Source organism: Chaetodon auriga, chromosome 17, assembly GCF_051107435.1.
Source record: "Chaetodon auriga isolate fChaAug3 chromosome 17, fChaAug3.hap1, whole genome shotgun sequence".
Lineage (NCBI taxonomy): Eukaryota > Metazoa > Chordata > Actinopteri > Chaetodontiformes > Chaetodontidae > Chaetodon > Chaetodon auriga.
The window spans coordinates 19,067,677-19,139,765 of NC_135090.1; the positions used below are offsets into that span (position 1 = coordinate 19,067,677).

At 42.9% G+C, this 72,089-nt stretch overlaps 2 protein-coding genes across 2 annotated transcripts; one reads left to right on the plus strand and one right to left on the minus strand.

Moving 5' to 3' along the window:
- Nucleotides 1–1,526: 1,526 nt before the first annotated feature.
- smim13 (small integral membrane protein 13) lies at nt 1,527–4,284 on the plus strand. The gene is made up of 2 exons (XM_076755374.1): nt 1,527–2,025; nt 2,887–4,284. The coding sequence occupies exons 1-2, from the start codon at nt 1,950–1,952 to the stop codon at nt 3,075–3,077; spliced, it is 267 nt and encodes an 88-aa protein (XP_076611489.1). The 5' UTR covers nt 1,527–1,949; the 3' UTR covers nt 3,078–4,284.
- Nucleotides 4,285–9,406: 5,122 nt separating this feature from the next.
- nedd9 (neural precursor cell expressed, developmentally down-regulated 9) lies at nt 9,407–38,853 on the minus strand. Its single transcript, XM_076755373.1, has 7 exons — nt 38,673–38,853; nt 25,308–25,724; nt 14,954–15,052; nt 13,902–14,039; nt 11,207–12,391; nt 10,962–11,051; nt 9,407–10,488 (listed from the first exon to the last, which is right to left on the minus strand). Exons 1-7 carry the CDS (start codon nt 38,682–38,684, stop codon nt 9,952–9,954), a joined length of 2,478 nt encoding a protein of 825 aa, XP_076611488.1. The 5' UTR covers nt 38,685–38,853; the 3' UTR covers nt 9,407–9,951.
- Between the last annotated feature and the right edge of the window lie 33,236 nt (nt 38,854–72,089).

The following is a 72,089-nucleotide window of genomic DNA, read 5'->3' on the forward strand; positions in this document are numbered from 1 at the left end:
TGAGCTGAAAGTGTGTAAAGCTCAGGGGTGTTGTTTCACATTGTTTTCACTTTGCCATGAAACACTGTTATTCTAAACTTATTTGTTACAACGTCACCCTAAGAATAAAAATCCTGCAGGTGAAAAACCTCATATGAAACAGAGTCCTCAGGGCTTTCAACTGTATGGGCTGGACTGACATACTTTGGCTCGACACACTGTTCTGTTCACGCATCTGTAAAATGCCTTCTTGAAGCATGACTCATGAGCTCTCTGCACCTTAACATAATATGCAAATTCTGAGGTACATGAAAGGATACACTCGACTGCAAATGTGCGCATGTCAGGACATGACTGTTCCCAGATTTCCGCAGCGGTGAAAGACGTACTTAGATCTTTTATTTAAGTAAAAGTATTGTAGAAATATTCTGTTACAAGTAACTTAACCTGACGGGCCAGATGGTTTGTTACACAGGCTCACGCAGCTGCTGCGCAAGGTAAAGTAGACCTCCTGCATTTAAAGTCTTCAGTGAAATACAATTGTGTTTGCATGTCTATTGAAAAAATACAATGAAGTACAGAGTAGCAGAAATTGGGTATACTGAAGTTAAGTACCTCAGAATTGTACTTGTGTAAATGTACAAAGTTACACTAGATTTGAGACAGAGAATAAAAGAGGATGAGAGGGAGACATGGACCTGCATACATTTGCATTTTTTGGTACATCATGTGATACACTCTTGAATTTATTAAAGGTCTCCTCACTTCTTGTGACGCCTTAGCAGTGTGAAAGAAAGTAGAAATGGGTCACAGCAGCAGATCTGACATCCACAGTCTACTTTTTGCTCCACCACTGGAACACATGCTACAGATAAGATGTCAACTGCTTTATCAGCTGCACAGCCTCGTTTAAAGGCTGTTTAAAGTCAGCTCCCTATGTTTCTCCACACCATCCAGTTCAAAAGGATCTGACCTGACAGTGTTGTGAAGAGCTGCTTATGTGCTGTGCAGTGTCAGAATACAGGAAGACGTCATCTACACCTAAAAAGCAGCTTTTCTGGGATTTGTTAATTGAAAACAATTCACCAGGTTACAGATGTGTGATAATGACTCCTCCTGCTGGACAAATGAATCAATGCAACAGTGTTCCACGTTGCTCCATGTATGAGCAAACATTACTTTGTTAGTGTCTGGTTGCTTGTTTCTTCTTTAACACATGGTTTTGTTTGCATGTGCTCATATTAGCACCAGAAAGGTTAATGACTGTCCAAAACTTCTTTGTCTGCAAGGGAACATTACATCTAACAAACTGTGTCCCAACAATGCAGAGCAGAGGGAATATTAGCAAACAGAAATGAGCACACACAAAAACAAATGAAAAGCGAGATATAATCCACTTTTAGGATTAGAAATATTCTATACTTGTGTGTATATTTCTAGTACTGGTAGAAACAATAGCATAAGTAAAGAATGAGAAAAGTCTGGTGACGTCAGAAACTTCACTACCCAGAATTCAAATGAAACTCGCGCAGCCGCAGTTGTGCTCGGTCTCCTGACGCTGATTTTGTTGTCTTAACCCAGTTACTGTAGTGAGCTAATGCTCTGGCTCGGCTGTGAGAACCAGATCATACATGTTGCAGTTATGTAGCCCATGGAAAAAGGACTTTACCCTGCCGTGACCAGCTAACCTTAGCTCATGTTACAGTCCTCCCTCGTCGTGTGAAACTGCTGCGGCTCCGTTTGTCAACCAGCTAGCTAAGTAGCTGGCTAGCTAGCTAGCCACACACGAGCAAGCGAGCTGGTGTGAGTTTGCAATGTGCTGCTGTTTGTTTTTTCTCTCTCTCTCGTCTCGGCTAGCTATTTAACTCAGCGGCCAGGCGGCTAACCTTGCTACGGTTGTGAGGTGCGGAGCAGAAAACATACCGCATCCGTTTCCTTATGCTGTTGGTGCTGTCAAGTGTCCAGCTAAGATGTGGCAAAGTGTCGGGCTCACACTGCTGGTCATTGTGGCCACACTTGTCTGTGCGCTGCTCTTCATGCTGTTTGGTGAGTTTAAACAAAATAACCTCCATAACTTACTTACATAACAAGCTAACTCCCTAAAAGCCATTGTGTAGCTGCTTTAACTGTTGTCATGCTTTGGGAACAATGACGCCGGGATCAGTTGAGTTAGCTAATAAGAGGCTGCGATAGCTGACACATTAGCTAAATGATTCGATGTTAAATTCACGTTGACCATCTTAAAGGAATAGTTCCTTCTTCCCACCTAAACGTCCGACTGCTCCTTTTAAAAGTCGCTTTGAATGGCAGGTCAGAGTGTATTGAGTGTCTTTGACCGGCAAGTTTCGATTTCAGTAAGGAGTTTCTATATTTATCGTGCTCAGCGGAGCAGTCTGGCAGATGTCGGGACATAAACACGGCTGTTCTGCTCAGAGCTGCAGGTGCATGTTCACTCAGCCCCAGGCAGCCCCACCACTGAGTGCTCTGCGTCTCTTCCTCCTCTGCTCACACCTGATTAGCTTTAACAGGACACACCTGAGCCACATACAGTAATCAGGTGTAAGTGCCTCTAATGTAGCAGCATTACTGGTACATTCACATTCCAGTGCTAAGCAGCTGAAAGAGAGATACTCAGTGATCTCTGGAAAACATCCCAGTTGTTTTGACTCTTTTGTCCTTCTGGATGAAACAATGTTCTGGCCGCTGCTCAAAAAAATTGACGTTGGTTGTTAAATGTCCCTCCAGGATTATCAAAGATTGGAGGGCATTTATTTTTGAGAAAACCACATGCTTACCTCTGTGTAATGTTAATACATGAGAGGCACAAAGGAAGACTTGAGCACCTCTGGTTTTAAGAGCATCTGTATCATCCCTGTAAATGCCTGTTGTCCCTTCTTTACCCCTCAGGCTGGTATGTAGTCTGGCAGCTCTTCCTGTCCAAGTTCAAGTTCCTGCGTGAACTTGTTGGGGACGCTGGCACCCCGCAGGCCGAAACGCAGCCGTCCGAAACCAAGAGCGAACGTACAGCGAACGCCTCAACACGAAATCGGCCCAGGACTGCACGCCAAAGAGTTGCCTCTCCAGAAAGCACTTCATAGATCTCCCAGACGGCCGCTGTGTATCCTTCACATCTACTCGTGAAACCTCTCCTCACATGGCCGCTTGTCAGCCCTCTACAGACGTCACGTGTGACCATCAGAGACATTTCCCACAGACCCTACACTCTCCATTACACAAGGACATTGTGGACACTCAGTAGTCAGCCCTCCTCTTCACCAGGACACTTTAAACTGACCAGGCAGATCTCCTGGTTTCAAAGGGAAAAGCCATTTACGTACATTACTGTCCATTTCTCTGTCTTCTGTTCATGTGTTTGGTTATGTACCATCGTCTATGTACTGAGCAGTGAGTCTGGGGCTCCACTCATGCCCCTCCTGTTATCCTGCAATAGTGACGGCCAGCATTTGTGAGTGGCCACGCTGCTTCCTGCCACCTATGTGGAGCATGAAGATGCTCCATCACACAAAGAGATGTGTTAATTCTTTCACGTACATGTTTTAATCTTGCGTTTTTAACAGAAGTATGTCCTGCTTTGAACAAAGTAGACAGGTAAATGTTAAAGATGAGCTCGTCTGCATCATTTCAACAACTGAAGATAAACTCTAAACCGAAACAGCGATTTGTACAACTGACAATTTAAATTTCTTTGAAACATGACAAAGTGCAATGAAAGGAATGTTTATGCTGTTGTTTTATTGTTTCTTGCACACTCTTCGTATTATGGTCTACCATCCAGTAGATAATGCCCAAAAATCTCCAAGGACCTGTTGGATGGAAGGAAGATGACAAATGACACGGCTTCATTCCAGTTGTGCAAAATGTGACCTTTTTTCTTGCAACTTCTCCTTTGCCCTTTTTTTTTTTATCTATCGATTTATACTTGAAGAGTCAGGAGAAAGATCCAAGGACTGTTGGTGTTCAGAAGCAGCTCTACACATTATTAGCTGATCTCTAGGAGCAATGAAACGAGTGGTGAACCCTTTCCCGTTCCCTGTGCCTCCGTCTGTACCAGTGCCTGTCGACAGGACATCCACTGTTTGTTACATGACCTCCTTTTGTATAGCTGAGAGTAGTTCGGTTTCCATTACACAGCAAATCAAAGCTGACCAGGGCCTCGTCAATATTTATGTAATATTCTCCCTCCAGGTAAAACTCATGTAACTCTTGCACCTTTTTATCAAGTGATTTTTTTTCTTCAGTGGAGCACTGACTTCAAATAAAAAAAAAATGCCATAAACAGTTTGAGCACTGACCTTTTTGTTTTTGGAAGAATGTGGGATTGATTGATCGAGGTACTTGTCTGTATCGGCTGTAAATCACCAGTGTAATAAATATACTAAACACTACATAAAGTGCCTCATTCTAAATATACACACACGCAAATAACCACCTCTTAGCCATTTAGAGATTCAGATTCAGTAAGCTGAATATCTTTGGGTTTTGGTTAGCTGGATAAAACAAGACATTTGGCTGTAGGAAGATGTGATGGTAATTAATAAAATACTCATTGAGGTGTCCCAAACAGCCAATATTCTACCCTCACTGATGGAAAGTAACAGAATATATTTACTCAAGAACTGTACTTGAGTACAATTTTGAGGTTCTTGAGCTCTACATGAGTATTTTTACTTCCTGCTGCTTTACAGTTCTACACAACAATTCAGAGTCAAGTATTATACATGTTATTCTACTACCACTTCTGTTTATTTGATGACATTAGTTCCTGTTTCCCTCCAGATTTAGATTAATACAATTTATTATGACTAATATCCCACAACTAATACAATGATGTATTCCTGTAGATTCAGCTGCCCGTCAGTAGTTTAAATTTTCTTCAGCTGCATCATTAATGATGCTTGTGTTAGTAATTATAATCCAGTTACATAATATTTATTATACTGCATAATGATTAGTGTGACTTAAGTGAAAGATGTGGATCAGTCTTTCACTGCTTGGACCTGGTGACAACATATTTGATGTGAGACATGTTTCTCCAGTCAGACTTTGCACTCAGTGCTGCTGCCTCCCAGTTTGTCTCTTCGTTTGGTAAAATCCATGAACAGTATTCAGCATTTTCATCCTCGTGTTTGACCACACGGTGGCAGTGTGGTACCAACAGAAAACAGCATCCTAACAAACTGTCTGACAGCTTAAAGGAAATCTTAAGAATTGAGCAAGACAGTACATGTTTTATCTCTTTGCTCTGTAGTCTGCTCAGTATAAATTGATGCGGATAAAGAATAAAATCCTTTCACCTGGATCTTTTTGTTTGAAGATGTCTTACAGCTTAGCACTAGACTGAAAAAAACAACTGTGTTGGATGAGTGTGCAGACAGAGAAGTCTGCATTGAGCTTTAATGCCCATCGGGAGTGAAGACAAAGGGGGGAAATGTTCCCATAAATGGAAATATTACTATTGTTCTGATAATAGTCTGTTTGCTCAGTTTTCACCATGAAGTTTCTCTGGAACAAACAGTGCAGCTGCTTTGTTTGTGAGTGGAATTCACAAACAAAAACAGATGCTCAAACATACAAAATACTAAAAATAAAACAAATATTAACACAAAAACACATGTGCTGACTGCAGTGAACTCTTCCTCCGTGCCCTTCGAGCTCTGCTGGCTGTTTTCACATTACTGCCATGAATTAACGTCCCAGAACTCAATGCAGTGAATAAATCTACTGTACGTGTAATCTAATTTGAGTCTGTCTAGCTTTAAAAGGCAATTTTAGTCTTTGGCAAGGCTTAACCCATTTCAGCCTCAAGGGTCATTAGCTTCTTCCTAAAGTGCTCAGTACAAAGCAAGGATGCAAACATGTCTCACAGGTCTAGAGGGTGAATGCAGGTTTATAGTTGGAAAGTTTCAGAGACAGGAGAGTAAAGCAGTTAAAAACACTACTGACACTTTTTAAAGTTCATATGTATTGAATTTCTCCATAGAGTGTGGCTTTTAGACTTTTCTGTATCAGTCAGCTCTTTTGAAACGCAACAGCTGCAATAATCTCTTATCCTACATCTGCATCTCTACTTAAATTCCACTACAATTCAGAGGGAAATATTATACTTCTTAGTCCACTGACAGCTGTAGTTACTTTACTGATTAAGATAATTAAAATAAAATCTAATCAACTTGTGAATTATGACGTATTATTAAGGACAGAGCAGTATATAAATGAGTTAACTGCACCTTTACCAGCTGCAGCGTTCTCAGTGATAATTGAATGCACCAGTAATTATAATCCAATAATAAATGTTATGATGGTGGTACTGCAGTGAAAATGCAGGACTTTTACTTGTGGTATTTCTACACTGTGGTATTGCTACTTTTACTTATGTGAAAGCTCTGAGTACTTCTTCCACCGCTGCAAGAACGTACATGTAATTAAACACATTGAAGAAATATTTAAAGTGCAGTAATTGATGCATTTTACTGTGGTATGACTCAAATGTTGAGAATCCACTCATCCAGAATATCCTGCATCCATCATCTACTGGAAACAGATGCAGAAAATTAAGAAACCACCCTGACAGTAAATTAACTCTGAGGCAAACCTTCACTCGTAGTTTTATTCATACTAATGATGCCACCTCTTCCTCAGATCTGGCTGACTATGTTTCTGCCTGCAGCTGGGGCCTTTTTTTAAGAAAAGGAGGCCCTGCTGAGCTCCGAAGCTGTAATTTCAGAGCCTGCAAATACTTTACAGGAAATGATTGTGGTAAGCCAAGGAAATGACATAGACTCTCCAGTACTCCCTCTATATATCCAGCAAGAGCCACACTTTGCCATTTGCTCCTGCTGCTGGCTGTTGGTATTGCACATTACCTCTCTGATGACCTTTTCACTGTTTGTTCACTCAGCAGACAGGTGAGCAGCTGACTTCTTGATTGCTGCTGCTCTTGTATATCACTGCAAGTTTCCATCTCAGCAGTCCAACACCTGTTTGCTGCTTCTCGGCTCAACCAGACAGTGTCTCATCGGGGAGCGTGGAAACAACTGCTCCAGGGGATTGAACAAAATGCAGCTTCAGCTCTCTGTCTTTGGAGCACCTTGTGTAGTTGTGCAATTGTGGTAAACCAAAGACAGCCATTTATGAGATGTTTGGCACACTGCCCCTGGTGACAGACACACACAGAAGCTTCTGCTGCTGTTCAGAGCAGGACTGTGTGCTCTGGCCCGAGTGGATTTATTAGAGCTGCCAGGACTAAAATAACTCATTGATTCACCAATCTCTCCCCAGGTCACAAGCATTAATCAGACAAAAGCTATTTTCTCACTTGTTTGGAGCCACAAGATATCCTGGCATGCTATTATTGCTGCCCTACAAAGGCAAAACAGCAGCTAAAGAAAGACAGCTATATGAGGTGAAAGCTAGCTGTTGAGGCAGCCACAGCTAACCTTAGCTAAAGCTAAAAGGAAATGTACTTATTGATTTTTGCTCAACTCTTATCTATAACTGAAAAATAGCTATTTTAATGGACCAACATCTCAGTAATTTAGCTATTCAGCATAACTAAATGAATTAGGAAAATCAAATCATGATGGAGAAACAAGCCCAGCTAATCTCTGGCTAACAGTAACTACCTTAGCTAAAGAATAGCAATAAGTGCCACCTTGGGTTTTAACTCCAGTGCAGACTGGCCTGGATGAAATTAGAGCTGTCAGGATTAAAATAACTCATTGATTCGCCAAAGTCTCCCCAGGTCTCAATTATTTATCAGACAAAAGCTATTTGTCTCACTTAGAGCCCTGAGGTGTATTTAAATACCATTATAATTGTCCTGCATGGGCAAAACAACAGCTAAAGAAAGAGAGCTAGCTTTATATCAAGTGAAAGCTAGCTGGTGAGATGGCAATGGCTAGCCTGAGCTAAAGCTAAAACTAAATGCACTCATTGATTTTTGCTGAGGTCTTATCTGTAATTGAAGAATACAAACTTTAATAGACCAGACCAACATCTCAGTAATTTAGTTATTCAACATAAATAAATGAGAAACTAGGAAAATCAAATCATGGTGGCAAAACACAGCTTATCTCTTGCTAATGGTAACTAGCTCCTTGTAGGACTGTACGTTCTGGCCTGGATGAATTAAAGCTCCCAGGACTGAAATAACTAATTGATTTGCCAAACTCTCCCCAGGTCTCAATTATTTATCAGACAAAGGCTATTTTTCTCACTTGTTTAAAGCCCTGAGATGTCCTGAAATGCCATTATAACTGTCCGATACCTAAGTCAAATCAGCAGCTGAGCTGCTACAGTAGCATGTCTGTTGACTCTTAGTCATGTCAGGTATTATGTAGGTTCTATGGAAATTATTTTAGGTATAAAATAGTCACCTCAAATGAAGTGAAGGCACTAAATCTTTTTATCAGCCGGAAAGCTTTTAACTCCTTTTCTCAACATCACTGCTTCTGTGGTTTGTGCTCTCTGGCTTTGCAAGGCAGATCAGCAGCAGATGACCAAGGCAGACTTATAAAATGGACCTGACATTGCCTAACATACTGTGTCTGTCTGCAGTTTGGGTTAAATGGGAGCCCTTTTTAAAGTCATTGCAAATTCCTTTCCCATCTCCCTGGAGAGAACAGAGAGGAATGCAGTGAATAATAAAAACACTTAGATTGCTTGTAAGTGCCAGCCTGTGTGAGCTCGGAGGATTTGTAATGAGATTTTCTGATTGGGAGCTGAAGGGGGGGCAGAAGTCTCACTGTGGTCATGAGCATCTCTTCATCACACAGTCCCATCAATCCATCTATAAAGCAGCTTCTCCAGAAGGAGTTCCACTCAGAGCATAATGAAGGAAAGAGGAGCAGGTAAAAATGTGGAATGAAGAGAGAAAGAAAAACACAAAGGCTGTTGTTACAGCCAGTTACTGGAGCTGTTAAACCTCCAACGTGATGTTCCCGAGAGGCTGTTGCAGAGGACGCACCGTCTTATTGTACATTTTATCAATTCACTACGCTTTGAACAAGAGAAAATGTGTTGAAGCTGATCGGATCGCTCTGAAAAACATGTTTCTCACTGTGGGATTAGAGGGTACAAATAACTGTGATCAGATATGACTTGAAATCCAAAATATCCCTCTGGCCTCCACGGGGATGTGATTGAGTTTGACGTTGGGTTACCTCAGTCAGATAAAGACTAAAACCTGCAATATTTTACTTGCAAATGTGGCTATTTATTAACTGCTAAATAACACTTTGCATAAATCGACTCTTCATGTAAATTCTGTTTCTATCACCCTCAATTTTAAAGTCTTTATATGTGAGCATGAAAGTCATTCTTGTTCCTGGAAATGGTAGTTTAACAAAAAAAAAAAAAAAAAAATCTCAATATTATTATTATTATTATTTTTTTGCTGAAACTTGACATGACACAAACACTATGTGTGGATGACGATCATGAGATGCTGTTGAAAGCTCCAGAAAAACAACTTTCACTATAACAAATCTGACACGTCAAAGAAATTAAACTACACTGTCACATGGTTAAGAACAATCCTTTACTTTGTGGAGAGCTCCACACACATATCAACATTAACATGATTTACAGGATTTACTGTCACACCCAGCAGTAAGACACATCAACGACATTCTACATGGAAAAATGGAAAAACAGGACTCATCTCATAAGGTGCTTCATAATATACGATGGGAATGTTATGAAAAACGTCTACGTAATCCTACAGACACCAATACTGCATCTACATATATATTCATAACATAATATAAAACAATCTACACAAAAATAGAGCAAATATTTACAGAACATACTATTTACAACATCCAAAACAGGCTTAAAGATGAAGAGCAATATATATATATATATATATAGAATGTAAATATATATATTTATGCTAAATTAATGCACACATGGAGTCTGTGGTGAAATGAACTGGAGCAACATGGTTGAAAATCACAAACTGGCCAGCTGCAGCAACTGTTCTTTGAACTGCTGTGCGTGGTGTGAGAGATCAGTGACTCTGTCCACCATCTCCTGGATGGCAGCTGTGTTCGGGTAGTTCAGGGCCGCCGTCTTAGTCGCAGCCACAACTGTCTTTAACAAGTCACACAGCACGTTACTGGAGTTCATCACCCTGTTGGCCACCTCGGGAGCCGAGGCCTGCCTGGACAGAGTGTCTCCGATGAAGACCAGTTTGTGGGCGCTGAGGATGACGAACTTGCTGTGTGCCACGAAGATGCGAGGAGGCTGCCCGGCGCTGACGCAGGCAAAGAAGGCGTCCACGGCACTGAGGAGCGTGATGAAGTGCTGCTCACACTGCTCAGAGTAGAAGCCGAGCAGCTGGCGGTCCCGAGCGCACACGTGAGTGGACGGGGAGGAGGAGGAGGAGGAGGAAGAGTCTGAGGTTATGCCCGAGTGTGAGATCCACTGTGTGATGTCATTCTCCACGGGTTTGATCACTTCCTGCTCCAGCTTCTTGAACTGATTGATCTGTGAAGGGTGACAGGATTCAGATTAGTTTCTGACCTTGCTTGCAAACGTGCACCTTGTCCTTGTAATTTTACAGAGATAATCGTATCAGATCCAGCTCTGTCAGATTAAAATTCTGCTACAGACCAAAACAAAAATCCAGTTCCAGCTCGATCTGCACAGAGCAGGCAATTAATTGATTAGACAAAAGACTGTTTCAGTCATTTTTCAAGCAAAAATGCCAAATATTTGCTGCTTGTTTTATCATGAGTAATGATAAATGAAGTATTTGTTTGGTTTCAGGACATCGCTTTGGGAAGTTATGATGGGCGTTTTTCACCACTTTATGATGTTTCATTGACTGACATGAACCTATGAGACCCAAAACATCAACCGTTGTGTGCATCTGATGGTGTGCTATGAATGTACGAATATTTATGAGTGATGATAGAGGGCTGTGCAGAGCTACCAATGCTAACAGCTTCTTGTCTCACCTGCTCCTGGCCCAGCTGGACTTGACTCTGCTTGATAATGTTTTCTTTGTCCAGCAGCTCCTTCTGCTGACGTTCAAAGTCATCTTTGCCCTGCGGACAAAGACAAGCAAGTGAGAAGAAGCATTAAAGGGACTCAGGTTTGACCTTTTATGTATCATCAGATCAGTTGTTTCTGATCATTAAAACCTTTTTATGCACGTAATGTTTTCTTATTCATTCATGCTTTTCTCAGTCTAAGGATTTACCTGCAGGTGTACATAATCGTAGTCCTCCATCCAGCTCTTCACACACTTCTCACTGTTGTTCATGTTGTCTTTGTCTTGGCTGGAGGGCACGGGGAACGGCTTGGTCTTGCCTCCGTAGTTGTCGTTATCAGAGGAGGGGGAGGTGAGCGGGTGGATCACATTCTCATCAGGTGTGCTCCCGATAGAAAAAGACCCATCCATGTGCGTCCGCCTGAACAGCAGCTCAGCATTGCTGCCTATCGTGGAGGCCAGCTGCTTGGCGTCATCGGGAACAGTCCTGGAGACCATGACGAAGCGATCCAGGTCGTCGCTCTTGTTGTGGTGCTTGGCAGAGGACGCAAGGGCGTTCAGAGCCCAGCTGCAGTTCTCCAGGACTTGGTAGATCTGCAGGAGGATCTGTTGTGAATCCTCCAGGCGTCCCAGCTGCCTCCTCAGCTTACTGTGCAGGCTGGAGTCTGATAGAGCCGTGGCGTTAGCCGCGGCCCCTCTACCGAACACAACAAAGTCCCCCAGAGCAGCCCGGACCCTGTCCAGCACTGTGCGGACGTCGTTAGCGTGACGCTCCATGAAGGGAAAAGTCCTCCAGTGAGGGGAAGCTGCCATTGAATGTAAAGCCCCGACTGAGGCATCCACAGCCTGCTGCAGGCGGTACAACCTCTGGACAGCAGCATCCACATCCAGGGCGAGGCGGCCCTCAGAGCTGGAGCCCGTGGAGGACGAGGAGGTGGACATGCTGCTGCGTGTGCTCCCGGTGCTGGAGAACGACAGACGGTTCACGCCGTCCGTAACGTCAGCTACTGCGCGAGCATCCTGAGCGGGGATGTCGTAGATACCTTTGCTTCCGTCTCTGTCGGTGGCCGAGGTTCTGTGCTGTGTGTGCTGGGAGGGCTGCATGCCGCGGGGGATGTCGTATACGTCCCTCTGAGACCCCGTCCCTGAATGAAGGGTGGGTGGAGGCACGTCGTAAATGCCTTCGTTGCCGTTGGTGTTTGGGTGTTGGTGATGGGCAGGAGGCTCCACACTGGGGGGGAAATCATAATGCGACTGGGGGCTCTGAGTGGGCTTGGTGAGGACAGGAGGCGGCACATCGTAGATGCCTTCCTGTTTGTGTTTGAGAGGCTGTGGGAAGTCGTAGTTTCCCTCCTGGAGGGCGGGGTTGGTCCTGCAGGGGGGCACCGAGTAGACCTGCAGGCAGAGACAATCAGACATGAATTAAACATCACAATGCACTTCAAATGCATGCAACTCTACGAATAAAATCAGACACACAAAAGGTTCCTTTTCTAAAACACAACAGTTTCTGATCATCATTCATCCAGACAAACTCATCAGAAGGATGTTTCACTAAAAGGAGTAGACCTTCAATGATCATGTAATGAAAACATGTAATGGATATCACCATCACCATTAAGCCCCTCTGTTTCTATAGCTAAAAGCACCTGAATATGATTCATTTCTGCTCATATCAGTGTGGCTGTTGACAAACATCAACAGAACATCCTAAATCAGGAATATGATGTACTTTAAAAAACAGGTTACCCACAGAAATCAGCCTACACTGGTTAGTGAGGAATGCATTTTAAATACACTGTAGTAACTTGGTTACTTCAAATCTGTGTACACATGCAGCAGGTCAGTCATCAGATTTCTCACCAGCCCCCAGCATTATTTTGGGACCATAGCCTTCTTATTTTAACTGTAGGAGAGACCGAAGCCACAGAAGGCTGAGCATTTCATCACACTGTGTCTGAATCAAATGTTCAGTAGTGAAAACTGACTCAGAGGTTTCAGTTTTAGCCTGGGATGAATTATTTTAAATACAAGGGCCGATTAGAAACACATACTTCTCATCATGTGACATTTAAGAAGTGATTTTACTGGAAAGAGTCGACTGTAACCCGGCTAGGTGTGAATGTAAAGGCGCTGAAAGCCAGCAGGTTTTCACCGGATACAGTTTGTACAGCAGCACTGCAGCTCGTGATGGAGGAAGTGAAAGACCTTCTGGCTTGTGCAGATACTAGATTTGAAACCTCAGAGCTTCTTCCTCTAATGCAGTCAAGAGCACAACAAAGCGCGAACCTCCCACTAACTTGACAGGGCAGAGTGTGTGTTCTGACGTACATGCCACAGAGCATGATGGGAGCGCAGTGGGGTGAATAAAACCCTGGCCTGTAAGAGATTTCCATCAGCCTTGAAATGCACTCTTTACAGCTAGACAGGCCTGCCCAAACTGTAATTAGGAACGACGCAAATAACAGGTCCCAGCATATTTCAGGTTATTACAAACAAACTGATGGCGCTCTGCCTGGTCGGGTCTGGAAGTCTGGTGAAATCTTAGAGGGTCTGGAAAGAGAGGAGTTATGTCCTCAGCTTTTTTTTTATTTCCCCTGCTGGAGAGTTCAGATGCAGAACCATACTCATGGAGTTTTGGTTAAAGTCCTCTGGCAGGCAAAGGTTTCATTTAGCGCAGCCGCAAGAATGTCTTAAATATGACATTTGACGTATTATTCATTTATTACAGACAATTAAGAGAAATACTAGGAACTGTATCAATAAACATAAAATAACATTTTCTGGTCATAAGCAGCTACCACTTCCTTCATTTTCTTTATATGCTTGAAATAAATGGAGTGTCTGACTGATGCGCCCTTTCATTGTGGTGGAAGATGGACTAGTTGTTGAAATGTTCTCTTACCCCTTGTGAAGAGGGAGGTATGTCATAAATGCCTTGTGTCCTGAGGTCCATTTGAGACGGGGGAACATCGTAGACTCCTTGGTTCCTGGCAGCACTGTGCTGACCGGGGAACATCTGACCAGGTGGGATATCGTACACCTGAAACATGAAACAAAGAAAAAAAAACAATTGTTACGAGTCTGAATCTGGATTTTAAATAATTAAGGGAAAGTGCAGCCTTTTATTTTGTAGGAGCTCCACTTGATTTCCTTTAAATAACACCAAAACTGGCTTTATTCAGTGGGTGAAAATAACATCACAGCAGTACTGAAGGGTTTATCAAGACAAGATGACAGGACATAGTTAGAACTGTCACAGATCCTTTCTGAGAAAATAAGGTCACTGCAGAGAACAGGAAATGTGGTCGATTCAAATACGGAACATACTGACGATCAAAGAAACAGCGTTCTCATTGTGACAGATAAAGACCGCCTGCTGTACAGCATTTGTCTTACATTTCTGTTTGTTTGAATGATTTATTTCACATGCTAAACAGCAGCGGATTAGAGCAAAAGGTGCACAAGTGACATTTTCCTAATTTTTATCACCAAAACTTTCACTGATCTGATCAAAAACAGCCAAGTGTGTTTGAATGCTGGGTGTGTTTTTCCTTTTGTTCAAAGCAGCCGTTGCCTTCTCATTTCTGTTTTGTAGGAATAGCATTCGGGTTATTTCTGTAACCCATGAAACATATCTGAGTTGCGTAATCCACCACAGTGAACCCCAAATCCGCACTGTGACCAAAATGAGCACAGGCTTAATGTAGACTGTGATGGATTATGCGACTTTTTTATACAACTAACTGATTTTTTTAATATGTGGATATTAATGGAAACCTGTGGATGCCTGAAAAGGCAGTTGAGTAGTAGAAAATTCAGGCAAAATGCCACTTAAATCCCTTTGAAATCAGTCATAATGTACACTGTGGTATTGACAGTATTATTTGATTTTTAAGCACACAGAGTCAGCCATACTGGTGAACTGTACATGCTGTGGGAACATGAGACACCTACCCCCTGCGATCTACTGGGTGGGACATCATAGAGGTCCTGCTGGTTGTGCTGGCCTGGGCTGTAGGTGTAAGACTGTCCCACTCTGGTCGGGGTCACCACCTGTCCAATCACAGCGGGAGGAGAGACAAACAATCAGAGCTGCTGTCTAAAAAACGACACCTGGGGCACAGCAGTGTTCAAGACAAACACAAATTACAAACACACTTTAAGATCTCTACATCTGTCCCCATTCTCCATTGTTTTGAACGGTTTCATTCCCAGTCCTCGAGTGACCCAGGGAAAATAAGTGATTACAGTTGAGGCAGATATGTTCTGACAACAGAGGCGGACCAACATCCTCCCTGTTTCAGGCTATTTGTGAAGGACCCAGGAAACCAAGAGATAAACAGAAACCTGGAGCTAGAAAGACTCTGTTGAGTCGGTTGCTTTAGAGACATCTGGTTCGAGTCCGACCTGGGACTGTTTCCTGTCAGCTCTATACCAGGAAAATACTTTAACTGGCTGTATACAATTATTTTCATTACTTGTTTTGTAAATAAAATGCCAGAAAATAATAAAAAAAATGCCTCTCACAATTTCAAGGAGCCCAAGGTGATGCTAAAAATATTCATTTCCAATGATATAAAACAGAATAAAGCAGAATTGGAATGGGGCCACAAGCAGGAAAAGACAAAAATGTCTTGGTGTGTTTTATTCTTTGTAATAGAACCATTTAGTAATGGTTTTATCAGTAGTATCATTTAGGCAGCAGCAATATCTATCTACGTTTACTAACTTAAGCTAGCTAACATTACCCTGTGTTAGCTAACAGCCGTACCAGACAATGTAAAGCTAGCTGCAAAACCCCGAGTTTATGTAATTAAGCAAGGTTGTGTTTTACTGTTATGAATTAAGCCTTTTTTTCTTTTTAAATTTTACATAATCTCACTTAAAAGGTTTAAAAGGTTAAATATTAAGAGCAAGAGGAAAGAAGTTTAGCAAAGTAGCTGACATTAGCCCACAACAGCTAGCAGTCATTCCAATCAAATTCAGGCTGTAATTAGCATGAGGAATGTTTTTCATGTTTTTCCTTCTTTTAAGATTTACATAGTCTCTCCTTAGAGGGCATAAAAGCTGAAATACTAAGAGCAAAAGAGCTGTAGCTAGAGCTAGCTAACATTAGCCCACATTAGCTAATGGTCATAACAAAGTAGGTTGCAGTAGCAAAAGCTCTGTGTAGTGAAGGGTGTGTTTTATTGCTAAGTAATTAATCTTTCAGTTTGTATGAAGAAGATTGTGTTTTTAAACTTAAAACTGAAATATTAAGAGCAAGAGAAAACAGTACAGACCTAAAAGCTGCTGAGTTATATTTCAACTTGTGGCTCTACTGGGAAACAGTTCAACTAATAAAAACTAGCCTGAGAATGAGTTTTATCGTAGTACTGGCCGCACTGTGAGTTTTCCAGACATCTCACAACCTGGAGAAGTAATCACTGAGTCATCTGTATTGATGAACAACCTTGTTATAAACAGACATTTTTTGCTGTACAATTTAATACATCTTTAAAATATTTTACACTACGGTGCAGACAGGGGAGTCGACAGAATAATGGTGTGGTTCCTATTGGAAAAAAACACAAGCACACACAGCTGGTTTCACCTACGCCTGTGACATTTTTGCCCCTGTTAATTTTTTATCACTTTTTCCCTCCTCTTTTCCCATCAGTGCTAATCATTCCCTCCACACCTCCTAATCACAGAGTTTCCGTCCCCCTCCCCCCGCCGTCGTCACCCTAAAAGCAGAGCTGCAGACCTCCTTGCTGCGTCAGACAGACAAAGGAATGCTGGGAATGTCCTTCCCTGAGCCCAGTAGTCCTCTTCTGCCCCCACACACCAGTATCGCCACACTGGAGAGAGCAGGGTTCATTAACAGGGCTCGAAAATAGGAACCATACGCATGGCTTCCTGGCAGAGGGGAAAGTCTCCTGGGACATATAAGACTTTAGCCACACCATATACTCATGAGTTGCCGTATAGCCGAGTTAATATCCTAACACCATCTCTCGTGCTGTGAAGACATTTATCGGAGCGTGAGCAGTAGGAGCTTTAACCTCAGCCAACTCAGAATGGGATTAATGTTTCTGAGGAAGCAGCATAGATGGAGAGGAGGAGGAGGAGGGGGGGGGGGGGGGCTGGTTTGTAAAAGAGATTTATGAAAAAGGGTAACAGAGGTGGAAGAGGGGGGGAAGCCAGAGGAACGGAAAATGAGAGTTCGTCGCCTAGTATGGAAAGGAATGCCATTCATCTGAGCCAGAGTCTGACTAACAGTAGTCCATATGGTTCTCATAAGTCCAATCTGAACAAGCCCGTGGTGATTTAAGGTGTTCATTGTTGGCATTCCTGTCCGTGCATACATCATCCCAACAGGGCCTGTGGGGTCAGAGCTGAAACTTACACCGAGGGCTTTAAACACATCAGACCGGGCTCCGAAATAAACCAGCAGAGGAATAAATAGAATCGCTGCTCTGGGCTCTTGTCACGCACTGTCGCTCGCACACTTCAGGCCGTTAAAACTAAAAGATGTTCAAACTACTTTATGGTATATATACAGCTCAGTGATGGAAACCAGGCTACTGTCACTTGTTTGTGGCTGGACTGCATCTGGCTGTACAGCACTATGAAAATGTTCATCATTGGGGAGTTTATATACTATGATTCACATGATCCAAATCAGGGGTTTTCAGTCTGATATTGTGGCCTCCTCCAAGACAAAACTGAGCATGGTGTGAAAATCCCCAAAATATGGGGCTTTTGGGGGATTTTTTAAGCCCGTATTTGTTTAAATTTTGGCAAATTATCACCATTAAAAGTATGCCGAATTTGCTGTCACCAGTTCCTGTTTGCAATGTAACCACGGATGTACAGAAAACTACCACTGGATCAGTGGTAGAGTTAGGAGCGTCTTTTTTCTATGCAGATTTATGGAAGCTTATTTCCAGACAATGATATCTCTATATCTCTAAAAACTAGCAGTATCATGTCTGTGTTTTCTGATTTGAGTTATGATTCAGTGCCTTAATTGCCTCCATGTCACACCTCAGTGTCAATCTAAGCTACACACCTTAGTCTTTTATTAGCAAGGCTTGAGGGCTGCATTGCTCCTACATGTTTCATTGTTTGCAAAATAAAAATCTGTTAGAATTAAAAAAAGAACATACAGCAGATAGAGAACTAGCCTTTCACTACATAACAGCAGAGTGATGCTTGCTGAAAGGTCACTTTAGCCCGGCTGCTGTCCCTGCGGGTTGAGCCTGTGTGCTGACGATAAGGGGATGCCTGGACTCAGCTGCCACATGCAGATGGCGGAGAGTTGTCTGTCAAAGACTTCGCTGACCTTTTCCACAGGTACATGTCATTGCTTTGAGTAGGACTGGTCCCATCAGTGGCTCCTCTCGGCCACAGCCAGATGCACACTGCTCATTTATTTCTCATCTCCGCCCTCTGTTTACCCAGCAGGCTGTTGCTCCGAGGCTGCTCGGCGCTGCTATAATTTCTGGCGGGTAAATATTTACCGCTTCCAATGAAGTTGGCGCTTGCGTGGCGGCGGCGGGGGCTCTTTCAGAGAGCGATGACATCATGAAGAGCCGGGACGACTGAGCAAACATTTGTTCCCACTCAGGTGATAAGGTCTTAGGATTCCTTTATGCAGGAGGCAGAGCAAACTGAGTGACTAAAGAGGGATCAGGTTTAAAGTAGTGCCCTGAGGAGCCAAATAGATGTCTTGTTAACGCTCCTACGTGTTGTGATGAGTGACTCACAGCTCTTTCTGCAATGCTGTGTTTACTTAGCATCCTGGCAGGCTCAGGTTTTGGCAGGTACGATTTTTCAGCTTTACTTCACAGTGATTTGAGAGGTGTCGTCATAACGTCAACAACTACCTCATCAGCTTGTTTTAAGCCGTCTCAGATTTATGTGCTGATGAGCAGTGCGTCGCATTGAAAACATTTAGTGTGTGCTGTAGAGCTTAACGATAATAATGAATTATTGTGTGTCATCTTTCAGCAGAATCATATTGTGTCAAACAACATCTTGGACTGGTCCTAAAAGCCAAAACTAGACATGAAGAGGCAGCATTAAGTTTTTGTTCATCAAATATCTGCAACAAACTTCCAGAAACTTGAGGTCTGCTCCAACGCCAACCAAACATACAGTAACACCAGCAGATGCTTCCACTCTGCACATATGCTGTAACATATTGTATGATGACAATCACATGCAGTGGCCTGTACACCTCCATTATTAAAACACTAAATAAGGGAACATATTTTGGGACAATGGTGCTCATCCCTCTAGTAGAGTTCAGACACTCACTGAAACACTTCATGTTGATTCGCCTTTCACCCATGTGTCTGTAGGAAATACCCTTATTTATATCAAAGCATGTCACCCAGCCCTTGCATGGCTCAGTTCTGCACGACATCCTGTGGGTGAGTTATGGCAAAGGAAATCATCATTTCACACCTTTTCATTGGTTATGTACACACACGCACAGCCACTTCCCGCTAATGGCCCGCTGACACAAATCAACAACCCTAACGAGGCTTTTCAAAGATGTCCACAATGACGTTGCCATCAAAGTGGCATTGAATTTCATGCCTCTGTGTCCTTATTCACACTTCCTCATCTCCTTTCTTAACCATCTACCTAGATGCTGACAAAGTCGACCTCCCCCGCCATCTACCTTTAGCTCTGTCAGCACAGTGCATGTAAGTTCACCTTTTAATGAGCGTCAGAGACAATTAAATCTGCACCACAAGCTGTGGCAATCAACCATACTATCACTCACATATTGGGTAAGAGTGGTGTTTTGTATGTGACTGCATCTCCAAAATGTAGGGTGTGTTTCTGCTCTGCAGTAACCTGCCCTGTTCTGCTTTGCTGAATCACAGTACAAAGACGTCTCTTGCAGTGTTGCGGTCCATTTTCCTTGCTGCTCAGAACTGCTCGATAATGTTCCCCTCAGCCACTCGGAGCTGCACCAGCCTATTAAAGTGCCAAACTAATTAATGCAGGTAATTAACTCGTGAATCCTGTGAGGCTTTCAGCTGTCTCCATAACACGTCCAAGTGGCTAAACCCAAACAGACAGCGGGCTTAATGAGGAGCATTAAAAGAGAACACACTGATTTTAGCACTAATAAGGATCATCCTTCATCCTCTCTGATCAAAGCGGCTCCTTAATCTGGTGGCACGATTATCTGAAGAGAAGTAATGTTAAAAGATGTGTCTGACATTCAGTGTTTATTTTTGAGGAAGACAATGTCATGAGACAGTCCTCTTGAGACAGAAAAAAAGAGGATAATGTGGAATGTCTTGAATGACCCTTCAGCGTAAATCTTATGAAGGAACAACAGTGTACAGCCATGCTGGCAGCTCTGGGAGACTGAACTTTGGCACAACAATACTTTGAACTAAATGCTAGTGTGCTCACGGTGACAACACTTAGATCCTGATGTTTAGCAGGTTTGATGTTTACCATGTTCAGTTTAGCACGTTAGCATGCTAACATTTGGTAATTAGCACTAAACACAAAGTACAGCCGAAGCTGATGGGAATGTCATTAGTTTTGAAGGTATTTGGTCGTAAACTAAAGTGTGGACTGATTTCAAATTTGACCTGATGATGGTGGCAGATGAAAACTCAATTCATCCCGAGGAGGGTGTAAATGTCTGAACCAAATTTAATGGTGATCCATCCAATAGCTGCAGAGACATTTCATCCAAAACCATAAATGTGAACCTCATGGATGCACTCAAGGAAAGGTCAGGGGATCAACAAAGTCAGACTGATTCATCCTCTCGGCACCATGAATGTTTGCACAAAATTTCATACCAAATCAGCCCACGGTTGATGAGATATTTCAGTCTGGACCAAAGTGGTGGACTGACCAAGCAACAGGCTGATAGTGCCGTCCATAGAGCTGCTAGTGTGGCTACAGATGCCAAAAAAAGCTTTAAAATGTGAATATTTCTTGGTTTTCTTTGTCTTCTATTACATGACACTGAATCTCTCTGGGTCTTGGACAGCTGGTTGGATAAAAAAAGGCAATTTGAATGTCAACTTTGGTTTTGGTAATTACCATCTCTGAAGCCATGCTGCTAAAATGTTAACTTTCAGCAAAGCGTTTCCCGTCAACTAACCTCCCACTTCTGCTCATTTATCACATTCTCTGCTTTAGACTTTCAAGGGGAGAAAGTCCTCTCAGTATGCACACCGCAGAGCAGATTACTTTTGGTACAACTGATTTATGACCTTGCCCCCTCGGTCAAACCTCATGGGCCAGCGATTTATTACAACTGCGACAATGGCGAGCAGACAAGCGTCTGAAGGAGCTGGCTTGCTCCAGGAAGAAATAACTCACTTATCTGGTGCTGAGATTGTCGTGCGCATGATTAGGCAGAGAAAATATGGCAGAGGCAAACAAACAAGCCATTCATTACACATAACCTGGTTACTTCCAAAAAGAGGACTTTTCTCAAGGTAGATGGCACACCCTCAGAGCCCATAAACAGCTATCAGAGCACTTCCCTGTGTTGTGTGGGAGTTTATTAATCCTTTTGTGGCACCCCTACCTCCCAATGAGCAGATTGGATCTACGGGTATGACACAGTGAATGGAGGAAATGCCCATACAAGGAGCAGACCTCATGAGCCAGGAAGTGAGGAATGAAAAGGCCGTCTGGTAGGAGTAGATAAGAAGCTCGGCGGAGATCTTTGAACTCTGAACCCAACCCATCTTTGAACACCGTGACCTCAGCGCCTGAGCCAGAGGGGGAAGCACAGAGGAAACGGGAACACTGGGGAGAAACTGGTGCAGTCAAACAGACACACCTTTCAGAGCTGGAGAAGAAAGAGGAAATCAAGAGCAGCAGACTCAGATGAAACTCTGAGAGCAGAGTGATAAAAGGCAGTACAAGGCCTCCATGTGAGGTGCCTCTTTGTGTGGCTGAGAGTTCCAGGCATCTGTCCCACACGGTCCCAGCTCGGAGGCCTTGGGGGGGGGGGGGTTAGCTCAGCCTCCCCAAAGGGGTCATCCAAGGACAAGGCCGCAGCATCAAACCAAACAGCCAGAGAGGCCGAGTACGCCAGACCTCAGTGTGCCTTTATATACCAGAGCCCCACACCACATGAAGAGAAAATAACTAGTCGCCAATCTGGATTTGCACTGCGGGGTTGGCATGAAAACCCGAGGAGGCATTCTGGAGGATATGTGCAGACGAGACATGACTGTACACACACATGAAGGATGTGCAGGAACCTTTCTCCGCAGGAGGCTTAGGGGTAATATGAGAGGGGATTATCAGTCGAGGAAGCTTGCATCAGTCTCCATAATCATTTGGGAAGCATGCGTGTGTCTGTGTTTGCACTCACATCCACGTTTGCACTTGACAACAGGAAAATGGCTGTTTTCCCTTCAGCCCCGCCACCTCTTAGCACATCGCACCACATGCAGCATGAGTCAACGCTCGGAGCCTGTCATCAATACCGCTCCACAAAGACAAGCAGTAGTAAACAAAGCTGAGTTTGGTGTTTTGAAGAGCAAAGGTCAGGGTTTGGATTTCACATCAACAGAAATTATCTCCACAAACACGATGACGCAGTAAACTGTGCTCACAGGGTTTCAAAGTGGAAGAAGCTGCTGGTTCTGTGACCACTTTAAAGTTGGATAATTCTAACTTTACCATAGGTTTACATTATGGCTGTCAGTTTGAATTGTTTTAGCTTTGAGATATCTTTTGTCCATCAGTTTGGGAAAATGACTGGCTCTAAATACTGAATCTTAGCCACTGTTGCTATGGAGAAGACGCAACAACAAATTGCAAGTGCTTTGTCATTGCACTGCAACACCACACCTACAGCTGTAGGCCTGGGAGGGGATGGGATGTTTTGAGGTCATCTTGACTTAAGTCAGGATGAGTTAAGATGAAATATTTTACTTTGAAAAGACACAGCCTAAACAACATCTGGACAAAAAAATCAAGGGGGCATGTCAACCCTGGATGCCCAAAATAACTCCCTCAGCTTCCACTCCATGGACCAGAAGCCCTTTTTTGAAACAGCTCTTTGCAGTTTTCACTACAGATTTTGCTGTTTGGCTTTCACAGGCCAGACTGTGGCCACAGAGACCGACGGTGCTTCTGTCCAACAGTCAGACGTCACTGGAAAACAACAGAGCCTTGTCTGGACTCCTGCAATACACTGACACATAGACGAAAGTCCAACGCACAGTCAAAATCTCTCTATTTAATAGACAGGAACAACCACTCGAAAATTACACCACTTTGATAACCGCAGATTGGAGGGAAAGTTAAATGTCTAGGACTTAATTTAATCTCTCCAATAACATGATTACAGCACAAAAAACACTCTCATTAGAAGCGCATTTAATTTTCCATGTTATCACAGAAGCCTTTTTAATACCAGTTCAGCCTTGAGGCCTGTTAGTGGGAAACAGAGGTGTTGGTAGACAGAGCTGCTATGTGCAGGTTGATTGACAGGTCTCTCCTCTCAGCCCCCTGGCTCCGACTGACTTTATCAGACAGTGAATCACACAAAGTCCCCTAAGCCTTCGGCGCCTGCTGCCTATTTACCTACTAAAATGCACACCTTAGCTCATTTCTATGATAGCTGGAGATGATTTGTTGGAAAAAACACCCTTAGGATCTCAAAAGCTCATCCAGCATGTAATTACTATCCGTCTCCTGGAGGGATGATCTGGTCTGAGGTGCTAGAACTAGTTAAACGGTTGAATAAATAGGAAAATTCTTCCTTCCTGTTTAATCACACACCTGCCAATGACTTCCAGTTATACTGAAGGATCACTGTGCTCACCCTTGTTTAATTGGTACGCACCAAGACTAAATAACTTTTGCTGAAATGCAGCCGTTGGTGCCACAAGTGACAATTACTGTGTGTTACAGTGACACAAATAGAAAGCAAACTAGCTCAGTGTCAGTATAAAGCAATTTCTAGCTTAATTATGCTAACATGAGCTACAAATGGCTGGAATGGCCTTGTCATTTACAGTAGCTAATGTTAGCTTATGTGAGCAAATGTTAGCTTGTTAACATCCAGTTGGTTGCTTTGGTAGCTGATGTTAACAAACACATCAGCTAACATTACTTATCACAAACAAATGAAATGACCAGTTACTTATGGTAGCTAATGTTAGCTGAAAGTTAGCTAATGTTTGCTAACATTAGGCAACATCCAATCACTTTTGGTAACATTAGCTAACATAACATCTAACATTATCCACAATAAACAAATGTAAGCACCAGTCACTTATGGCAGCTGTTAGCTTAAAGTTAGCTAATGTTTGCAAACACAGTCACTTATTTTAGTTAATAATAGCCAACATCGCCTAACATCACTTGCCACAAGCATGTAATGTTAACTGATGTGTGTTTTCTTGCTTTAAAGCAGCTGAATCAGCTTCATCCAATCTGGTTCACAAACAAAGAGGAGTTTGACTGCTTTAAATGATATACCATCCGGCCGATAAAACAACATATATGGAGGACTGAATATATAGCTACACAGTAAAGGACCATGCCAGGTGTCATCGGTTTGCCAGTGACCCCGTGTACAGCATCAAAAAACCTACTTTCAGGCAGCTGGGCTCCACCAAAATCCAAAAAACAGCTCTGTGCTGTTTGCTTTTCCACAAGTCCTTCCCATATTCACTGCCCTTCTGTGGCTTAGACTGGCTCTGCTACACACAGTGTGTCAATGTACAAGAAAAGCCAAATGGGAGCCATGCACAAAAACACTACCCTGCTCTGTGGTGAGCACCAGGCCCGGCACACCCTGTCCACATTTCACATCGCAGACCCACAATCCCTCCTGCTTTCTGTGTGTGCAATCACACTGATGAGAGTCGTGGCAGACTGGCAGGACAACAGGTCAGGGTGTAAATGTGTAAATGGCTTATGACACCTAATACCCACAATCCCAAGGCAAATGCCATACACACCAGATGATAATGTTTTAAAGCCACTCTGATCCTGAAGAACTGTCTCCAGAGGTCTGTTTTTACAATCTATTGACGAATAAAGTGCCATGGAGAGCCAATAGTCCACAGGTGTTCCTAGTGACCAGTCAACTCGGCTGGTGGTTTCACTGATGAGTTCCTCCCCTCTACTTGAAGGAAAGCTAATCAGTGAAATCAGCTGGTCCAGCCTTGTTGGCTCTTCATGGTGCATGATTGGATTAAATGACTAATCAAAAAACTAATTAATTCACTGATAATGAAAATAGTCATTAGCTGCAGCTCTGGAAGCCAGAGTCTCCCTTCTTGCTCCCTGTCTGTCTCACCTTGCTGGGAGTGTTATCAGCAGCCAGAGTGCTCCTCGGTGGGACTTGGTAGACGTCTTGTGCAGGAGGGACCTGGTAGATGCTCTGCTGACTCTGCTGCTGTGGACTCTGGAGGGATGGCGGCACCTGGTAGATGCCCTGAGCCCCCGAGCCAGGCTTCTGCTGATAGGCCGAGCTCTGAGGAGAGGACTGGGCAGCCGCAGTGGCGGCCGGGGACTGGGCCTCAAACATGGGTCCAATCAGCAGCTTCAGACGGTTGCCGGGGGCGATGCCTTGGCGGCCATGCAGGGAGCAGAGCCACCAGCCCTCTAGGCCTCCTGTGTTCTGCTCAATGACGGTCAGGATGTCCCCTTTACGGAAGGCCAGCTCCTCTGGGGACTCCGGCACGTTGTCGTACAATGCTTTGGCCATCAGGTTCTGCAGAAAGAGAGAGGAGCCATTCTTTAGACAAAGTTCTTTGACGCCACTCCCTCCACTTTACATACGAAGCTATAGCCAGCAGCCAGTTAGCTTAGCTTAGCACAATGAAATGACCGGTCAAGAAATAGTTAGTATTTTAGTATTCTGAACAAACTATTCCTTTAAAACACTAGACTTACGATAATTTACAAAACTTCTATGGCAGTTTCTGAAACGCTTTGATGAATGACATGCTGGTGAACTTCTTTCTGCACTTCAAATTACCATGCAGGATTGCATTAGCCCCCAGCTCCCCACCAGATGTCTTTCAAACCAATCTGAACTTGATGGGATTTTCTCAGCTTGCGCCCTGCTCCAGGGCACAGTTATCTAAAGGGCCAGTGAGGGCTGAGGGATAATGACTCGAAACCACAGATTCTGGAGATAGGAAAAGCCCAGTGTGCCACTTCTGTGTCTGAGAGAGGCATTTAAGACTAATAGCCTCAGTAAATGTATCAATCTTATTCCTTTAGCCTTTATTCATCCAGGGGAAGGAGTTAACTGAGCATGAACACTCCTTTTCTGCTGCTTCATACTCACATAATAACAAAGTTTAACTCCCACAAGCTGCCTTGCACAACAACAGTCCTGTACTTTAAGATATGTAAGCTCCATAAATACAATTAAGGATTAAGTGCCTTGCTCAAGGGCACCTTAACTATAGATACTGAGGGAGAGGAGAGTGTTTGTTGTTCAGTTTTCCCAGCTTGCCTGTGTTTCATGCAAAAACCTCGGCTTTTATTTTATTTTTGCGGCACCACTACCCAGTCAGAGGGGTAGTAAAGACAGTAAAAAACAAGCAACACATCTTTTTTTGTTCACAGTTATTGCCTCCGCTTCAGCAATAAAATGCCTAAAAAATGTCCTATAATGAAGATGAAACTGCGCAGTAAAAGCAGCACTGAAGCCACATTGCGGCTGACTCTAAATCTTCATGAAGTCTCATCTCGCAGCATTGTGAGCTGGATTAAATCTGCTCACGTCAGACGCAATGAGCTGAGTTGAGGATGAAATTGGATTCCTAATCGGACTAAAAGCTACATGCACATTTGGATCACAAAGAAACATTTTCACAGAGTGAGGATTATCAGAAACATGAGACAGCAGCTTCGATTGTCAAGGCATCCAAACACAGCTGCTCAAAGGACAAGCATTACTCAGTTTCACTTATCTTTCTAGTACCTTTTTTTGTCCATGTTATTCAGGCCTCACCCTTCAGAAGCTCAGTGTGGGAATCAGGAAGCCCACTTGTGGCTGCTGCTGGTTTGAGGCTTTCTTGAACCCTCTCTGGCCTTCCTCTTTCCTACCCGGCCTGATTCAGGCAGTTCCCATGTGAAACTCTCTCCTCCAATGACATCGTTATCTCTCACTGTGGACCTGGCCTCTCTGGCTATTGTCTAAGTGCACCGTCAGGGCCGTTAGCCAGCAACACCCGCCGCACAATTACACCCTCACAATCACCCCGCACCACCAGCTAGCTGCAACAAGTTTCATCGTGACCCCTGGAGGTCAACGTTGCCCAATGGGAGCGGATCCTGCATGTGTGCTCGTTCCGATAATTTGATCAAGGCTGGCAGAGGCATCCATGAGGAAACAAAAAGCTGATTACTGTGATTACAACTGCAGCTCCAATTAGAGTTTGAATATATTTGCTCTGAGAATGGAGGGACGCTTTGGAAGCAGCAGACACGTTTTCATTATACTTATCCTAAACTCATTAATGTCATGTCAGTAATCGCTCCTGTCAGCCTCATGAATGTCACCTGTTCAATGCCCCGAAAGCTGCCGTATAAGGCCGCCTGTTCCAGTCTGTCTGTGGGAAACTTTCATTCATAAAAATGTATTTCACACCGCAGAAAGATAAAAGAGATAAGTTTAGCAGAGTCAGCAGCGGTGTGAAACAATTAGAAAATATTAATAGCACAGCTGTCGAAGACAAAACAACACTAAGACACATTTTTTTAAAGCAAACTGGTCAATGTCTAAGATGAGAGGCCGTCAAGACAAGAGATGTCTACAGCCTGCAGTAGGTGATGTTACACTGTCGGGTGCTACAGAGGATGAAACTGCACAGACACCTGCAGAAAGCCTCTGAGGCAGCTATTTTCCTAAAAACTACTGAACTGTAGAAGCTGCTGTGCCGAAATATGGACTCAAAACATCTAAAAGACCTCTCAGCAAGCTGGGAAACCATGATGATGATGATGATGATGATGATGATGATGATGATGATGATAAGGTGACCAAAACATTTGGTGAAATCTGGTGAATGCCACAAATTATCTTGAAATCCCTCGTACGTGCTACATGAGAGCAGTCCTGTCCGTATGAGCGGTTCTTGCAGGAGGGCTGTTGTCCTGCTGTTATGAACTGCTTTGAGAAATCGAATCACCTCACAGACAAGAACAGCATGTATCACACTCCTCCATCTATGCCAATTACAGTGATCGCTGCAATCAGCTGCCAAATCAAGACCGCCACTTTCACCAACCACACGTGCTCTCAATCACAAACCAGCGTTTGCACCAATACATGCATAAATAGGCACTGAAAGCCACCTATGCAGAGACCGAGACCAGTCCTCTAAACCACACGGAGATGCTCGCGTCTGCAAAACACCTCACAGCTCGGCAACGCAGTCACTCAACATATTCACACTTTGGTGAAGCCTCGGTGCAGATCTGAAACTAATCTGAGGACTTGTTTACAGCTCAAAAATAAAGACACAACATTGTTTTTCACCTTGATACTTCATGACTTTTCATTTTACGTAAATTGCTAATAAGCAGGACAACGTTTACATTTGAATTAATGGTATGTTTCAGAAGTCAGCTACAGAAAGTGATGCATTACTGTGTGGGATCACTGCTGTAAAACACAACAGAATTTCATGTTTTACATCCATGATTGGTGCGTACAGCACTTCTAATGCAACACTGCCAAATCCCAAATGTATGCTAGCTGCTAGCTCGACACACTGCAGCTTAAGAGTGAGGCCACTGCCAACAAGGAACAAAGGTTAATATTAGGTGCTAAATGATATTACCATTCCAGTATTGACAACACCCCCTGCAGGTCTATTCGGATTATGAAGACCTTGACAGAAAGCTCAGACTGCCTCTGGAAGTCGGGGGACTTCTCACACCCTCGTTCTCACTGCTGTTTAGTTTTACTGAGGCAGAGCTCGTATGTAGGTAAACATACAGACGACATAAATGGAAATCCTGATCTCTTTACAGCACCTCCACCAGTAAAGAGTAAGTCACAGATGAGCCAGAGTTCAAACATAACGGCTGACGTGAAGGGTCATGTGGGACATCACCCCTAATCATATTGAACAAACAGGCTGTTAGCTGTAATGGCTAACAGCTACATGCAGATCCTTTTGAAGCGATGCAGAGGGGGACGCTCCTGTTGTCGTGTTTTTGTTTGCTTCAGCCTGCTGCGCCACTGTAATCTGAGCAGGTGAAACTGACTATTAACCCGGGCGTCACATCTCCGGCATAAACATTGGTTAGTCACAACACGGTGACTCTACCACTAGCCATTGATCCTCCTATAAACACATGTGTTAGCCATTTGACAGGCGGGGAGGGCCCCTTCTGCTGCACCCACAGATGAGTGCGAGCTTCCAGGAAGTTATCTGTTATAAGGCAGCGGGGGGGGGGGGGGGGGGGGGGGGGGCTGCTTCCTAATGTAAATATGAAGCGATTCTGCTCCTGACCTCCAATCTTACTGAAATAAACACAGGCTGTGGAGACGTTAAGGCCGACTAACCCAGTGTCATCTATAATTAATAAAACTGAATATCAGAGAACTTTTGGAATTTGTGCTTAAAAAATTACTGAATCGATTAATTGATTAACAAAACAGTTGCAGGCAGCTGACTAATCAATTAATGGGCAAATCGTTTCAGCTCTAAAGATGTTAAAGATGAGGCTTAACAAACTTTGGCCTGAAAAACAGATCAGGGCCAGAAGACATTAAAGGTGTAAAAGTTAAAAGCAGATATAAAAATCCTGCATGTGTTTTTTTGTTTGTTTGTTTCAGGGTCTCTGGGGTCTCATCGTTCCCTCAGCAGCATCTGGCTTCAGAGACGTCCCCACAGCCTCGTATGTTTTTGTCATTCGAAAGCGAGAAATTGTGCAAAGCTGAGCTGTCCAGATTCGCACCTGGAGCACGACGTGCAGCCTGGAGACCCAGCTGTCTGAGCCCCTCCACCCTGAGCCCCTCTCTGCTATGACTCACTCATCTCTACATCAACAAGCCAGTTTTTTCCACCAGCGTCTCGCCTGAACACAAACAGTATAAACGTCCTCTCGTTTGCGTGGAGAGCCTGAGCTGACCATGCCAAAAATAAAAACTTATGTAACTTCACCGCCTGCTGAAGGGGCCCCACCTTTGCTTTCAGTCAGCGCTCTCTGGGTGGTTTTGGCTCTGCCTCTCTGGGGTAGACATCAATCTAATAATAATGAAGGTGGCTTTGGCTAAACAAGCTCACAAATACTCAAATTCCGCCGCTGCTCCGGCCAAAAACACAACCACACCACAGAGCAGAAACCGGCATCCCCACAGCAGCGGGAGCGGCCCAGCTTTCAAAGACACAAGGATGTTTGCAACCCAAACAAACACAACCTGCTCCCAAAAAAGTGGTACGCTCCGACTGTGAGAACATCACGCAGCACCTCATCATGTGAAAATTAGGGCTGTACCACTGTAACACGTGTCCCGGGGTGGCTCGCAGAAAGGGGCGAACCAGCACACTCATTTGGCCTCATTTCACATGGTTAAATATAGAAAATAATTATAGTAATGACGATAATGAGGACCTGATGACTTTTACGAGCCGTTCCTCAGAGTGCGGCCTGCTGCGGGTGAGAGCCAGTTCAAATAAATGGGCCGTGTGAAGGGTTCTGGGTAGGAAGGGCTCATGGGAAACGGTTCAGAGCTCAGGGTACATGGTAATTTCTTCATTTGGACAGTTTTCAGGAAGGTTGACCCTCTGATTACAGCCTCTTTACAAGCCAGTGGCCGTGTATTAACATAATTATACAGCAGGCTGAGTGAAACTTCACTTCCTCTATTTCTGAATAAGCCTCATGGAAAAAATGTCCATGTCACAAATTTGGTGCTGTCATTTTAAGCCTGTAAGCACACAAGGCAGCATGATCCAACACACACACTGCGGCCGCACAACGACCGACTGACGTCTCATGCAAGTTGCTGTAAATCAATAATTACGACACAGTTACAATGTCATGAATAGAGTTGAAACTACACAACTGTCAAACAATCAATTGCTTTTTCCAGTCATGTGGTCATCAGCCTTTGACGGGTAGATGGACATATATCACAGCACACTGGGCTCCTTCAGGCGGGTTGAAAAGGCTGTATTCATTCTGCCTGGTACTGCATAAAAGACTATTGTATCACCAGTGTAAATATGACACCCACCTTGCCTCTCTCATGTGTGATTCACGAGGTGCAGCACCGCGAGGAAATCTCCACACCCTGCAGCATCTAATCAGTACGAGCGTGGCGACTACCTCTCGAGCAGGATGTGATGTGCCATGCTGCATCTAACCACACGGCAAGCTGGAACAAACCACTGATGCTCAAAACATCACTTTTGAGGGCTGAAGTATTTATTTAGTCAAGGGATATGCATCACTTAAACTGTGTCATAATCGTGGAGTTTCCCTGAAAATAAAAAATAAGTATTTCACTTTAGTCCTCTTTAAAAGTGGGGCTCAATCCATAAAGGCCCCAACTTGTTTGAAATGTGTTGCTCCAAAAAGGATTAGCAAGTTATCATGTTCTGTTTTTATCATTGTGTTCATCAATATCTTTATAATAAAGGTGAGGCCGCATCTGAAATCAATAAAAGTCTATGTGAAATAAGTTGCTCATAAGCTCAATGACTGTTCGCAACAGTACTTATAATGCTAATGTAGCTGCTGAGCTATTCAATTAGCTACATGCTAGCCAGACGCTCTGGTGCTCGTCAGTCAAAATAATCTCTCAAAATATTTTTCTTTTTTCTCAGTACTGTGTGGTTAAGTCCTCCGTGGCACTTTGGCTCTCAGGATTGTATGTAATTTCATTCAATAAAGAGCTACAAATTACTACTACAAATTAGCTAGATAGCTAACTGTCTTTTGGCAAGCTAGTTAGCTCACTTGGTTGCTTCTGTATCGGTACTAAAACTCAGTGATAGTGCTCATAATCTAGCTCAGCTCCTTTCATGAAAAAATTAAAATCATTTGCTTATCAAAAGTTTTGGCCAGACAAAATCAGTGACTAGTGACTCTGGGAGATTGTGATGGTATTTTTATTACTACTCTTAGAGACAAAATGATTCACCAAGTTGTATTTGTTTTGTTGTCTGACTGCGGACGTTGGAATAAAGATCACGATGAAATACAACGTGACACAACTGTAACACCAGCAGCCACTGTTTGATTAAGTCACAGGAAGTGGTTTGAGGAAATTCTTGGTTGAAATGACTGTTCTCCTCAGGATCCTCCTCACTCTGTCCATTCATCGTAGCTGTTTTATGCCTTTACTGTCACATAAACTACAAGGTAACTTGACATGACGCCCTCCTCTGTTTCCGTCCCACTCCTTAGCCTGCAGCACTTCCTGCCTGCAAAGAGATCCAGGCTACGACTGACCCAGTCTTATCATTTCACATCTTGGACTCCCTCGCTCTGCTCCCAAACGCCAAGTCCAACCTATAATTAGAAGTGAAAGCCACACTGGAGATATTCTCTCAAATGTGTATCAAATTTTGTGAACTGGAATGGCTGCTGGGGAAACATATTGTGCAACGTTGCCTCTCATATTCTGCCAAGTCATTCCAGGACGGTGTGAGTGATGTGAAGCAGCAGGAAGAGAAACTGTCCTTCAGTTTGAGGACCCATGTTGGCAGGCGGCCATGCTGCTGAAGTGTCTTTGAGCAGAGCTATGAATCTCAACAGACTCCAGGGGCTTTGTGTGGTTGCTGACACTGCCCTCTGACCTAAAAAGACGATTTACTGCACCTACAGGGGTCAAAAAAGCACCAGCAACACAAAAAATCAGCAGTATGGTCGGTATTCATGGGGCCAGCCAAGAAGCGATCAGTTTTGGCGGCGTGGAGGGGTGGATTATTTCCAAGCTTGGCATCGACGCCAAATGAGGGTACATGAGTGCATCGTGGTAAACCCCGGAGACGAGAGCTAATCCCTCCAGGGGGGAACAGCCGACATGTGAAATATGTTTCATGGTATCTCTGCAGGGCCACATTGAATGGTTTTACATATAGGAATAGCCAATGAGATGGAGATTCACTCCAGTGTCCTCCCGATTTCACGCTACGCAAAGATCCCACAGACACAAAAAGCCGAACAACCGAGGCTGCCATCATCCTCCTTTGACACATGAAGGCCATCTGAGATAAAAGGAGAATCTTTTGTTTATTGGATGGAAAGATTCACCCTTTTTAACACTTTAGTGCCTTTGAAAACATCTGCTTATGATGCACTTTGCGTTTATATTTTCTTTATTGCCGTGGTAAATGGTCAAAGGTTGACCATGTGATTAATGGTTAACGTGAGCCGCTGAAAAATGTCAATTGACTGCTTTGAATATAAAGTCATTTTGATCGATTTCCTGCTACTACAGTGAGGTTTAAAGGCAGAGAACGCCTCAAGTGATCAACAACAAATAATCAGCCTTTACTGTCAATTCCTACAACTCCTATTTTTGGATCATTTTGCGCCAACTTCCAATAAATCACAGAGACTTTTGTAGAAAAGGCCAGAGGAAGCCTCAACAAACCACAACAGTGTTATCAGTCTTTGCTCCTGTACAAATACAGGTGAATGCACCAAAGTGATCTCTGAGAGCTGCTACAAGAGGTTCAGAGAAATGTTGGAGATCACAAATTATAGCTGAGAAAGTGGGAACACCAAAAAGTGCACAATATCAGTCATAAAATAACAAGTACCAGTTCAAAAACAGGTGAAGGCGGATTTTTCCTCACCAAAGTTTGATGTCATCATCGCTTGAAACTGGTTTCAAGAATCAGTTCAGTCACTTTCTGTAGGTTTTACTACAGATGAATCAATTCAGAATTTTGCAAGAACTTGGTGAAAAATCACGTTTTTTGTTGGTTTTATCCAACCAGCAGTCAAAAATCCAAAGATAATCAGTTTAATTTCACGTACAATGAAGCAAATTATGAACTAATTTGTACATGCATGCTTACGTCACATGTTCAGCCAACTTAAGTCACTGATAGTCCTCCAAACACATTTCAGAACACTGCTGAGTGCAGGTTGTGTGCAGTGGTATTAAACACTTTTCTTCCCCGGTGTTCGCAGCTGTCCTGCCTCCTCTTATCTGCCACGAGGGCCGACTCTCCACAGGGTCGCACAAAGCTGACAGAAGCCTGCGACGTCTTTAGAGATGACCCTGAAAAATAGTTGGCATTCCTCACGGGGAAGGAAGGAGGTGGCGAGAATTATTTCCGCCAAAGGTCAAACATGGAAATGATTATATGCATTGTTGCTGATGTTGGGTAGTCTCTCTCTCTCTCTTGCTCTCGCTCTCTCTCTCTTTCTGGCTGAAATGAGCACACAATGCAGTCTGTCTCCCCGCTGACTGTTTTCAAATGTTAATGGCTGGCTCATGGTGCGAGGGCGCAGCGGGGGGTTGGAGGGACGGCTATTCATTCTCGCTGGGAGAGAAGCTCTTCACGCTCGCTGAAAACCTTGCACAGGAGCAACCTTGGGGCTCAGGGGCAAATAATTCTGCACTGAAATGTAACGAAAATGCTGAAAAAAGCAGACGACACAGCATGATAATACCACGACTTTCTAACAGGCGGTGGGGTAATAAACCGCCTGTGGAAAGAGGAAAAAAGTCACATGGAAAAGCTTTGTCACTGCTCAAATGTGTGCGAAAACCCTGCACAGGTTGATCACAAGCTCTGAAAGGGATTGTTTGCCTGGTTTTCTCTGAGCAAACTCTGTTCGTCTTTCAGGAGAATACAAATGTCTCTTTCTTCACAATGCTGCACAACCAAACACGCTGCACACAGACAAGAAAAGACTTGGTTATCCCGGTGTGCCCCGCTGCCAGACTCATTACCAATGTAAAGGGGCACCTTGAAACAATCATGTGCATCTTCCGAACAACCTTCCCACGCACAATCGCCTGAAATGCTCTCATTCTCACAGGGCGCTCCTCGACCTCCCGGCTTCCACCCCCCCCCCCCCACAATACATCCAACTCTGTTTGCCCTCTCGTTCCCCCCACAACTTCCTCTTCTTTCATTTTCTGCAGGCCCTTTCAGCATCACAGATCCTCCTCCTCCTCCCTCTCAGAACAATGTCTGCTCCACTCTCCTCCAGCCCTCTTTGCTTTTGGACCAATGCCTGGACCCATAAAAGCGAAACGCTGAGGAAAACACACACACACACACACACACACACACACACATATTGGCCGTAATATGGGTTCACCTAATCACTCTTCTCTGTGGTTGTGAAGCTATTTCTGCAACAGTTACATCAGTTACGAAGGAATGAGTTAAAAGGTTGTGGACGTCTCTGGGCGAGAACGTACGAAAGATGACTTTTTTACTTATTTTGGCCCAGACAGTTACGTCATAAGACTTTAAAGGAATAGTTTGATATTTTGGGAAATGCATCTATTCGCTGTCTGTTGGAGTGTTAGATGATGGTAAATATGAATCTGGAGCCAGGAGACAGTTAGCTTAGCAGACTGGAAACAGTGGGACAGCAACAAAAACTGCAAACCAGCATCTCTGAAGCTCGCTAATAAACACATTACCAAAGAGTGAAAACAACAAGTTGTTGTTTACGGGGGTTAAAGTTTAAATAATAAAACGTTTTTAGCCTATTGCTTATGCTATGCTAGTAGGTAGGTGAATTTTGCTACCTCTGAATAGAGCCAGGCTAGTTGTTCCCCCCTGTTTCCAGTGTTTATGCTAAGCTAAGCTAACTGCCTTCTAGCTGACGGTTGTATTTCTTTGGACTTCTACCAGAAAGCTAATAAGCAAATTTTCCAAAATGTTGAGCTCATGCTGCTCCTCCTCATAAAGTCCTGGGCTCAGGGGTGTAAATGCACTGGGGCCCCTGGGGTGGGGGGGCTCCCAAGAGAAAGTTCGCCCTCAAACGATAAAGAACGGCCCCTTACTAGTGATTCAGATTTCCACCTTTGACAGAGGAGCTCACATTAAATTAAATATGACCATAGTTTATCGTCAGTCGCAATCTATAACAAAATCATATTCTTATTCTACATAAACAACAAAAAACTATAAAATCTATTTTATTTTTAGAAAAAGTATTAGCATTTTGTCAGTGATGATTGCTGGGTAATATGTGTGTTGATGTTGTCCAATGTCAAGCCTGTATTTGATCATGTGAGAGGACGTGTGTGTGCTTCATACTGGGCCCATCATAACCACCTCACACTGCTGCCTGGGCCTCACTGAAGCTGTAACAGATCCGTCTGTGTGCGGACCCATCAGGGGGATTATACGCATTAGGCGACCTATGGAAAACAAGCCCTCCCTTCACACCTGAACACCCTTTGGAAACCATCTCTGATGTCAGAGACGGGGGGGGGGGGGGCAGGGGAGCGTCTGGCCAGGACTTCACCTCAGGACATGTGACGGGCGCCAACCACCGGGACGACCTCGTTAAGCTTCTGTTGAAACATTACCAGTCGGCGAGGAAAGGAGCGCTTAATGTAGCTGTGAATAATTCATCGCGGCTGAGATCAAGGGCAGATGCTGAGACCTGATAGGGGACATAGTAAACTTTGACACTATTTAACAGATTTAAACAGGGATCTGTGAGAGGCCGGCCTGCAGGAAACTCAATAAACCCAGCAGCGACGCAGAATGTGTCGTCTGTCCCCCTGCCACCCTGCTTTCCTCTGGAAATGTTGCATAATGCAGATATGTTGATCAAAAGCAAAGAGCACTCTGCCTGATTTCCATGCTGCCCCTATCTCGCCTGACTGCGACAGAGGCAAACAAAGACGTGTAGACACAGTTTTACGTCAGAGAGGTTGTATTCTGTGCAGATAACGGCTTCTAAACACAAGTGCTCACATTTATTAAAACCCACTGATCAATCTTCTTGTCTAGGGCGAAAACAGTGATCAATGGAGACCCGATCAAAGTCCTTCCCTCCCATGAAATCTGTGCTACTCCCTCTGGCCTCGCGCCCAGAAACGTCATCGTCGCCGTGGACTGTTCGGCTCCCTCTGCTCCGTGAACTGTGTACTTAACAGGACAATGACTCAGTTACGACCATGACGCAGCTACACAGCGCGGACGCCCTCCAATCACAACCACACCCGACTAAAGAGCAACACCAGGGCCGGCAGACACCAAGGAAAAGACCCAAACTGTGTCAGCTCAGGAGTCTGAGGCAAAACTGGCAAACAGCAACTTCACACTTCAGAAAACAGCCAGTGAAGACGTGAAGCCTGAATCATCCAGATGCTCAGCACAGTTTTGCATGACAGAATAGAGTTTTTGCTTCCCTAATATGGAGAAGCAGACTTCAAACTAAGGTGTGTGTAGCCCATGATGGAGGAAATAAAGAAGAGGAGCGACCCTGCAACAGTTCAAGGCATCATTCAAGTCTCTTTTTAAATGCCCCGTGTTTGTAACATAAAGCTTGAAACTCAAAAATATCCAAAACACCAGGGTCAAATCATGCCAGCTCTCCTCAAAGCCGACACAGAGCTGTCCATCACAAAATAAACCCCAATGACTGACAGTGACAGACACAACAGAGCCCCTGATTGGCTACGTGCTGAGGCCAAGAGCAATGTGAGGGCTCCAATCACAGCCAGAGCACGGGGAGGATTTTATGAGAACATGATTCATTTCAAAAGTGTCAGAAATGATGAAGTGGAAAAAATATCAGCAGGCAGTTCATGATATGAATCAAGGTGAGGGATTTTTTCTGTACCAGTTGTTCAAAGGTAACTTTCCCTTTAACACATCTCCCCGTAGGCTGAATCAACAGGATGGTTGCATCAGTGCAACGATGTTTGAGTCATTTCAGTCACTGAATAAGCCCAAAAAAAAAAAAAAAAAAAAAAAAAACTACACTTCCCTTCTGGTTATGTTATTGATAAAACCACAGTGTTTTAACTGAGTGTAAGAAAATTCATTTATCACAATGGAGCTGGAAGCACGGTACAGTGACAGACAAACAAAAGAAATATCAGCTGCTCCCAGGCATTTTGAGTTTTAAGGAAAATTATATATCACACAGCTAATGTCGTCTGAATTAAACAAAAAACAGAGTCCAACAGCAACACGGTGAAGAGGACGTGTGACTCTGCACCCATGGGCTTTTTATACCTGCTCTCAGTCAAATGATTACAGTATTTTAACAGTTTCTGTCAGCAGCTAATCTGAGCTGAAATGATTACATGAACATCTATTTCTGTTCCTGTTTCTTCTGTTTCAAAGGGGGGTGTGGGGTGCCTATTTACTCTATTTACGTCCCTGTGATGCCTGATCATATCCAACAGTAGCCTCACATCACACACACACACACATTTACATTCATATCAACCGCAAACATCCAACAAGAAGAGTGTCAGCATCCTCCTCCCTCATCACCTCTCATGAGCGCAGTTTCCCGTTTTTAACCACTTCAGCTTCTCAGACAAACCCGGATGCGCTCATTTAAAGAAGTTATAATTACCGCCATGAGAGCAAAGTGAAGAAGTTTCTTGAATCACAGCACCCACATGGACCCCCCAGACGAGCCCAGCTTTGGTGTAAATAACAAAAATAAATCCAGCATTCATGAAGGTAAGAGGCAGAAAATCAGCGCCTCCACTCTGCGCCGCTTCACTTACTTTGTATTTCATGTTGCAGCTCTTCTCTGTGACTCCAGCAAAAGTGAGAAATATATCCGCTTTATCGCATCAAAGAGCGCACATCTGCTGGTTCTGGGTCTGCACGGTTTTTCTGTGGGTTAACGAGCCATCCGGAGCTTCATGGACCGGAGAAACACGCACTCAGGAATCTCTGGACCCGGACCGCTTCCTTCTAGTCCTCCTCATGAAGCTCGCTCCTCACCACATTGACTGTCGACAAGCTCATTTGCATAAAACGCCACGGATTGGTCGAGAGGAACATTCTGACCCCGCCCTCTCTCTCAAGGCGTCCTGCTCTGACGTCATCGGCACGTACAACGTAGATTAAATCGCATAGTCCCTCAATAGGGATATTCTCATAAAAATAAATCTGTTTCATCAGTAATGCAATATATATATATATATATAGATATATATAGATATATAGATGGATAGAGCAACATGAAGTAGGTTAATATTAATGGATATAATATTTGGTCACTCCTTTGTATTTGTTCTTTAGAGGATAATCCTGCTCTAAATTTTGGAGGTACTATATTGGCACCATTAAAATATGCAGAATTAGCTATTAGCAGCTTCTGTTTGCCATGAACCCACAGAAGTACAGATAATTATCACTAGATTACTTTGATACTGAAAAAACCCTAAAAACAAGATGATTCTTAGGCAAGTTCTGAGTTCTAAGATGCTGCTTTTTTCTGGGATTTCTAAGCATGTATTATGTCTGTGTGCTCAGATCAGAGAGTTATGAGGGTCAGAAAAAGTAAAAATGTAACACAACCAAACTGTGGCAATCAGGTATTTAGTATCACGATTCTCAATCATTTTTGCTGCTGTCACCTCAAGAACTGATCAATAAAGATTTAAGAAAAAAAAAAACCTAATCAAAATTCAAGTGAAAAGTTAAAAGTAGACATTTTGCCAGCAAATCACTCACCTCCTTCTATGATACTGCTCCACTAGCAACCCACTAGCTAATAGTCAAGTGCAATTTTATGAATTGCATTGTTGAAATTGCAATTGTATTTTTGATTGATTATATCTCTTGCAATAAAATTTATTGGAAAACATTTGTAGATTATTACATTTGGCAAATGCACTTTTCAAATTTTTCAAAATAAAACATGATTTGACCTATTACATATCAGGAAATTCTTGTGCCTCCATATGCAATAAAAAGAAAAAAGTGTTGGTTGCTTTTCTAAGAAACAGTCAAACCCTGATTGTTGAAGGAAGTGTGATTATGTAGCATTTTCTTCTGCCCAGAAATGTGTCTGCCAGTTCACAAGAAAATGACAACACCCTGTTACACCACCTTTTTACTCTTTCCTCCTAACACCATCATCCTGCTCTCCAATGAATAAATAAATACATAAATAAATGAGGTGTTCTGTGGGCTGTGGCCGAGTCTTTCCAATGCTGTCCTGCACTGCAGAGCTCAGGTGACACAAAAATGTACTTAAAAATCAGTGACTACAGCCTCAGGATACAAGTCTGAAAACAAGGGCTGCACAAGAACGAGGTATTTGTGATTTGTCACAGATGATATAAACACTTCAGATGCAAGATAAGAAATCATAAGCAGAAAAGGCGTGACCTGTTTTCTACTTGGAGCGTTTTCTTTTAAGAGTATCACTGCTGCATGTCGCTGCTCCACCAGAGGAAATCCGAATTAGGAGACATCAGCATGAAACAATCTATAGCTGCATGTCATTCACTGATCTTTACAAATCCTTCTTTGAAGATTAGTCCACAAAACTGTGTACCTTGGAGGTGTTGCGTTCAAAGTTACAACAGCTGTTTACAAGTTGCTGACTCTAACAAGCTACTTGGAGCTGGTCATTTAGAAGAAATTAATCACAAAGCACAATGAACTCAATCTCTCTGTACAACACAAAATAAATTCCTCGCGCAATACTTAACAGCACAACAGAAACACGCATTTTATGCAGAATTAATTCACAGGATATTTTACATGAATTTACAGGTTATTTTTCAGTGCTCACCCTGACTTGAGTGGAGACAGCACAGGCGATAGCAGAGATGTCACCTCTGTGCACTCAGCTCTGCATCTAATGGAGGTGACAAGAAACACCCAAGCTGATCTCTGACAAACTGACAAGCTGGCAGGAAAGCCTCTCGCTTCTCTGCATCACCCTGCTAACACCTCCTCAGTGCACGCAGCCGTCTGCAAAGTGTTAGATATTGCACTGAAGATTTGCACCTCACCAACACAGAAGCTCAGTGGAAAAGAAGTTAGTTCTGTCATTTATAACATTTGCACTCATGCAGGCATGCCTGTTTGTTATGGGGACTGTTTTCTCTAAAGAGGCTGAAACCTCCTGTAATTAGCCTGCCTCTCATGTGTTTCCGAATGCTCTAATTTGTGTCAGCTCATTTATTACAATCACAGAGACCCTATCGGCTCTCATTGTCCCCTGTGAACAGTCATATCCTCAGATGAATGCCTCTTGTAAGGGCACTCAAAACACTCGTTTGTGTAATATACACCATGCCCAGCTGGAGCCCATTCTCTGGGCCACAAGTGGGTACGGGGGGCTATTCTTTTTAGTGTATGGCATGTGATTATGTGCCTGTGAGCACCTGTTTCCTATGACAAACAACTCATTTTCCCATCTGTTTATATCAGCGTGTTGGAAGAAAACAGCCTGAAATAAGCCAAAAAGGTTGTTTATCCCCTCCTCACAACATTTGGCTGGATTGAATGAGTCCATTAGTCTTCGATCTCTGGTGGCGTGTCATTTTGGCTGGTTTCAGCTTGAGCCTGATTCGCATTATCAGCTCACCGTTGGTAGAAATGAGAGATTTGGAGAGCTCCTCTCACAAGCTTGAGTTACAGCCCCCAAAATCCTCCTTTTGAATCTCAGCGGACAAGTCAAACAATCACTGGCTGGGGGAAGATTTGTATTGGCATTTGGGCCCGGGCGGCGAGCCCCGGTCGTCATGACAACTGCCACCATGGCCGCAGCATTTGTGGTCTCACACCTACCGTATTACATGAGCAGAGAGGGTCTCCAGTCTGTATAGGTGCAGAGGTCTTTCAGTGCCATTATGGCACATTTCAGCGCGGAAATAGGCGCTTATAGAGCGAGTGAAAAATGAGCCGCTCCACCTTTCATCTCCGCCAGGTGTCTGTGATGTTTGGGTTACATAAGCGCCCCTGCAGATCTGACCCCAGGTTTAACAGAGGGCAGAGCAGCCATATATCTTACATAAGTGGAGATCACAGGGCTCTGTTGCCTGAAGCGGAGATCCTCATTACTGTTTCGGTGGATGGACAGTAGCAGGAGGTGTTGGCGGTGGTGGAGACGCCTGACAACAGCTCCTCTGTGCAGGCCAGGCGGAGGCGGCCCCTCGCTGCTGCCTGTGAATCACTGTCCCTCAAACTCTCGCAAACCAGCTCGGGCAGATTTATGGGGACCACCACCCTTCAGACAGGCGGGGGCCCCTGACTCGTCCTCAGCGTCTCCCCCTTTGTGCCCTGTGACCTTGTGAAGCCTTGTGGCCGGGCAGCAGCAGAGAGGAATGCACAAAACACACAAAGACGGAGGAGTGAGAAAATATGAGTCTGACACACAGTTGGAGTTGTGATGTTTTTCTGCCATTTGTACCCAAAACTTTGAGGAGTTATGTCTTTCCCCCCCCCACCAGTTCCATAAAATCATCACTTTTCTCTCGTGGTACCGAACCACACTTGGTTTTGTTTTCAGATACTCGTCTGTCAGTTTTCTGCCACCACCCCAACACAATGAGTGAACTGAATCTCATTTGTGGTTCTCAAAGCATTCAGAAATTATATTTAGCACTTCAGCAGCAACATCTCTTTTCAGAAGAAGTGTCTCGTCACTAATCCACAGACCTCAACATGTTTTCATTTCCACTGCTGTTGACAGCTTGTCCTGTGGATTATGGAGTAACAGGGACACTGATTTTGGAAAGAGATGTTATAGTTGAAATTTCCTTTCCAGCCCGAACGCCAGATTTGAAACTAAAAGATGCTGACAAACCATTATGTTCAATGACTTCTTAAAAACTTGAACACGCATGAACATGATTTCCTGCATCAAAGTCAGAGGTGCCACACAACCTTCCTGACCTCCACATATCAGTGACACACTACTTCCTGCATTAGCGCTGCAGGTTGGCACTGGAAATAAATAGTGAGGTTTTCCAGTGCTGTGAGCACCACAAACCAAAGCTCATTCACCTTCATTGCATTTGAGTAGAGGCAGAAATCTCAAAAACACTCAACATCTCATTCACTAAAGTTGATGAGAAGATATTTTTTTCCCTAAATTGTCAGCAAAGCAACCCTTCATTTGGAGAAACATTCCTTATCCTAGAAGATGATCTTAAACCTGGGCACATAAAACCAAACCTATCTGCATGGCTACATATAACCAGAGGCAAGTGAAATAATGCTGTACCTGATACAGAAAGAAAAGAAAACATGTGGTTTGAAGTTACGCAACTGAGACCAGTCTGATCCTCCCTCTGTTTACTTTTCCCCTTCTCGTAAAGTCGGGTATTGGCCCATTTCTTTGAAACTGCACTTACCTCAGATATTTTTCTTTTCTTGTTCTTTGGAAGACGAAGCAATCTAGAGGCGTGGCCATGATGCATTAAAAAAAATAACTTCTAACACAGTATCCTCAACCTGAACAGAAACCAAGAGTGAACCGAGTAACTGAACTGAGAAAAAGAGGTTTTCATGGACATGAGTCCACTTGGTGCTTTGGAAACAAGAGTCTGTCCAAATTACAGGTATTCAGTCTAATTGTGTCCAGACAGGCTCCTGGAGGTCTCTGTTTGTGTGTCAGTGTCACCCAAGTCGGTGGATTCGCAACAGGCTGCAATCAAATGGTGTGCATTATCATTACGGCAAAAAAGGTGTTTTCTGAGGCAGACAGTAAACTGTGAAATGCAGCTGAAAAATGACTTGTTGATTAGTTTTGTATCACGCTGCTGCCAGTGTTGATAATCACTCTCTGTCTGGTTAGATGTTAGATGAGAGGGCACTGGAGGAAGGGGAGATGATTAGGCTAGCTTAGCATAAAGACTAGAAGCAGGGGGAAACAGCTAGCCTGGTTCTCTCAAAATGTCTACCAACACCTCTGTAGCTTACTGATCATTTTATCCTTTCTTTTAATTAATACACACAAAAAATGTAAAAATTAACTTCTTTTTTTTTGGAAGCGTTAGCTAGCAAGCTGGTTCCCTCTGCCTTGAATCTTTATGCTAAGCTATGCTAATCGTATCCTGGCTCCAGCTCCATACTGAACGCACACACAGGACTGATATTAATCTTCCTCTACACCTGAGAAGGAAAGTGAAAAATGGTAATCCCAAAAATGTTTAACTTTTTCTTTTAAAACAACAAACAAACTACAGACAGTCCGACTACAAATCTGCCAAACGGGACGAAATGATCCACTTTAAATGATTTGTGATTTCCAGCTCTGGTGTGAACTTCGGTCGAACCGACATAATGATCTCAAACTGACATCAGTCTTTTCAAGTCATCACATTTCCAAGTCTAAACGCCGCTCTCACAAACATTACGTGCCGTGCTTCTCCATCACACTGCTCAAACATTACTGAGGATTGATTCCCTTCTGCATCATTAGCTGAATCAACCACAGATCAGAGGAAACAGTCACAGCACTATCGCTCTGTAGCCTTTAGCAACCACTCCAAGGCTCCAGTTTGACCAACCTCACAAACATGAAGGGTTTCATTTACGTCTGATTGTCACAGTTGTATTTCATTGACCTGAATAGCTCCTTGTACGCGGCTAAAGGCTTTGCTTTATTTGGCCGTCAGCTTGGCAGTGAAATAAGTGATCCACGGTTGCTGAAAAACAAGACCATAAAAGTCTGTATTAGACTTAGATTGTGCTGCACACGTAAACGCTCACTGTGAACGTGAATTACTCTTAACTGGACGCCAAGGCCATCTTTTAAAATCCAGAGTTCAATGTTCACTCTGTTTTTTAATCCCTCTCACTTGTTCATTCATTGTACATTGCCCGGGCACACCTTCCCCTGTGAGTAATTTGCCTCTGGATTGGTCTTGTATTCTGCAGCGGAGCCAACTGTTCATCATTCTGTCACCAGCTACTGCAGGATAATGCTTCAGTGTCAAGAGCAGTTTTAAAATTCAGACGACATACAGATCCCTGCACACAACGGAGCTTTATTAGTGGAAACAAGAGAGGTGAAAAATACTTATTTTACACTTTAAATGCGAGTACACCAAGGTCATGCATATGATATTGACAAAGTGGAGGCTCAGGTCTCGCTCCCAATCATCCACTCCACTGAGCTGTACTGTAAAGCTGTACATATGTCACTCAATACACAGCAGGACCAGACTGTTTAGCTCAAAGTCTGCATACAGCAAGAGCAAAATATTCAGTTGGCAGCGGGCATCGATATCTGTCTATCTATGACGTGAAGTAGGAGCAATTTGGTTATCAGTACAATTATTGAACAGGACAAATTTCATATATTAGGGGGGACCTCCATCTTGGTCCTCTGCTCACATGAACCATTTCTCCCACTAATACTTCTGCAGCTGTCAAGGGGGTTTGTGCCAGATTGTGGCGTAGTGTTAGCTCAATTGATTTAAAGAGACAGAAATGACAGTTCGGTTTGTATATAAAAAATATATCCACATACTGACTCAGCTCTGTCTACAGTTTGAATTCAGGGTATGTAAAAAATAGTTAGCAAGCAAGAGAAGTTGAAAGTGTTTCATAAAAGCATAACACTTCAGATACGTATAGATAATGAATAAACTGTTGAACCAGCTACATGTGGATAAATGGCAGAAACAGCTAAAAATATAAAACAGCTGAAATAGTTAGCTAAACTCAATGGATAAATAGTGAAATAGTTAGCTTGCAATGGAAATATTTAGCTAAAAGTAGGCTAATAAGCAGTTGAAATATTAAGCTAAAAGTGATGGATAAATGGTGAAATAGTTAAAGTAATGGATAAAAAGTCGAAAATACTTAGCAAAAGTAAAAAGAAATAGCTAAAAATAATTAACAGCTGAAACAGTTAGCTTGTAATGGAAATGTTTAGCCAAAGGCAATAGACAGTTGAAATATTTAGCTAAAAGTAATGGACATATGATACAATAGTTAGCAAACATAGCTAACAGTAATAGATATATTTTGAAATACTTAGCTTAAGTATTGGATAAACAGTATTTAAGTATTTAGCTAAAGTAGGTTAATGGTACAGTAGTTAGGTAATTGTTAGCTGAGGATAAAGTAGATGCTGAAGTATTAGTTGTAGTAGAAATAGAAGCTGAAATAGCGAGAAGTAAAGGATAAATGGTGAAGTAGCCAGTGTGGGGAAATTATGATTTTATGTGATTAATAATGTTAAGCAACAAAAATCAACTCGACCTTGATGGCTGGTGTTGACGAAGGTAGATAAGTAGATCTGTAAGGGGTTGTTGGGGGGCAGGTGGTAAGTCGGAAAGGAAATGAAACCACTGGCTTTAGATTTAGAGTTCTGGCTGTGATTTCAGGGTGATGATGTCTAGTAATGTGTTGATGTGTTGCACTCACATTTCAGCCGCGAGATGCTTTTCCGCCTGGTTGGAAGCATGATAAGACCTCCAGTGGGCAAGGTGATAGACTGAGCGTATTGACCCCCTCTGCTCTGTCTGATTGGATAGTGTGTGTTGGTGTGTGTGTGTGTGTGTGGCCCCATGTGCATGTGTATTTACTGTTATGTGGTGTGTGTTGCAGGGATGTGTGTGCACACGCAGCTTTAATCAGGCCACTAATCCCAGGGTGCTTTAAAGCTGCAGCATTGTGGGAGTGAAATGAGACACTTTAAGCAGAGCTTCAGATGATGACTGTGTTTCTGTGTGTACGTGCATGTGAGTAAATCTTTTGTGTGTCATTTAAAGAAGGGCTGTAACCATTACCGCCATCATCAATTTTAATGGCCAGTTGTTTGACTGATTTATTGATTAGACGTTTGTTGTTTTGACCCCAGGTTGCTTGAGAAGAATATGTGGAAGTGTTCAGTTGATGAGTCTTTGTTTGCCAAATGCTATGAATGAATTTCTTGTTTTGTATGACCAAGGCAGTAAAACCTCCAAAATATTAATTTCGATTAATGTAAAACAGACAAATCCTCACATTTAAAAAGATGGAACCATCAAATATTTGACATTTTAATGATGAACATTGGCGACTAATCATTTCAGCACAAACTTAAAGTGATGTGTCAGGTGATCAGACTCAAGAACTGACCCTCCGTGACACATTATGTCAACACCTTCTGACATGATTCTGTTTATAATCTCATGTGCAGACAAGTCAGTCTAATCTGATCATATTCACGGTTTTCTTCTCCTCCATCCACAAAATTCTATCCGTTTTATTTTCCCTCCATGCAAATGTGTGCCAGAGATTTATCTGCCCTTGTGATGGATCCAGCACATTTGGACAGCTACTTTCTGGAGAGAGCTGTCCGGGGCCTTCAAACAAAGCATGGAGAGAAAAACATAGTGGTTTTGGCTTTGCTCTGCTGGTTATTTATGGAGAGGATCCATCCATCCTTTTGTGCTCTGCGGGCAGGGGCGATGCGGGTGGGAATTCTGGGAAGTGAAGGATCTAAACGAGGCAACAACCCCCCGAAACATGCTGGTGGACGGTGAGGTCCGCCAGTGCCTCCAGCTTTCGAAATACGGTGCTCCAGAGTGCACTCAAGCGCATACACACACACACACACACACACACACACATTAAAATAAGCACAAAAACACACAGTGAAAACAAACAGGATTTTAAGAGGGATTCCTGCCCTTTGCCTCCACCTCCAGTCCTATTACTCACCTTTTGTTGCACGAGAAGCAGCTCTCTGCCAAGTGACCTACTTTTAGCTTCTTCTGGTTGCACTGCACACATTGACCTTTTCTCCTTCCTGCTCTATTTAGCCAGTACTTCTCATGTTCACTATGGTTTGCACCCCTGTTTTCATACCTGCATTTAAGTGTTTTCTTAACTTAATCCTACCAAAACACAACCGGGACAAAGCACAATCATACCAGTGGAGTTGAGGAAATATGTGAATATGCAGGAAGGAAAGTCAGTGATACAATACAAGCCATCCGTGCTGAGGTCTTTGTGAGTGTGTGCCTCTGGTATGGCTGGCGGGGTATTGGAAATGGGGTTCTGGTTTCCTGCATACCCTGCTGACTGAGATGAATGGGTGTAGTGTGGGTAGTGTCTTAATGAACTCATAGCAGGGTGTAGTCTGGGCTGGCGGATTGCTCAACACCAAGTCTGGAGCGAAAAGGCTACAAATCTAATTGTGGCTCTTGAGAACAGGGTCTGACTGCTCTGATTGCTTTCTGGTTGCTGTTGTCAGGACACGGAGCTCTGCCCAGGATCTGTGGCTGAAAAGCAAAGCGAGCGTTTGGCTTACATCTGGATTTGGTGTTGGCCGCGGGTGGAGGAGACATGATGAGACACGGTGAAGTGAGGGACATGTCTGCCATTAATGATGCTATGTTGTTCACCGTGAAATGGAAACAAACAGATTACATCAACAAGCTGTAGGAGTGGAGGCTTTGAAAGCATGTCTGGCACCACCCAGGAGGTCACATGAACCAGCTCTTTGTAAAACAACAAAAACAGAAAAAGAAAGTTGCCTGAAAGCAAGATTAAGCATACAACCATGCGAACATCGCTCTCAGCTGTACTTTGAGCTAAATGCCAGGATGCTAACATGCTCACAATGATAATGCTAACTTTCTGATATTTAGCAGATGTAATGCTTACAATGTTCACATGCTAAAATGTGCTAATTAGCATAAACCGATCGTGGTCGAGAGATGTTATGGACAGCAAAAATGTCGACCTCACGGTGGCCCGGGTGGAAAAATCTGTGGAATTTGGGATTCATTATCAGCGGACTGTGGATGCCATTTGACCACATTTCAGGGCGATTCATCCAATAGCTGTTGAGATATTTCAGTCCGGCAGCTATCCTACAACCACAACGCGAGTGTAGCTAAAAACAGAAAAAGAAAGCACAATAAATAATCTAAAATGCAGTAGAAATATTCAGATGTAAGAATTATAACTTCTTGTAGTTGGCTTACAACAACTGATCTCGTTCACGCTTGTTGCTGTTTCTATTTTTCAGGCATGTATCTACCTCTGCAGGAAGATGAGACCCCCTCCCCCCCCATTCCTGTCTACTAAACTCTGATTGGTCAGTTGTTTCTCCAACCAGGGAAACAACTGTCAGTGGGCACAACACAGGACCTATCAGCATCTCTGGTAGACTTTTTCCCTATTGTCTGTTGTGTTTAATTACAGTCTGGGACCTTTCAGTTCTCTACTGTCTGTTGTCTAATAAAAGCAGAAGAAATCATGACATCTGTCATGATTTGTCTGCACCAGCATATGAACTCAAAAACAGACACTTTAATTGGTTTGATAGAAAGCTAACAAGCCGACTAACCTGATAATGTTAAACTGAGACTACAAGGGAATGGATATCCTGAATCTGAGTTTTATTAAAGGAAGATATTTCATGCATGTTCTGTTTCTGACCCCCTTTGTGTTTTTGGTCGAAGTTTTTTGTGCGAGTGGCTGCCATGAAAACATTCATCTATAAGCCACTAGCACATTAGCCAGCATATGAAACAGATGTTTACAACAAGGCAGTGATTGTTAGCACACAATAATAAATCTGGTGCTGCAGTAAGGGATAAACCTCAGCCTCAACAACTGCACTGATACAAAACGTGTCTTCTCGAGTCTTTTCAAGATGACCGAGTTTTATATTTAGAAAGTCAATCAGCCGATCCTCCAGTACGATCACCTGAAAGTCCCCGTCTGTTCCCCTCTGTCTGACACACACACTCATGCACAAACAGCCAAACTTGTGGTCAGCAGTTCGATCCAGTTTCTGCTCTCGGCCATCCGGAGTGGTTTCGTCTCAATGCCATGTCCCCCCATGCAGTCAGAGCCAATCTGAATAAAAGCAGCCACACATACAATAGTTACACACGAGCCTTCAGCTGAATATATCTAGTTTTGAATTATACTTTGAGCATGAATTTTGCAGATTTTTACGGTTAATTTGTGGAAAAATATGTGCTTTTGACAAAAAAAACATGAGGTTACTGTCAAGTAAAAACAGATTAGCACACTAATAAAGAACTAAAAGAGGTTTTTCAGATGCCAGAAAGATCTAAATACTTCAAACTGTCACTATCCTGTGAAAAACAGTGTATCTGTCACTTCAACAGACTTGTTTGTCATGATCCAAATTTAGAGAGACATGTCTTTCATTGGACAGGGATGAAATGAATGAAATAAAAAGGACAAAGTGACAGTCTTTGTTACAAGACCATGCAGACCACACGACCCTATAGAGGCAAACAGACAATCAGACAACCAGCTGTGGCCAATCAGGCCAGCAATCAGCGAAAGGTGTCTTCAGTCAGCTCATCAGCTAGTGAGGTCAAAGGCCTGTGAGGGTGCACATTTTTCTAATTTCTTTCCCTTATCTTCCCTCCCAAACTCTCCATTCACAGAACTAATGCCCCTCCGGTTTGTGCACCCTCACACGACAGGAACATTTCCAGAAACTTTTACCACCTCAGATTCATGCTGTGTTCACATTTCCAAGCAACAGATGCTGAGGAAGAGACAAAAACCTTCACGACAGATGAAAAATCCATTTGCTGAAAGAATGCGCACGAGGCTCGGTGCCTAACTTAACCAGCCATTTGTTTTTGCTATTGAGTTCATCTGGGCGCAGGAACTTTAAGTGATGTTTATATTTGTATCCCTCTGGCTCAGGGGAGCAGCTCCGAGTTTTAATGTGGGTGAAAAATGTGCCTCGCTGTAAATCATTTCGTATTCCAAACCATGGACGAAACAACTGGGGCTGGAGTCAGAGATGTGATGTGTTGCGATCCTGGGAAATTGTGTTTTGTTGTGTTATTCTTGCATGAAACACAGCGTTTGGAAATTTGAATAATGTGCCAATTGTTCTGCATTTTTATCCAGATCTCATTTCACTTCAGCGGCTACAAAATATACCGGCAGTTATAGCTTTTTTTTTGTGATGGAAAAGTTATTTCCCGCATAAAAAGAGTCAAAATGAACAATGCAAACAGCCAACCTTTTGTCCCTGAGCCATACGTGTCTGCTTTTACCACTGATGTCGAGGTTATTGCACTGAACAGCAGTGCAGATTTCTTTACTTAGGTGAAAATATGGATTCCTCATCCACAGCTACCTGGGGCTAAACCAATTCCACCAGAGCGGGTCCCTGAGCAGACGGCTGGAATGAAAACAGGCCAGGATACCAACTCCACCGGCCGCTGCAGGGTATCCAGCTCCACTCCTGACCTGATATAACCTGCCTGCGCGAAGCTCCCCCGAGGCTTCACTACTGCTGAACCGAGCCCACATCCCAGCTTCACCTACTTACCGAGACCACATTTTATCTCATTATACACACAAACTGTGAGGAGGCCACGATACGCTCTAAGCAACGGGGAGGATGTTTGTTTGTGAGCGGAGAGTCCTGAGGGCACGCTAATGAAATCTCTAGAGAACTGTTAGATGTTTACTTTAAAAAGACTACAATCTATATTTACTGTATGTGGTTTTCACCTGATTTGTGACTGTTTCTTTCTAATAATCAACTCTTTTAAGCCGGCCACGACAAATTTAAATTCCTCTTTTAAGTCAAGCACAATCAGCTGCAAATCAATATCAATATCAATCAATATTCATACGTGCAAACACATGAAAAAGGTCTTCAGTTCTGAAGTAATTCTATCGCAGTTGCTTTTTAAACTTAAAGGAAAAGTCTGGTGGTGTTTCTTATCCGCAACAAATCTCATGCAAAGACCAAATCAATGAACTGATCTCAGCTGGTGTATCCTGAGCCTCATATATCTCTTTCCTTGCTGCCACAGAGCTCAGCTGTCATCTAAAACCCACAAACTCCGTCCTACTGCTGTAAATACTCACTAGTGCAACAAATGTTTATAAATGCGCAGCTGCAAATAGTCCCCAACAAAAGCACAATTTACTTCTGTTTGAGTATCATTTGCTGAAATCAGCAGCACCCGGCTGTCGAAGGAAATGACAAAACATACTTATATTGCCTTTTTATATGCATTTAAGTCTCCAGTACAAGCCCTAAGGCTGAGCGACAGACTGGGGAGGGGAGCTGGAAAGTACTGAGAGGCAGATTAACACACTGATGGTTTTGTTGACAATGAGTGAAATATTATCATTCTGTCTCTCTCAGTATTTTACTAATAAAGAATTCCTTCGTGTTATATATGATTGAACCTGTTTTGTATTCTGGAGACTTTCCCTCCACACATGAAGCATACTGTTGCTTCTAGCACAGGCTGCTTCATTCATGCCTCACAATCACTTTCTCCTTCTTCAGCTGCTTGACTTCCAGCTGATTAGTGACGTCCAATCAGATTCTTCGAAAGCTCCCTCAAAGAGCAAAGCCTTTTCTACTGACTCTACCTGCACTGTTTAACCATTTGAGGCAAACAGTCAAATTTTTGACTTAACACACAGATATGCTTTTGATTTTCTGGAGTAAGAGCACCTTGCTTCGTCCATCTCATGAAACCAGTGTTGTTGTTTGGACTAGCCTGCAGACAAACCCATGTAATGTTTATTTTGTTGGTCTGCTTGGCACTTTGGAACAATAGAGAGTTTATCAGCAGAATTTCCTATTCTCACATTATGCAATTCTGCAGCTGGATGTGCGCCGAGCGAAGCCACAAATGGCCACGTCCTGTTATAATAACAAGTCTGGTGAGCCATTCTCTCACTTATCACTGCCACCCTGCTCTGTTTTCAGCCTGCAGGGGCTTTTACTGTATATCACTGTCATGCTGAGGCTGGGTTTGTCTGTCATTTGGGACACAACATTCCTATTATGAAATGACCTGATTTGGTTGAGAGCCATGAATATGATTTAAGCCTTTCGACCGCAGGCCTTTTTGTCTGAACTATAATCCAGGACAAGACAACAATGCTGAAGCCTGTATTTTCGGTTTTTATATTTTCTTCTCACTTGCTCTTTCAGACTGGTTCGTATCAGCCTCGTTGGTGCTCCCGTCTCCTCTTTCTCTTGGTTTTTGTGTGAGTTGAAGCCAGCTGTATTTCATCCTGACAGCTCTGTTGAGGTATGGTACAGTAATACCACCACGCCCTGCAGTTAGCTCAGTCCTTCACAACAAAAGACCTCCGTTTAGGGATTATACAGTACAGGATGTAGTTTACTCAAAACAGCAGGGTTAGCCTTTCACTCTCCTTGTTTGTTTGCCGTACTACGCCTCCAGTGAATGAACATGAGGGCAACTTGAGCTCTTTTATTGCTCTGCTTCATTACAATGACTAAATGTTTAAGTGGATCTCAAGGAGCCTCTGAGGGGGGAGGAGGGACATTCGCTGAAAACACAATGTGCCAATTGGATGCTATGTGTGCAGATATATGAGATAGAAATGAAGAAAAGGTCTGCATAGTCATGGACATCATCAGTACGATGTCAATGTCAACTGAAAGTTTTCCTCTCTTGTTTAAAGCTCAATCAGCTATTTCAGTCTAAAGATGAATGTGCTGCAAAGTAATCTGGCAGAAGTTCATGCAACCAAGCAGCAACTTCCAGGTCTGAAAAATGAAGACCCCAAAACTGCAGTTCCTCAAATGGCCACTTGAGGCTGGCTCCAGTCAATTCCCATAGACCCCCATATTAACATGTCCAATTTAACAGCAGAAATAAACATGTTTACAACCTGGTGTAAAAAATGTTTTTGCTCTCTGTAGCTAATTTCCCCATTCATGACAATGGGCTTTGAGTGACAGCTAGCTGTTAAGTTTCAGCAACCAGGCTTCATTCGGCGCACCTCAGCTCCACCCATGCTCCACCTCTTTGCTCATTTTTGGATTAGCTACCTTTTGTGGTGTTGAGCTTCAGCTGTTTGCTGCTTTGTACTGCAACAGATGACGCAGATGAATTACAAGGGAAAACTTCTGCTGCTGTCCACAGAGCTACTGTCAGTTTTTTTCATTGTTTGGTCACAAACTGGGCTCTCACACTGACTGGAATCACTGAACCTTTACTAGTTTTTTTTTTTTTTTTTTTTTTTTTTAGCAATTTTAATGAATTTGCATTCATCCAAGGTGGCCACATTTTCAATAATGTTAATTATTTAAACAGAATATCAAACAACAGTTGTTTTGATTGAGATATGGACAGATTCCGAAATTAGTTTGGTAGACTGATCTTAAAATTGGACTTCATCCACACAGTGTCTCCCAGCTGCAGTCATTCCAGCATTCTGCATCATCAAGCCACACACCTTAACTTGTCTGAAGCCGTATCAGGATCTTCTCAACTGAATCTTCTCTTCGAAGAATGAGACTCACAGAAAAATCCAGCAACCAGTCACCTTGTGTGCTTTTGCTTTCACATTCATGTATGGAGTGTCAATTAGAAAATGAAACAAAACTGTCGTACGTGCAGCAGGACACGAGGTTTTCAGTTGTTCTCTACAGTCACTGGTGGAAGAAAAATTCAGATCTTGTATTTAAAACTAGTAGTAAAACTGGCAATACTACAGTCTTAGAATACTCTTAGTACAAAAAGTACTAGCATCCAGATGCATTAATGTGCACATCACTTAAAGACTTAAAGGTGAAGCTAATGAATTACTTCATATTCTGCTGCACAGCTTAATCTGTAATAATATATCATAATGTATTAATTGATGTATATTTTGTTTTAATTATCTAAAGTATCTAAAGCTTTAAGCTACATATAGTGTTAGTAAAAAGTTCAAAGTTTGCTTCCAAAACGCAGCGTTTGTTTGGTGTTTACAGTATATCGATCACATTCAGCTGCCCTTAGTGAACAGCCACTTTTAGTTGAGGCTCACGCTTTAAGAGACCATGAAGATAAAACCACCTTTTGTTCCACGTCTGCTCAGCCCATTTCACCATATCAAATCCAGAGACGAGCTTCACACGGAGCAGAGAAGTGGGTCATGGCAGCTGTTTCCCAACCAGGCAAGCACCTCTCGGTAAAGCCCAGCCAGACTGCAGTCCCACCGGCACGACAACCTCCAGCCTTTTCCACTGCTGCTACATGTAGGTTAGAGCTCTGAGGATGTGATGCCTTTGAAGCCTATTCTCTACCTTGTCACAGAAATGGGGAAAAATCAATGAAATATTGGTCAGAGCTTTAGCAGGAGAGAGCAGACGGAGTGCGTGGAGGCCTGCAGGGATTCATACCTGCTCCCCTGCTGGTTTCACATCCGTCTCTGCAGAACACAAGAACAGATGCAGCTTTGTTTTACTGAGCTGTCAGATGTCTCAGCATCACTCCCAAAATTTCAAGCTTTGTTCTTCACTTATTGACTATTTACTTCTGTCTGGCTCTAGTTTGCAGTTCTCCCAATCTGTTAGCAATGCCTGTCACACAGAGTTAGCAGGTTTTTCTTATATTAACATATTTCTTATCATATTTTTCTGTCAAACCAAGCTTGAAATTAATTTCTGTTCCAGCAAACAAAGACTCACAAATTTTCACCCCGTTTTCTGGCAGAGATTCTTGTTTCTTTGTGTGGGCAGCCGTTGATTGACAGCAAACACAGTGAAACATAATGAAGTGCACTGATACGACAATGCAACTTCGGCACAATGAAACGAGACGATAAAGGAGAAACCAAATGAAAGCTTCGTGTTTATTGTGATGAACTGACTGAGAGACTTTGGAAATTGTGTTTCCAGTTGTACCAAAATAACTGGCTGGCTGCAACTATTATTTTCCATAAGAACTGATCTGCTGATAGTCTGCTCCATAGTGAGAAATACCTATCATAAGCTCCCAGAGCCAAAGTAATGTCTTCAAATGTTTTATATTGTATGACTAACTCTCCCAAACCCAAAGGCATTCGCTTTTTTTATCACATAAGACAAAGAAAAGCAGGAAATCAGCATGATTTAGAAGGTGGAATCAGGAAGTCTTCAGCACATTTGTTTGATTTTCTCAATTGTCTAATGAATAATCGACTCCTCATTTCAGCTCCTACTGTGGATACACAGATAAAACTTGTTGTATTTACGGTGGCCCTGAGGGTCAAAACACAACATTTCAGAAAACACAAAATTTCATAAAATGAATGTTGAGAATGTAATTGATTGTTTCTCTTTAGCAAATATAAATATCACCCAAGAGGAAAGCATAAAAAGGCTTTCTGTCTCAAGCCTGCAAATAAAGATAGCATTATTGGGAAAATACAGCTAAAAATATCAGTTGTAGCCCGACCTGCAGCATTAATAACAATGAGATGGAGATGCTCAAATGATCTGCTTGGACACCTGGAGTGCAGACATAATATACGTATGTCTGAACACAAAGGGATCACACCATTGCTTATACTCTGGGAAATCCCTTTAGCCTCAGGCTGATGGCTGAGGTCGCTGGTCCTGCTTTTCTGGAGCTCAGTCTTCATCCCAGACAACATGAAGCACACCCAGGGGAGGACTGAGGTCAACAAACGTGCTTTCACTGTCAACAATCCAGCTGAGGGGAGGCGGCTTCATACCGGATTATCTTAACACAACATAGAGGTGATGTAAAGCCCCAAAAAAGTTCATCCAATCTGGATAAATTCTTTGATGATGCAACATGGTGTTACCTCAGTGCCCTTCTGGATTATAATGATAAATCCTCCTTGCACATAAACCTTATTTCAAGGTTACATGTGTACAGAAGAGCAACTGTCTATCTCTTACCTGTGGTCCCTGTCCAACCTGTGCATGTTATTTAGGAAACAGAAGCTTGTTTCAGTGTAAACTGGAGCCAGACTGTCTCTGTCCTGGTCACAGTCTGATCATCCAGAACCTCGACTGAACTTGGTCTTCAGATCAGATCAAGACAAGAAAAATGTGGAAGTTTTTCGAGTGTGTCACCCCTGAATAAATCAGTTTAGAGCTGGATTGGCAAGAAGAGACACTTATTTTCATTAACACTGAAAGTGTTTGATTGACAGGAGTTTGCAGGCTGAGCCCCGGCAGGGGAACGACAAAGTAAACAAACTTGTGTTGAAGTCCATATGTCGGGGTCAGACAGCGTGTTGTTAGCAGTGATTTTGAAGAGTGATGACCACAGAAGCATTTAGTAAAAAATTAGCAACTAGTCAGTTAATAACTGTAATAACTTTGGCCTTGCAAGTGGTGCTTGATTTACGCTGTCGGTGGTAAGGTACTTGCTGGAAATGCAGCTAACGTTAAAGCAGATAAACACATTTTAATTCATATTCCTACACACCCTCCAAATTCTTTAAAAGATTCAAATCTGTAAACACAGGCAAATCAAAGGCTGAAGTGTTGTACTTTCTCATCCTGGCTAACATCTGAGCTTCTACTACTGTCTATATTCCTGCTTACATTGTGAGGAATGTGCTTCACTGAGTGGTAGATTTTTACTGCAAAACAAGAGCAAAGAATGAGCGGGTCGGTTTTGTTTTCCCACCTTTTGTCACACAGGAGAAGCCCATAGAAATCCCGCTGTAAGATGAATTAACAAGCTCGTTTCCCATGTACTCCTCTGCCCTCCCAGCAGCCCATTGGCCCACAAGAAGCACTTAAAGAGGGAAACCAAGAATCCTCATGTTCATCCAGAATGAGTTCATGTTGGAAACCAGTTTGTAGGTTCTGAGGTACTGTAGTAATCCATGGCATGGCTTTGTGCCTGGTGGTGGGAGTGTGGGGTATCATTGTTTTTAGGAGGATGGAATCATGCAGCAGTGCCCCGCTGGGTAATTGAATGAACTGATTTTTTGATTTGTAGGTATAAGATGAAAACTTACTGAACTAATGCTTGTTTTCAAGCTATCCTCTTGATGAACTGAAGGTTTACTTAATCAAATGTTACAAAGTCTGGTCTGGTGGCTTCATATAAAATTGTGAGCCACTTCTACTGATTTGTTTCCACTGAATTCAGTTCAATGAAGAATTAAATTCAGTGTGATACGGCAGGAAAATGAAAGTTCAATAGCTTAAAATAGGAAAAAACTGATTGATATGATATGATTACCAGATAGTTGTGTATTCAGGAAGTATTCAGATCCAGTGTGTAAATACTACAGGTAAAAGACCTGCATTCAAAACCATGCTTAGATAAAAGTAAAAGTACTCATTGTGCAGTAAAATGGTCTCTGTCAGTGTTTGATAATTAGCAGTACACCCAAAGTACAGCTGAGCTGATTGGACAAAACTTTGACCTGCTGATGGTGCTTGAGGAAAACTCAGGGGTTGACCAGCATTAATACAGTTTCATAGTAATTAACCAAAAGCTGTCAAAATATTTCAGTTAAAAGCATAAATGTGAACTTTTTGGTGGCACCAGAGGAAAAGTGAGCAGATCATCAGTCAGACAGATTCACACTCTGGGAAACATGAATGTCTGTGCTAAATTTCACTGTCAAATAGTTGTTGAGAAATTTCGGTCTTGGCCAAAGTGGTGGACCAACACGGCCATTCACAAGCCATGTGTCTAAATATCTGGTTTCTCATAGTTAAAGAGTGTTTGTCTAATGACTAAACCAACAGACTGACTCCATAAAAGGACAATGTCCATTCAGTCTTTCTCTGGAAACACTCTGATCATTGACAGTAACTCACTCTGAGGTGCAGCAGAGCAGCCAGTCAGGATGGGAGTAACATGGTGGTGTTAAATATTCACTTCCAGAAATCCACTTCCTTAACACTGTCTTGTTTCAGCCGCTTCAGCACACCTGTAAATGCATGCATAAGCACACACATACACAAACCCCACATACCCAGGCCTCGTGTGAGCACCGGAAAATAAAACATCTCCATTGTGCTGAAGCACAAGATTCCTACTTTATATGAAGAACCAGACTTTTGGTGCGAAGCCAGGGAAGGGTTAGGTCCCTCTTGTCTGAACAAACACGAGAACAGAGGTTGTAAATCCTCTACATGCAATGTCAGCATTGATTTATTGGGATATAAAAAAGCGGTTAAATTATTAGCCACAGTTCTGATGTTCGGAAGCTAAAACATCCAAATACAAACCAAAATGTTCCTAATATTTCCAGACCAGTTTTGCTTAAAATACCCTACTGTTGTATAACTTAAATTAACTTAAACCACAGAGAGGAATATTCGTTTTGTAGTCTTAAAAGGCAGGTAAACTGAATGAAGTTTGGTTTACATGGTGCTATATCCCTGAATGTAGGTTTATGTGTCACAAAGATCGTCTTGGCACTCATCCTTGCATTCCAGGAAAATTAAGACTCTCAGATGGAAAAATATTTCTGTTGAGGTTTACTTTAGTTTCATAGCTATGTGGATCACAGTCCTGTGAAATAGTCCAACCAAGCAACAGTTGACTGTATTGACCCTGCAGATGTAGGCTGAAGTTTTTAGAGTGGGTGAAATGCTGAGAGGGAAGCAGCAGTGTTGGCGTTCAGACGATAATGTCTGATGGCAAAAACACCTGTTGAACCATGACGGGCTGAGCTGAAGGCCAGCTGTGTATGAACAAGAAATGCTGTCTGTTTTGGTTGGATTTTGTTGTATGCAGTGCTCTCCGAATACATTCAAAACAATATTATTTAATAGATTTAAGATTACGAGGTATTAACACTTTTGACATTGAATGTGTCACCAGTTAGTAAAGTTTTGATTTATAGTAATGCTAAATAAATGACTACATGAAAGGCACAAAACAGCATATTCTTATACTTACTCACAGGTGTAGACAATAAAAATGCCATTTCCAGTAAAGGTTAAACATAATTCAGTACCGACCCGTTTAGCCCAAGCAGCAGATATCTTTTACGATTAAGAATCTTTAGTATATTGATTTTGGCTTCAAAAATCCAGGATTAACTGAGATCTAGTTTTAGCTCCGCAGGCAAAAAAAAACATCACTCTGAATCACCTTCACTGCACCTTTCTGTTGGATCTGTGCTTTAATTATCAGGATTACTCCTCACACAGTCAAAAAGTGAGGTGTGTGAGATGAAGACAGATTGATAAAGGTCATGGATTAAGCTACCGGAGCTGCAAATGCTGCAGCAAGCCTTGCAGCACCTACAGTAGAGCGCTGACAAGCCTGAACCCAGCGTGGCCCTTTCAGGTAAACCCCACGGCAGACGTGGGAGCTGAAAGATGATCTCCCTGCGTGCTCCGATCCCTTCATCCTGGATTGAGGAGAGAGGAGTGTCTGGTTTCCAATGTTTCATGCAGGACAGAACGTACTGAGGCCTCTGTCCTCTGAGGTTCTGTGGGAAAACAGGGAACAAAATGCAAGGGCCTCACCCCCAGCGGGGAGTGTAACCTGAGCATTAACCACTTAAAGCACAAGAGAGATCAGGTATTCCCCTGCCTTGTTAAGAGAGGTCCTTGGGGACAGTGGAGGGAACACACAATGAATGAGCATGACATATGCCACCGTGCTACTCAATGAGATGTTGACTCATGAGGCCAAACCAGAGAAAAGGGGATTGTTTGGGTGAGCAACACTGCTGTGTCCTTTCATGACTCATTTACACTGAACAACAAATGCATGAGCATAGCTATGAAACATGGGCAGCGTGAAGCTATTAGGCATCATGATCATTACTGCACGGGCATAACGGGCACATGCAGGCTCAGGGGGACACTTGGGCTTCACCTGCAAAATGTCACTGAAAGAGAAGCAGATTGACAACAAAGAGGTGCTAAATAAGAGAGACAAAAGAGATGAAAACGTTGCATTTTGGAAACACAGAAACATGCAAAATGAGGACAAAGATGTAAGAAAAACAAGAAAATTTGATGCCAAACTAATGTAAAGAGACGCAAAACAACCACAAAGAGACGGAAAACAACCACGAAGAGACAGAAAACAACCGTAACAAGAAGGAAATCAAATATAAAAAGATGCTAAACCAATGCAAAGAGGTGTAAAAATACCACACTGTAAAACGACCAAAACAAAAAGCAAAATGATGCTCGAGACCACCACGAAGAGACCCAAAATGGCCACAAGAAACAAAATGACTTGCTGCTATGCAGAAGGAGTGGAGGGCCTTTACATGTTTGTGCTCAGGGGCTCATTGTCTCATAATCTGTCCATAATGACGATACACAAAAACAGATTCTCATTCAGGATCTGTGGCTTCACTGTGGATGAAACAGCCGTCAGCCATCTGCAGGTTTGCATGACTGAATCTGTGGCGTCTTCAAGGCAGCGCAGGTACGGAGCGAGTAGCTTAAGCCATGCCGGCCCCCCGACCTCTGCACTCATCACATATCTTACACTCATCTCGTCTTCCCCGCGGTCCCCCGGGGGGATTGGTCCACAGACAGACTGACAGCACAACATGTTCTCGGAGCTGCTGAGGGACCATGAGCTGACAGCCCTGCATGCGAAGGGTATTTTCTTAAGGGGATGTCTCACCACATTTTGTTCTTTCGGTGCCTCAGGAGACTTGAGTCAATACTTGTGAACATGCACCAGACTGAAAGCTAGATGCTAGACAGCTGACCCCGGCTCCAGCGTCACTCACATGTAAAATCTGGCACCGCTGTGTTGATGATGAAGTTTGTTTACTCATTTCGTTTTTGTTTTTCCAGGTCTTTAGGCCATCAGGCTGAAGTCTTTGTGTTTGGATGTGTCCCACTGAGAAGCTCGTAAAGATGGTGACAAGCATGGATCAGTGCAGTTGTGCAGATCTTTACACATCAATTTACAAAAATATCAGTTATTATGAAGCTATTGAAAGTGTATTGTTACATATTAAAGCCGAACTGGTGTTGAGAGCTTGAACCAAACAAGATATTTTTGCACCATTTATGCAGCCATAGCAAATCTTTTACGGCATTTACTCTACAGTGAAATGATGTCATATCGTGGTATAGAATGATTGTCGCACAAGTCTCAGCTCATCAGGTCGCTGCAGTGTCACCTCTCTGATGTGGTTCTTTGGTTGATGTTCCTGTCTTATAACTGCACACATGTGTTGCCTCATCATCCAGCCTTTGGTTCAATGCTTGCAGACTGTCACTTCCTCCAGGAGACATTACACGTGTGCAGTTTATCATTTGACAAGAGGCTGGCCAATGCTTCGCTGGGAGATTTACTAAGTCTAGGTTTTAGTCATTGGGGATTCAGCTTGAGGCGGGGTGTGTGTGGAAGCAGGCTGAGAAAAAGCAGCAAGCCCTGTGGGGTGACTGATGGAAATATTAAGCGTTGGAGGAGGGTCAGGAGATGTCAGAAGGAGAAAAATGATTATTGAAAGGCTCATGTCCATGTTTCCATCTTTGTTGTGGTCCATCCAACAAAAAGCACTTAAAAAACTGACATGAACCAAGCATCTGGATTGGGTTGCACCAGCTGCTCTTATATCCATTATCCATTGCGTAAAATCCTACATTCTTAACCCCTGGCTAGATTCTGTCTTCGCTAGTTAAGACTTTATGTATAAATGCAGCATCTGCGGTGCCATCCAAGAGTTGTGTTTATGAAACATTCTTTGAAAAGCTTACACCACTGTTAAACTTTACACCATGTCTGAACAGGAGGCATAGCGTAAGCAGCATGTTAGCAGAGGAGCAAGCTAGCAGGACAACATGTTAGCAGAGCAGCATGCTAGCAGGACAACATCTTAGCAGAGCAGCATGCTAGCAGGACAACATGTTAGCAGAGCAGCATGCTAGCAGGACATGTTAGCAGAACAAACTGTTTAGTAACAACAAATAAGTATGTAAGAATTGTACATAGTTTGTGTGTTTCAACTCATTTTAACGTAGTGATGTTTAAATCTCTACTCAGCCAACACAAGTATTTGAGTTTCACTTTATGCACAGATGGTGAAACTGGCTCCTTGTTGTCAGCAGCAGAAGTAGGCTAATTCACTGTTGACCATCTGAAAACATTTTAGTGGTGGTAAGACGAAAGAAAAGGAGGCAGGAGAGGGAGAAGCTGCTCGTTGATTCACATCAGCTTTGGTTTCTTTGGGTGCACAGACAGAGAGGTTGTTGACCATTAAGACCACCCACAGCCTCACGTCATCACCCTGCTGCTCTGAGAGGATTATCTCAACTCCCCATTGTGTGTGTGTGTGTGTGTGTGTGTGTGTGTGTGTGTGTGTGTGTGGGTGGGTGTGTTTGTGTCAGTGAGAAAGAAACACAGACAGAGAAAGACGAGAGATGATGGCAGACTGATAGCACAGACAGAAAATTACTAAATGTGAGTGCTTGTGCCTGATTATGTCATCGGAAAGTTTCACCCTCCTGAAAAATCTTGCAGCATCTTGCTTTAAAGAAAAAAACACTGAAGGTTTCCCCATGATGAGGCCTAACAATGTGAGTATTTTTGGACAGAAGCTGCTCAAATCAAATATTTCACACCATGATTATCAGTATCGAGCTAGGTATAGACAAGACGAGACCTAAGAAATAATTAAGATGAGATATAAACAATAAATCAATTTAAATACACACATATAAAAAGCATTTAACAATAGAAACATAATAAACTAAGATTTGATTAAATAAATTAAACATAGGAGTTCAAGACAGGATAAGATAACATGAAATCTTCAGCAGTGAAATTCAGACTGCAACAAATTCAAACAAACTTCTAGAAATAACTGAGAATACTTAAAGGAAAAAAGTGAAAAGAAGGCTACGCTGTGAGTATGAATGCTGTTAAGCTCCACTGGGACAGCGGAGGCAGGACAGGAAGCAGCAGAGGGTGCAGGAGGCCGCCGTCTCTGTGTGACCTCAGCGACTGTCTGTGGTTCCACCTGAAATAGCAAAAACCAGCCATCGGCCTCACTGCGAGACTCTCTGACAAGCCTGTGTAAACAGGGCTGGAGGTTCGTCTCTGTCATCGGCGGCCGTTCGTGTCACACAAACACCGACACACATGCTGGCTCTATTAGTAGTTAAAGTAAAAGTCGAGACGTGAGCAACGTCTGTGATGAACGACTGGAGGAACATCTATAAATGTAACTGCAGTCAAACTCGCCTCTTTCTCTGCAGTCCCACGTGTTCAAACTCACCACATCGCCATGATTATATTGGATTTCATTGATTTAATATCTTTTGCTTTCAGAGTAAATGTGTGTTGACTAAATTGTCCTTTTTATGCCCCCGTGCTGGTTGTCCATCCATCATCCAGGCCTTCACTTTCTGCGTTTTCAACATTTAAATCACTAAAATTAAACCGTGATTTATTTGTGATTACAGTGAGCGTGATGCCGGCATCTGTTTTGGCTTCAGAGCGTTCGGTCTGGAGGAAAAGTCTGCTGTGGAATTACAATTAATCCTCACACCAATCTGTTAAAAAACCCTCCTGGGACTCACAGTTACCAGAGGTTTACTTTGACAAAGGCAGGCTAATGACTAGTTAATGGACATTCCTCGTTGGATAAAATCAATACATCTCTGAGAGAAGCGCAGAAATGAAATAGAAAAGAGATAAAGAAAGAAGCCTAGAGAATGTGTGGATAAATAAAAACAATGGCCCATCCTGTTTCTTCAGGATGAAGCCATTGCGAATGCAAACGGGGCCGAATTATCCCGGCGCAGCCAAGTAGTAATTATTTCCACGATTTGCATTTCAAATTCAATTCCCTCTCGTGGAAAATGGGAAGATAATAACATGCAAATGAGTTCATGAGAGAGTGAGAGAAGAAAAAAAAACATGATGAGGAACAGATAGCAGGAATTTTCTTTTTGGCACCCCAGATAATTTGGGAGACTGATGAGTTTATTTTACAACAATGGATGGAGACAAACTGTTATTTATCCAGTCTGAGAATAAGAAGCGTGAGGGTTCAGCTTCGTCTATATTCTCCTGTGAAATTGTCCAAAATTACATCCACAAACTATGTCTGCAGAATACTACACATGGAAAGACATGTAGTATGTGTACATTAAGTTCACCTGCTTTCAACTTTTACTCTTTTCATTCAACTACTTTCAGTGTTTACATACATACAATTCAACTGCCAACAGAGCTTAAACTTTAACATAACACTTTGAACGCTCTGAGAAGTGACACTTGAACTGATTTTAGCTACTTCAAGCTTTTATGGCTGAGTCACACCAGCTTTTTCTCAAAGTTTTCATGACTGAGTGTCAATTTACTGGATGGGTCCCTCAGATGTTGCCTCTAAAATCATGTTGAACAGGCCAGCGGTGGCACTTTCATCCTTTTGTCCAAGGTGCCTGGCAGGTTTCCTAATGTCCCACCTGCTCTTACTAAGCAACCAGAACCACTAGTACCAGTTAGCGTTGCCTGCAATGACTGTGGTAGCGTAAAAACAGTGTATCATCAGGCTCAACAGATATACCGAGCTCTGAGCGGTTATATCTTCAGGCGTTGTTCCTTCTGTTTGTGTTAAAATAGTAAGTTCTTGACATGTCGAACAGCTCCAGGTACCCCTGAACATGTATGATCAGCCTCTCTTCTTTCTTCAGTTTAGCCAGATGTTGTGATGTCTTTGGACAGAAAGGTTGGAGCAGGTGCTGTGGACATGACTCGTCACTTAGCGTGTGTGACACTTTCTGCATTTGAAGAAGATTTTTCCATCTCGGTGCACTGCAGCTGTGCTCAAACAAACAGGTGTCAAGTCTACAGATCCTATTCATTTTCTATGGAGAGCAGGAACCATATGGTGCATGATGGTGGTGCAGTGCTTTCAGATGCGTGCTTGCTGAAATCTGTGACTGCTATGACTATTATACACACACACACACACACACAGAGGCATCGTAGGGCAGCACATTGATGACCTCAGGAACGCAGCTGGTTACTGATTCAAACAGGAACTGACACACTAATGATTGGCTTTAATTGAGAAATTGACTTTTTTTTGATGAGGGCACATTCAGGTTAGAAGGTGAATGACGTACAAACACACGACCTAGTTTGCTGTAATACAAGTCACCTGCTGCAGACTGAAATAGCTCCGGCAGGCAGAGTGGGCTGGATAATTAGGTCTGTTTTTAATAAACACTGACTGAGGATGACACTGCTGCCTGGCCTGCTCCACATGGATAAACGTCCTTTTCCATCTTCTGTAAAACTCCGGCTTCTGCACAACCACCGATGCTTCCAGGAACAGTATGTGCCCTGCAGATTCAATCCCCCCCTTACTGAGTAAAAACCTCACTGCCTGCCTCTCGTCACATCACCACCGGGCACTGAGTGAAACGGTTTGAGGCTTTGCCGTATGTTTATCCAATCATATTCCCTTGCCATGACCACAAAGCTGGGCTTCCTTGCAGTGTCCAGTTTAATTTTTCCATGGGGCCTCACTGGTGAAGGCTCTGCGGCTTGGGGTTCAGAGTGTCACGGAGTTAAGATGTGCTGCCTGGCTGGTGAGCCACGAGGGTGGATCTTTCTCTGAATGGGAGAGAGGGGGCGATTTATGATGGGAACCCTGTTATTATGGGAATCTGGGTAGATAATTTTTGTACTGGTGCTGTTTAAAACATGTCGCTGTTGTGTAAAACCTAGTAATTCCAAGGTTTCTTTATTTTCATTGATGGCCAAAGTCTGGAGGTTGCTTCACTTACTCACTTACTGTTTCTTTTGTTCTTTTATTCTGAGGGTTGTGATTATGAGCAATACATTTTGGCTCCTGATTTTCATACTTTTGCTAAAGCTTAGCCAGCGTGCTAGTGCCTTAATATGCAGTTCACCCAATGGTTGTTAGCTCCAAAACAACTCAAACTGCAGAAAAAACTAATGAACTATCTTTATATATAAAGTGAAAATTAATGTTTCTTGAACATCATGTTAAAATGTTATTCATTATCATTGCTAACAAATCCCATCAAAAGACCAAAACTAAGTGTAGTTGTTCTTCTCTCAATACTTTCAAACTCCCCTACAAAGTGGACCAAGCTAATTGGTTTTTACTGAGGGCCAACATCTTTAAGACAGGACGCAAAGTTTAGGTTCTAGTTTCATTTTTTAGAAAACATTATATGATTACCTATAACAGCTGGGCACTGTCATTTTTCCTAAACATAGGAAATAGTGCATTTGTTGTGGACTGTTTTCAGTCGTGGATTAATGCACATTAGCTTCGCTAGTGAGTATTTACCATAGAGGGATGGTGTATGTGGGATTGAGTCAAAAAAAGCTCCAGTGCTGTCACCCAGTATGGTGCAGGTATGTGTTTTTTAACAGTTTCCGACATTGGTAATACGACTAATTTCTCCTTGCTCACCAAAGCTGAACTGAACTCAGGCTACAAAACGTCCCCCCAAAAACCTGCACAATGGCTGACACGACAGCTGCTGTATGCATGTTTTACTCTGGTCTACTTAGTTTTCTTAGTCCTTGAAAAGTTGACATTTGTAAGAATCAAGGACTTCATCAGCAGCAATAATACAGAGTTTCTCCAAGCACACCTTTTGCTTTCTCCAGGCCTCTGTTCATCTTAATGGGCCTGTTTGTCCTCATCTAGCAAATAGGACAGTTCTGTAAATGTGCAGAAAAAGATGAATGCCTGAGTGGCTTCCAGGGAGGCTCGTGGACTGTGTCCCACCAGCTGATGTCTCGCTTTGTGAGGACACATAAATCTAAATACCTCAGAACCTGAGTCACTCCCTGATGTCCTGTCTGAGTCAGATGAGGCAGTCATGCAAGACGAGGACAAACAAGAAGACGCACAAACATAACATGCGGGAGAGTTCACTGAGTCAGTCTCTCTCTGTGGCAGCGTCTTCACTCGACTGGCTGCTGTCCACATCAGCTTTTAAGCGTGGTGACCCTGGGATCAGACCCGCATGCCTTCCCCTTTAGCTCAGCCCAGATCAAGAAAATATTCTGCATTCTGGAGGCTTTGAGTTGGGGCAACTCTGCTAAACATATCAGATGTTGAAGTGGGACGTTTCATGCCGAGGAATTTCTCTACACATATACACACAAAAAACTATTTTCCAACCCGGTTTGAGCCCCTGGTATGCTGCCTCTTGTCCAATGTGCCCAATCAGAGAGCCTGTGGGTTTCTAATACTCTCTTAGGGAGACTGTAAAAGCCAAGTATGCCTTGTCCTTTGTGTGTGATCCCATTATGTCTTCAAGTTCAGGCTGAGGTATCCGAGGTGCTTTGTACTCGCTGCTGATGAAAGACACAGAGGGTCTGTAAGTGAGGGAGCAGCCACCAGAAACACAGGTAATGCAGATGGAAGAAGCAGCCATCCCTACCAGGCCTCCCTTCCTCCTCATTTGAAGCTCCACTGCTGAACTGTGACCCATCAAGATGTTCGGCCAAGATGCTTAATGACCCCCCACCCAGGCCACCGCCACATGCATACAAATTAAGGGCAATGCGGGAAGGGGGCACCTGCCGTGAATCTGAGCCCCCATTAAATATTTGAAGGGAAAGTGACAAAATAGAAGCTGAAGATGGAGAAAACATGAATTCACAAAGATCCCTTTCCCTCTGAAGGAAGTTATTTTGACTGAAAGTGAATGTGTGGAAGCTGTCATGCAGCTTAGGACAGCAGATAGCAAATGTTTTGTAAACATTGGATTAAATTGGATCATCTGCCTCAGGTTAAAAAAGCAGTTAATCCGCTTATCCTCTAAAATAATTGTAAAAATAGGATGTGAGCAGAAATGGACATGTCCCACGTTATCTGTCTTAAGTAGTTTAAAGCATGGATATATTAGACAAACTGGATACTGGGCTCAAAGACGGGACCCGCTCACTTTACACTGGGATCATGCAAATAAGAACAGCTTTTCTAGGCTCTGAGAGAGTTTGCAATCATAAACCTGCACGTTTCTTTCATAATGGCCGTCTGTCTGGTTTTTCGCTGCATTACTGCAAGGAGCCACTGAGACAAACTGGCAGCATCGTGTCACTCTGTGTAAGAGGTGGCTAATAGGTCTTGGTTGTATTTGTGTCAGTATTATCAATATTAATTTTGAGGCGAGTGACGAGTGAACTGTAAATGTAAGTAGAAGGAAAAAGTCAAACATAAGCAGAGGCACATTTTTCTATTACTGAGTGTAAAAAAGGGTAACTGGAGACATATTATTACCTGGCATCATCCATCTGCGGTTGTCTCAGGGTTTGAAAATGCAGCAAAACAAAAAATACAGGCTTTGGCCGGAGAGCTCGCCCTTTTATTGAATATTTTAGCCTGATTCAAAAATGGTGTATTGTGAGTCATTTCATGCCGTATTGCAGTTGTTGGGTCGTACATGCAGGGCTTTGCAATAGTCCGGCAAATTTGTTCATATACTTCGGAAGCTGTCAGAATATTGCCGCAGGCTGACTTTGGTTGTCAAAGCTCTAAATTCGGCTGTCAGTGGACGTGTCTCGCAGTGCGGTTTAGGACCACTGTGTTGGATTCACAACCAAAGATTTTACCACATTTCTTTCATGATCATTATCTTTCATCTGGGACAGCGAAAAATTGCACAAACAATACTTAAAACCCGCAGTCACACAGTGAAGACTCCATGCACTTTAATTAGACCAGTGTCTCAGCAGACAACCTGCTGACATGTCAGCGCACACAAAGCTTATAAAGGCTGCATTGAATTTAACATTCATCCATTAAGCTGATCTCAGTCATCTGTGGTTACACCCACCTATTACACCAATTCACATGGAAGCAGCATTTCACACACTCTTTGCAAAAGGAGCAAAAGTATTTTCATTTTTTATCTAGTACAGTAGCTTCTATGCACGCATGAAAATAGTGTTTTTCTTACTTATCTCAGGTCAGCTTGTGAATTGCTGCTGTAAAACTTCAATTTCCCTCAGGAGATCAATAAAGTACTCTATCAATCTAAACATCAGGGGACTGGCTGTCCTAAAAATTGATCTTTAAAGAGAATATCTATCAGAGCGGTCAAAACAGGATATCCTCTGTAAACAAAAGGCTGATTACATGTGTTGTTCAGGTTCATTAGATGTTAATTTATTTACGTTTTATTGAACTAGGAAAACACCGTCCTGGCCAAAACAGCAGCATAAAAAGTTACAGCCAAAACAATATCGGGCAGCACAGAAAACAATGCTAAAAACAGAAAATAATGCTAAAATATGGCTAGAAGTAGAGTAAGGCCGGAGCCAAAACTAAAACCAGATGCTTTAATTATAAAAATACCAAAGACATGTTGTAGCTCCGAGCTGCCGTCTCTGTCATCCTATTAACACTCGACAACAACTGTTTGTTATTTTCCACGTGTTATGAAATACTCAGACTGGTATTTATAGCACTCGACGGTCATTACAACTAAAAATAGACCCCAGCATTTTTGTTTTTTCTAAACCTGTGAAACATGGAAGCAGCTTCTTATTGAAACTTCTAATAACAGTCACGGCTGCTCAGTTTGTCTCCTGTGAATCTGGAGAAAGAAAAATCCAGCGCTAACAGACAAAGCGCTGTTTGTTTATTCTTGCAGTGTATCCATGTTAGCAAGTGTTGTTGGTGTTGCCCTGTAATTTTCAGCTGTGCTGCTGCAGACTGGCACCACTCAGCGCCCCATGACATCAGCTCTCTGGGCACGAAACCCAAAGAAGACCCATGTTTAACCAGCAGCAGTCGCTCATTCAGCACCACAAAGACAAACACTGCTCAAGACTGAATGTCCAAACGGTACAAGATGTGTTCGTACTTCTTGACTGTTTGTGCAGGTATTGGGCAATTCTGGGGTGAACTGTGTTATGTAATGACGTTTGCATAGCAGCCTTATATGGAGGTGACTTGGTGGGGGTGTTTGTCCTGTTAGTACATGCCTCTCAGGGCTTGAAAACACTGGTGAAGTGAGGTTTTGGTAACAAAGGAGCCTTCTGTTGTGAGATTTTTAAGTTTCATTTTCTGTAAGTAGGCAGTCAAGTCTCGTAAAATCCAGGTAAAGGTGTAATTTCACAGAAATAGACACCTAAGTCAGCCTCAATCGCATCCTTCCATGCCAGAAAAAAACACAAGTGGTCTCCTCTTGATCTCAGATTTCTTTCCTCAGCATCAATGACACTTTGTTTGAATCAACTAATGCAAAGGCTGAGATTGAAGAGTTTTTAATGTGATTTTCAGATAAAAGGCAGCATGATTTAGTCTTTAATCTGATGTTTTGACACGTTTGTACATAAAGTTATCATATCTTCAATAAATCATGAACCACATCCACACTGCGCTGCGTCTCTCCACCGACTTGAATTGTCTTCAATAATTAATAGGAGTGTTTTCCTCTTTCGTGCTTGAACAAATCCTCATCTTACCTGGAGTGAAACGCTGCACCTGCCCCCACACTCCCCTTTTGATTAAACTGGCCGGGCATGAAACAAAAGCTGATCAGAAGTCTGTAAAGGAAATTAAATCATCCGGAGGAGTATTTCACTGCCAGCACATCTGTTTCAATATGATTGCTCAGTAAACAGCTGTACTTTTCTGTGGAAGAGATTTTGTTTGTCCTGAGGCTCAAGCTAACAATAATTACACAGAAGACAAAAGCATTTCTTCTCATTTCTAGTTGTAATTGATTCTGACGTCAGCAGATCTTTAGCAGATTCAGCTGTAGCTAGCTAGCGTAAGCTAATGCTAACAGTAACATCCTCTGAGTTGGTTTAAAACTCTGAATTCATTAGACTTTTTAATGTTTTCAGCTGATTTGGTTTCAAATGAGAAGCCCTTAATGTGGCTTGGCTACATACACAATATAATGCTAACAGACTGAAGCTAAAGCTAACAGGTGTAGTGTTCCTGTGTAGAGCTAAATAGCCATTACAGTACGTTATATTACATCACAAAGTAGTATCGTATTTTAAATAAACATGTATATATTATTCATTCTAACATTCAAACAGAATGCTTTTACAAACAAAAGGATTTGAGAATGAGGAATAGAGTTCGGCTAATGTAATGTTATTTTTGGCTGGAGTTGCTGGAATAACCACAAACCAAATAAAGAGAAAGACAGAGATGCTAGCATTAGCCTAAATGCTAATATCCCAGTATCTTTATGTTCCAATCCTGAAAAGGTAGTTTACTGGTAAACCTTAAATAGAAATGTAGTTAATGACACATGCCGTGCCTCTGGGAAAAAACACCAGGTTACGACTGTAAGTTAGTTATCCTGGCATGCTAACGTTTTCAGCTTATGTTAGAGCAGATAAACATGCACTTTAATCATTTCCTTACACTTTTGTTCTTGTGTTCTTTGCTCTGGAAATATATCACTCTCCCATCTCTTCACCGTTGTCACTGCTTGACAGGCTGTTACGGCTGCTTACATATGATCGGGCGATGGCGAGGGTTAGCAAACAGTCTGCTGTGTG

Coding starts and splice junctions, on each gene's coding strand:
- smim13 (XM_076755374.1), top strand. CDS start 1,950: ATGTGGCAAAGTGTCGGGCTCACACTGCTGGTCATTGTGGCCACACTT. Junction 2,026..2,886: donor GCTGCTCTTCATGCTGTTTG/GTGAGTTTAAAC, acceptor TTTACCCCTCAG/GCTGGTATGTAGTCTGGCAG.
- nedd9 (XM_076755373.1), bottom strand. Junction 15,053..25,307: donor CTGATAACACTCCCAGCAAG/GTGAGACAGACA, acceptor GTGATTGGACAG/GTGGTGACCCCGACCAGAGT. Junction 10,489..10,961: donor TCCAGCTGGGCCAGGAGCAG/GTGAGACAAGAA, acceptor CACCCTTCACAG/ATCAATCAGTTCAAGAAGCT.